Raw genomic sequence first — 72,089 nt, forward strand, 5'->3', positions numbered from 1 at the left:
GAAAATGTCCATTTTTCTAGTTTTTGACTTTTTACATCACAAACGGTAAATAGTAAAATATAACTATGTAAAACTTATTTTTATATTTTTGTGACATTTAATTCAAGTTATCTTTATATGTTTTAAACAACAAATTTTTGTTCAAAACCCACAAAAATGGTACCATAACCTAGTTATGACTATTTTTGTTAGAAAACCACTTTTGCATAAAATGATAGATTTTGAGTTCTCTTTTTGTAAAACTAAATCTTTGGAAATTTTAACTAGTTTCAAGCAAATATGTTCCAAATAACATATTTTGTTTTATATCCCACAAAAATGGTGTAATAACTTGGTTATAACCATTTTCGCTAGAAAAGTCATATTAGTTTCATAAAAACCCTAGTTTTCATGGTTTTGTGTTTATAACTTTTTCTTAAGAACATATAGCATGTTTATACTTGTCTTTCATAGTTTTGTATTTTAAACAATCTTCTACATCTAAATGTTTATAATTCTATGTAATAACATTATTTCTTGTATTTAGCATATTTACACAACATATAAGTATGCATTCATAACAACTTGTATATGCTTACTAGTTTACTTGTATTCTCCCCCTTAAACTTAGAAAAATCGAAAATAAAGGGGTATGAACTCACCTTATGTGTTTTATTGGTGGATAGAAGGTTGTAGATGGAAAGATTCGAGTTAAGAACACTTGAAGATTTGAAGATCCTATGAATAGTAACACATGATAATGTGTGTAAATGGGTTGAAACTAGTTTATAAGTATGTAGAATCACTAGATTAAGAAGGAAGTACTTAACAAAAACTCAAGAACCTACTTGGAAGAAATTTGCTAGGGAAAATGAGAGCTTTTCTTGGAGAAGAAGATGAAAATGATGAAGATGATGGAAGAAGAAAGGCCTTTTGGCCGAAGTTAAGAGAGAGAGGGGGAAGGGGGTGGGGTGGGCATGCATGGATATGTGTGGGAGATTAGACTTGTTGGAAAAGAGGGGACCATATTGTCTAATTTTGGGTTCCATAACCCATAATGTCAACTAGCATTTTCTTTAAAAAACTCTAAGCATTTTTATAAAAGAGTGGCTTTTTTTATAAAAATTGTGATAAGAATGATGTACTAGTCTAGGGTTAGTGTAATGACATAAAGAATGCTTGTCTATGATGGGGGAACATCTTTGTAAGTAGTAACTTTTAATAAAAAAAGGCAAACCTTTATAAACTGTTGGCATTTTTAAAAAAATGATGTGTTTTTAATAAAAAGTAGGGTATAAAGGATGTATAGAATATTTAATTTGAATTATAAAAATTCAAATTATTATAACAAACATTATTATCAAAATAATAATACGTTACATGGAAATTTAGTTGAATTTCCAAGTTCGTTTCGTTAAAAATTAGGTGTTTAGTCGGGTATAGACTTTGTCGCATTTGGTGACGAATTCACCAAAAACTTGTGTTTGTTGTCTTTGCTATGAATTTGCCACGTAGTATAAGATTTATGAATTCCACTACATTGAGTTATGAATATTATTTATACGCAAATAATATGTGATTAAATTATCGAATTCTCGTTTACCAATCCAAATTTAGGTTTATTCAATAATTACCAATAAGCGATGTATTTTGTATTATAACTTGTCAATAGGACAATAGAAGTATTAGGAAATGACTCATTTCTCTTAAAATTTCAATACAAGTTGAGTTGATCGGGTTGACTTTTATTGACTTTGTTTGACCAGATTTGGTTGTTGTCACATCATCCCCCCTTAGGCGGAATTTCTTCCCGAAGTTAGTATTTTGAGTGGGCCCTCAAGGGTTGGGGAAAAGATGTGGGTATTTTTGTTTCATCAGGCCCTTGTGTTCCTATGTAAATTTGGGTCCTCGCTTGGCATTCCAACGGACCTTTACTATTGGTATACGGCTTTGTTTCGCCTTTTTAACCTCCATGTCCATGATTTCCATGGGTTCCTCGACGAAGTGGAGACTTTCGTTTAGTTCAATTTTGTCAAGTGAAATGAAGAGAGTCTCATCGGACAGACACTTCTTCACGTTGGACACATGGAAGGTGGGGTGTACGTTACTGAGTTCCTGCGGTAGTTGAAGTCTGTAAGCTACTGGGCTGATCCTGGCGAGGATCTCGAATGGCCCGATATACCTTGGATTTAGTTTCCCACATTTTCCAAAACGTATCATTCCCTTCTAGGGTGAGACCTTCAACAGTACGCGGTCACCAACCTGGAATTACAAGGGCTTTCATCGTTTATCTGCATAACTCTTTTTGTCAATCCCGAGATGCTTTTAGCAGTTCACGAATTGGAATGATCTTCTCTGTTGTCTCTCGTATGATCACCGGACCGGTGATAGTGCTATTAGGTACTTGCCCTCACGCTAGCTAAGTGTCGCCCACCTCAGCCCAGCATAGAGATGATCCGCACTTGCGCCCGTAGAGGGCTTCGAATGGAGCAACCTTAATGCTAGTGTGATAACTATTATTATATGATAATTCGATGAGCGATAAATGGTATCCCAGGCTTTACCGAAGTCTATCACACAAGCTTTCAACATGTCATCCAGCGTCTGAATGGTTCTCTCGCTTTACCCGTTGATTTGAGTGTGGTAAGTTGTACTGATGTCAAGCCTGGCTCCCAAGGACTTTTGTAGTGATTGTCAAATCGTGATGTAAACCTACTATATCTATCAGAGATAATGGATGTTGGCAAACCATGAAATCGTATAATTTCTTTGAGGTACGTCCTTGTTAGCTTCTCCATTTTGTCTGTCTCTTTTATTGGCAGGAAGTGGGCGGATTTGGTTAACCTATCGACGACTACCCATATGGTGTCGAGTCCATGAGTTGTCTTGGGAAATTTAGTTATGAAGTCCATGGTTATTCACTCCCACTTCCACTCGGATATATCCGGTTGTTGTAGCAAACCCGATGACTTTTGGTATTCTACTTTGACCTTGGTGCAAGTCAAGCACTTGCCCACATAAGTATCAATGTATGCCTTCATATTTGGCCACCAATAGAGTTTCTTGAGGTCTATATACATCTTATCAGTCCCAAGGTGAACGAAGTACTTGGTCTTGTGAGCCTCGTTCATGATAACGTCTCTGTACCCATCAAATTTCGATGTCCATATTCGATTCATGAGATAGTAAGCCCCATCACCCTTGGCTTCAAGGTTTTTATCCATTCCTCGCAAGGCTTCACTTGCGACATTCACATGTTTCAAAGCTTTAAGTTGCGCCTCCTTGATCTGCATGGACAGGTGTGAATGGATGTTCATGGTCAATGATTTTACTCGTCGAACCGAGTATTCCTTTCGACCTAGGGCATCCGCTACTACGTTGTCCTTGCCTAGATGATAACAAAATTCTCATTTGTAGTCATTTAGTAGTTCCACCCATTGTCGTTGTCTCATGTTGAGCTCCTTTTGATTGAGAATGTGATGGAGACTCTTAATATCAGAGAAGATTGTACACTTTGTACCATAGAGATAGTGTCTCCAGATCTTCAGGGAAAACACTACTGCTCCCAAATTGAGGTCATGTGTGGTCTAGTTGATCTTGTGAGACTTAAGTTGTCTTGAGGCATAGGAAATGACCTTTCCACGTTGCATAAGCACACAACCTAGACCCTGCCTCGACGCATCGCAGTAAAGCACAAAGTCTGTGACATCCCCAATTTCACGGCCATAAAAGACCGATTTCGTTTATGCTTTTTAAAATAAAATCAGAGTAATCGTTTAAAGAAAACTGTTGCGGAATTTGTTCCCAAAACAAAATATGATAAGAATTTATCAAAGCATTTCTTAAAGAAATGTATTTTCATTATATAACAAAATCTCAGGATGTCATGTTCCGCTACAGACACATAAGCATAAACAAAACTTACATTTAATTACACTAATGATTTACATCTCATTTAATCTCTCAGTGAAATATGTCTTCGTATTGATACCTGTGATATAAAGAAAACTGAGTGGGTCAGGCTTGGGAGCCTGGTGAGCATATAGGGTTTTCAACCCACAATAAAATATTATATTATATTTAATCATCAAACAATCAACCCAATTACCCACCCCCATTATCTCCTTTTATTTCTTAAAGATTTACCCTAAGAATAAACTATTCCTCGTTCATTTATTCCTAAAGATTATCCTAAGGAATCGGCACGAAATTCATTGATGCCAGGGTTTTCTCAACAGACACTATATCCGTAGTTACCGAGCGCTAACTCCATAGTTGTCGGGGTTTATCTCAATTATTGACAGTATTGGTTCCGAGACACCTCTAGCAATACATATCAATGGGTTTTTATCTCGTTTATTAACTGTATTGGTTCCGAGACTCCTCTAGCAATACAGGTCAATGGGTTTATATCTCGTCTATTGACAGTATTGGTTCCGAGACTCCTCTAGCAATACATATCAATGGGGTTTTATCTCGTATACTGACAGTATTGGTTCCGAGACTCCTCTAGCAATACATATCAGTGGGTTTTTAGAGTACAGCAATGAACATGAAGTTCACAACACCAGGTGAACACATCGATTCCAAAAATACCTAATGAACACATTGAGTACAAAAATACCTAATGAACACATTGAGTCCAAAAATATTTGATGAACACATTGAGTCCAAAAATACCTAACGAACACATTGAGTCCAATAATACCTACAGGTTACCAACCTGTTAACTTTCCATTGGATTGTCTAGAACAGTCTGTGGTCACCATCTCTGTTCCACTAGTTAACTAGAACATCAATATCACCAAAACTTCTTAACATTTTGTCTCACATCAACTATTTCATCCACCCATGTTCTACCCAACATATTTGTAGATTTAAATTACATATATATCATTTAAAAACTTGTATGAAACATTCATTCATCATCCGTCTAAAGTAAACAAACAATATATAAACACATAGCACGTATTTCATAGAAAATACTTCATATCTATGTGTTAGAAGAAAGTAACTACACACTCACTTGATAATACGATGATCGGACAGCACTACGGCTCTAAATGTAGTATTCTTCAGTGAAACCGGGATGCTTCCTTGAAAATCGGGCCTTTCGCGGGCAGAGTTTCGGCTCGGAAACTTTACTTCTCGGGATCTTTGGGAGTGAAAGGAAAGAAATGAGCAACCAAATCGGCAGCCCTCGCTTTCTATTTATAGGAGGGGTCTGGCCTCCGAACGCAGCGTGTTCCCTGAACGAATGCATCCTGTTCCCAAACGCAGCGCGTTCCGCCGTGCGTCATTGCTTACGAACTTCGGACTTGACAGGCGACGGGACAAGCTCTGGGCTCCGAACGCGGGGCGTTCCCCCTTTGGTGTGCGTGCCTCGAACTTCAGAAAGTCATAACTTTCGCATACGATCTTCGTTTTCGACGTTCTTTATATCCACGCGAAGGTGAGATTATGCTCTACAACTTTCATTTATACTCCGTCGGCTAAATTTGACTATATTTTTATTATTATATTTTTAACAGGCCAGGACATGAAAAGTCCGTTAAAAATTCATTACTTCTTCATCCGACATCCGTTTTCGTCTGTCTTTTTACCGTTGCACTACTATCGACGAGATCTTCGATTCTCGTTTAGATTGTTTCGGCTAGAAATCACTCGATCTCAAATCCGAACTTCGGGCTGCATACCGCTAAGTCGAAACTTAGAAAAATCATAACTTCCTCATACGAAGTCAGATTTAGACGTTCTTTTTATGCATGCTCTCGGTTTAACGAACACTACGACTTTTGTTTAGATCACTTAAGCCAAATATCGCTCGATCGTAAATTTACTATTTACGCCGCTCTGTGTCATGTCGGATCTGTCGCGAAACTTCGACATGTCATAATTTCTTCGTTATAACTCGGATTTGAATGTTCTTTATATGCACAAAAACCTTGTGACATATACTACAACTTGGTTAAGATTATTTCTTCTAAACACTCTTCTATCAAAAAGTCATTTTTGACGCTTATCGTCTCTAAATTGACAAGCCCGGATCTACGGGCGTTACAATTATCTCCCCCTTAGGATGATTACGTCCCGGAATCATCAACGAAATAGGACTTGTATAATGATTCCATACGTTATATTTTCATCCTAGGTAATAATCGTAACTTCTATTTTTTATTCGAATGAGTATCTGACTCTTGGACTTCTTGACCGTAGGCGATGCTCAATCTTGCACCTGCTCTTCGTACTAAGTTGGACTTTCAATCGTAACCTTCGAGTTACAAAATAAATCCTTATTGAGGACTCCTTCTTCTTCTTGGGATAAGTACTTCCTTTATCTATTGTAACAGACCGATGGGTCATGTTCTAATGACCTCCCATCGTATGATGCAACGCTTAGACTCAAGTCTCTTAGAGTCAAATTCCAGAATGGAATATACTTTCCTTCATATTCTAATGCGATATAATCACATTTTAGCATGTAGCATTTCTAGCTACCAATTTCTCTAACAACGAGCGCGATACTATTGATCGCTTTGATTTCAATCTTCTGACTTAAGTCGGATGTTACATCGAACTTGGTTCTCTGAACCACGTAACAAACTCATCGTAGTCGGACTCAATTTGATATGACCACTAGGGTCAGGATATCAATCATCTCATTAGTCATTACCGAAACAATGGTAACGACATACTTGAATAAAAACGGAATCAATCACTAGCTTCTTGGTAACCTTGTCACTTTCCTTGATCCAAGCGTGAGTCCTGTGCTTCCAATAGTATAGATCTCTACTACTATTCACACCTACTCATACTCGTACCAAGTATTGTCTCACAGTCTCCAAGTCCTAAAATCACAAAACAATTTAACACATACGAATGTGTCCAATTAATCATAAAAATTCTCCTAGACTCTACTAGGACCTCTTCCATGCGTATCTTCAATCATCAATTCTACTTCAACTCGGTTGGTGATGGAAATTCCAGACGATGGGACAACTTCAAGAATTACACCAATCGTTCCATCATCATGCCAATCGAAGGTGTACTTCAGACGTACCGTACCCCTCTAAATGTTCCGTTATTTTATCAGACATATTCTAAAGGAAAGATACCACTCTTACGATATCTTCCAATAGGTGTCATTCACTATTATAAGCCTTTCATTTCCTCCATCTACTCAATTCTCTACGAGTCTTCATCATAACGTTTTGTACACCCAAGCAGACTTTCGGTGTACCTGGCGAGAATTTAAGATAAGAAAGATTTATTTACAATAGACGTATAAATCTCCTTATCACTCCGAAACGTTTACATGCTAGTTCTAATACCGTAGTCATACGATTAGAATCCTGAACACATAAGGTTTCTAGATCCAGTCGGTAACAGACCATAGATCCGAACAAATAATATCATATATGGCAAACATATAACATTTAGCACATAAAAGCATTTTAGGCATCTTTCCTAAAATATACTAGTGCCCGTGTCTTAAAATATGGTAGACACTCATCTCACAATCATCGCTTAGCATTCTAAGTTTAAGTCTAGAAATCCTACAAATTCCTAGTTCGCTTAAACTAATGCTCTGATACCAACTGTGACATCCCCAAATTCACGGCCAGAAAAGACCGATTTGTTTATGCTTTGTTTTATAAAATCAGAGTAATCCTTTGATTAAAAGTGTTGCAGAATTTGTTCCCAGAAAACATGATAAATTCTTTATCAAAGCATTTCCGAAGCGAATGCAATTTATTCATTTTAAAGCATTTGAGATGTCCTGGTCAATACAGACACATAAGCATAAACATAACTTACATTTATTTACACTAATGATTTACATCTCCTTTAGTCTCTCAGTGAAATATGTCTTTGTATTGATACCTGTGATATAAAGAAAACTGAGTGGGTCAGGCTTGGGAGCCTGGTGAGTATATAGGGTTTTCAACCCACAATAAAATATTATATTATATTTAATCATCAAACAATCAACCCAATTACCCACCCCCATTATCTCCTTTTATTTCTTAAAGATTTACCCTAAGAATCAACTATTCCTCGTTCAATTATTCCTAAAGATTATCTTAAGGAATCGGCACGAAATCCATTGATGGCAGGGTTTTCTCAACAGACACTATATCCGTAGTTACCGAGTGCTAACTCCATAGTTGTCGGGGTTTATCTCGATTATTGACAGTATTGGTTCCGAGACACCTCTAGCAATACATATCAATGGGTTTTTATCTCGTTTATTGACTGTATTGGTTCCGAGACTCCTCTAGCAATACAGGTCAATGGGTTTATATCTCGTCTATTGACAATATTGGTTCCGAGACTCCTCTAGCAATACATATCAATGGGTTTTTATCTCGTATACTGACAGTATTGGTTCTGAGACTCCTCTAGCAATACATATCAGTGGGTTTTTAAATACTACAATGAACATGAAGTTCAAAACACCAGGTGAACACATTGAGTCCAAAAATACCTAAGGAACACATTGAGTCCAAAAATACCTAACGAACACATTGAGTCCAAAAATACCTAACGAACACATTGAGTCCAAAAATACCTAACGAACACATTGAGTCCAAAAATACCTAACGAACACATTGAGTCCAAAAATACATAACGAACACATTGAGTCCAAAAATACCTACAGGTTACCAACCTGTTAACTTTCCATTGGATTGTCTAGAACAGTCTGTGGTCACCATCGCTATTCCACTAGTTAACTAGAACATCAATATCACCAAAACTTCTTAACATTTTGCCTCACATCAACTATTTCATCTACCCATGTTCTACCCAACATATTTGTAGATATAAATTACATATATAGTTTTAATCATTTAAAAACTTGTATGAAACATTCATTCAGCATCCGTCTCAAGTAAACAAACAATATATAAACATATAGCACGCATTTTATAGAAAATACTTCATATCTATGTGTTAGAAGAAAGTAACTACACACTCACTTGATAATACGATGATCGGACATCACTACGGCTCTAAATGTAGTATTCTTCGGTGAAACCGGGATGCTTCCTTGAAAATCGGGCCTTTCGCGGGCAGAGTTGCGGCTCGGAAACTTTACTTCTCGGGATCTTCGGGGCTTCGGGACTTGCTTCGGGTGTCGGGATGATACCGGGGCTTCGGGGCTACAACTTGCCAAGAAAAAAGAAGAATAAGGGAGTGAAAGGAAAGAAATGAGCAACCAAATCGGCAGCCCTAACTTTCTATTTATAGGAGGGGTCTGGCCTCCGATCGCAGCGCGTTCCCTGAACGAACGCATCGCGTTCCCGAACGCAGCGTGTTCCCTGAACGAACGCAGCGCGTTCCGCCGTGCGTCATTGCTTACGAACTTCGGACTTGACAGGCGACGGGACAGGCTCTGGGCTCTGAACGCGGGGCGTTCCCTCTTTGAACGTGGGGCGTTCCCCCTTTGGTGTGCGTGCCTCGAAGTTCATAAAGTCATAACTTTCGAATACGATCTCCGTTTTCGATGTTCTTTATATCCACGCGAAGGTGAGATTATGCTCTATAACTTTCATTTAGACTCTGTAGGCTAATTTTGACTATATTTTTATTATTATATTTTTAACAGGCCGGGACAGGAAAAGTCCGTTAAAAATTCATAACTTCTTCATCCGACGTCCGTTTTCGTCTGTCTTTTACCGTTGCACTACTATCGACTAGATCTTCGATTCTCGTTTAGATTGTTTCGGCTAGAAATCACTCGATCTCAAATCCGAACTTCGGGCTGCATATCGCTAAGTCGAAACTTAGAAAAATCATAACTTCCTCATACGAAGTCAGACTTAGACGTTCTTTTTATGCATGCTCTCGGTTTAACGAACACTACGACTTTCGTTTAGATCACTTAAGACAAATATCGCTCGATCGTAAATTCACTATTTACGTCGCGTTGTGGCGTGTCGGATCTGTCACGAAAGTTCGACAGGTCATAACTTCTTCGTTATAACTCGGATTTCAGCGTTCTTTATATGCACGGAAACCTTGTGACATATACTACAACTTGGTTAAGATTATTTCTTCTAAACACTCTTCTATAAAAAAGTCATTTTTGACGCTTATCGTCTCTAAATTGACTAGCCCGGATCTACGGGTGTTACAAAGTCTTTTGTCCCTTCTAGAAGAGACAAAATCGGAGAACTACATAGGGCCTGTTTTAGCGTTTGGAAGGCAGTTTCTTGTTTATCCTCCCAGTTAAAGGTCACTCCCTTCTGAGTCAATGTAGTGAGTGGCTTTGCGATCTTGGAAAAATTTTGTATGAACCTCCTGTAGTAGCCAACAAGGCCTAAGAACTGGCGGATTTCCGCCGGTGTCCTTGGCACTTCCCAATTTTCAATTGCTTTGATTTTGGAGGGATCTACATGTATCCCTTCCTCGCTGACCACGTGTCCTAAGAAGTCCACCTTTCGAATCCAGAATTCGCATTTTGAAAACTTCGCATACAACTTCTCCATCCTTAATGTCTCCAAGACTTGTCTTAGGTGTTGACTATGCTCTTCCTTACTTCGTGAATAGATTAATATGTCATCGATGAATACTATTACAAATTTATATAAGTAAGGTCGGTATACACGGTTTATTAGGTCCATGAACACCGCGGGCACATTAGTCAATCCAAAAGGCATCACCACGAACTCGTAGTGACCGTAGCGAGTTCTAAACGCCGTTTTAGGGATATCTTCCTTCTGGACATGTAGCTGATGGTACCCCGATCTCAGATCAATTTTTGAGAAGTAGATCGCTCCCTGAAGTTAGTCGAACAGGTCGTCAATTCGGGGTAGGGGATATCGGTTTTTGATGGTGAGTTTGTTCAACTCCCAATAGTTAATGCACATATGACATGATCCGTCTTTCTTCTTTACGAACAGAACTGGTGCTCCCCAAGGTGAAAAGATTGGTCTGATGAATCCTTTGCTTAGCAGTTCATTCAGTTGACTGGACAACTCCTACATTTCAGCCGGGGCCAATCGGTACGGTGATTTGGCTATGGGGGTGGCTCCAGGAATTAAGTTGATTCTGAACTCGACTTACCGCACGGGTGGTACTCCCGGAAGGTCTTCTGGGAATACATCGGGAAACTTAGAGACCTCTGGAATATCCTTGATGTCTTTCACTTCTCTCTTCTTGTCAACAACGTGAGCTAGGAACGCGTGGTACTTCTTGTGCAGGTATTTTTTAGCCTTAATCCAAGAGACGATTCTGAGGTTTGTGTCGGGTTTGTCATAGTAGATGAAAAGGGTTTCTTTACTCGGTAGGTTAAGGAGAGTGGCCTTTTCGTAACACTTAACCAATCCATGCCAATGATAACGTCAAAGCTCCTTATTGTTACCGACATTATGTCAATTTGAAAGGAATGGTTGTCTAGAGTTAAGGTGCATCTTATGTATATGTCGTTTGTGGTTTCAATCTTCCCGTTAGCCTTTTCTACGGTAAATATTTTGTTAAATGTTTTAGGTTTTTGTTTGAGGAAATGTTCAAACTTATGACTCATGAAACTCCTCTCCGCACTGCTATCAACGAGTATGCATGCATATGTGTTATTGAGGAGAAACGTACCGGTAACAACCGCAGGTCTTTCATCACCTCTTTGTGTCCTATTGCTAGGACTCTTCCCATGCCTCTAATATTTATGTTATTGAATTTTGGGCACTCTCTCTTGAAATGCCCTGTTTCCTCGAATCTGTAGCATGCTTGGCTCACCCCAAAATTTGTGGCATGGGTGGCCTGTTGAGCTGGCGCCCTACAGAAATGGGCGGTATGCCCCTTTTTGTTACAGATGTTTCAATGCATTTCCCGACAACATCCATTGTGGTGGAAGTTGCATTTGCTACATTTGGGTAGGCTCCCAGCATATTGTTTCGTTGGTGCTGGGGCGGCAGGAATAGTGGTGGCGTGGACTACCACGGTTTCTTGTTTCTTTGCGGGCTCTTGCGTCGGTTGGCGCATCTTCTTGTTCCAAAATTTCCTTTTGTTGTCTCCCCCTTTTGTTTGTTCGGGGGGTGGGTGTTATAGTACCCTGGCGGACTCCATGATCCACAAGCCTTTGTGCCAAGCGTTTGGCATTGTCAAAGGTGGATGGGTTTGTAGATACCATATTTCCTTGAATTTTGGGGGGATAGTCCCTAAATATAACGTTCCACCTTTTTTCTTTCCGGGGTGACCATCTCGGGACATAGCACCCCCAAGTCATTGAACCTGGTAGTATACGCTGTTACATTGGAACCCATCATCGTGAGGTTCTAGAGTTCCTGCTCCAGCTTCTGAACTTCGCCCCTCGGGCAGTATTCTTCCAACATCATGATTTTTAAAACCTCCCAACTCATAGAGTTGGCCACAGGGAGAGTTAGTGATTTGACGTGGCCATTCCACCAGGAGAGGGCCCGTCAGCGAATGTGCAAGCCGCGAACTTGACCTTGCTTTCATTCGGGCACGAATAGATTTCGAACACCGATTCCGTCTTTTCGAACCATCTGGTCAAGGCAATGACACCTCCGCAACCATAAAAAGACTTCGGCTTGAAATTCGAGAAGTCCTTGTACGTGCATCTTCTTCGGTGTCCATGGCTTTCGCCATGATTAGAACTGTTGGTACCGTTTCCATTCCCGGTTGTACCATTTGTACTTATTTGTGTCATGGCGGCTGCCACAGCAGCTTGGAAGGCAGCAGAGTCCTCTGGTGGAGGTGGTGGCGGTGGATTTGTTGATGTGTTGCCGACACGTCTGGTACTCTTGCGCGGTGGCATTCTTCTGCCATAGAGTATAACGATGGAACGATGGTAAGCCCTCGATAATGGCTATAAGTCGGGTATTATCGAAATGAGATGTATCAGCTATATATTATGTCATGCCTTTATTGTAACTTGTAAGTAATCCATAAATAGACATATACCATAATAAGTAAAAAATTGCATAACAATTTATCAATTTAATAGCAATACACAATGAAATAAAATGCATGCCTATTTCATTGATAACATATAATAGTACATGGTTTTGGAAAAATTGACCTTTATAAAGGTCTACAATACATCCGAAATAAAAGAAAATTTTAACAGCATAACGACCCTTTAAATAGTGTAATCACTTATTCGTAGGATCGAACCTACATACAAGAAGGAGTAGCACCAACGGTTACTCGAAAGACCTAATATATAAAGGTGGAGTAGTATCAATACTACTCATGGTGTGTCTCATCCTCCGGTCCTCGTAGAGAGGCCATATGTGCCTGCATCGCTCTGGTCTCCTCCCTGGCCTCCGCCGCTTGGCGCTCCGCCTCGATCACTTGCCTCTCCATCTCGTCCTGTCACTCACAAAACTCTCTAATCTCTACTTGGGTAGTGGTGACCTCCTCCGGAAGAGCATCGACGTGATCGTTGGTCCGATCGAGATCCTCGTCTAGACGACGAAGTCGAGGGGCTGTGATCTCAGCTGTGGAACCGACATCGAAGATCTGCCTAGTGGATGCCATAGCCTGCTCATCGAGGCGGGTGATACGATGAACCATGACAGGGAGAGCCCTGTCTGTTGAAGCCCTATTGTGGAGGTCGTAAAATCCTCGCTCCATGCCATAAGGGGGCGTTGGCCCTTCTCCTTGCTCCACCTCCGCAAGTCCTCTACCCATCAGGGTGTCGGGCCCTGGAAGCCTGGTCTGGGCGCAAGATCACGGACGGCATAGGGTGGGTTGAAGACTTCAGACTCCACGTCGGAATCCTCCTCTACCTCGTTTTCGTCCTCGTCCTCATCCTCCTCCTCAGGATCCTCCTCGGGGTCTTCCTCAATCATCTCCTTAGGGTCCTCCTCGGGGTCCTCCTCAATCCAACCACCATTCCCCTGGTTGGGAAAGTAAGGGTCTCCGAGAAAATGAAATCCTACAATGTCGATTGTCCAATGATAGAGGTATGAGAGGCACATAATGAATCTAGATGTATGGTTCTATAGTATCATAAAATACTCCTATAGTATTTTAAACTTTAGGTTTGGTCCTAGGATTTATTTGTATAGGATGTTGGTAAGTTTTGATGGGTTTTGAGCAATACAACATTCCTATGGTGTACATGCAACCCTAATGCTTTGGATCTAGGTTTTTCTCAAGTTATACATGCAAATAATAAATCCAAAGCAAAACCCTAAACTAGCATGTTATTTTCTAAAATCATAACTAAACAATAGTTAGAAGAATACCTTTTCCTTGTAGCTAATAGATCTTGACCTTCAAGAGCTTAGTGTCTCAATTGTTTCACCTCTAATGAGTCACAAACACCAAGTAGCAATGGATGGATATGAGAGAGATAGAGAGAAGTATGAGGCTCCAAATTTCGACTAGGGTTTCTTCTTAGAATGCATAGGCAGATTTTAGGAGTCCATGGGGTTCCTTTTATAGTTGAGGCTGCTAGGGTTATCAACTTGGAAACCCTAATTCCCTTGCTTACGCCCTAAGCAACATATGGACTCCCTTGTGGTAAGCCTTGGACGAAATCTTTATGGACTCCCATAAAGCTTTCGTCCACCCCTTTACCAATAGGGTCCATCAGCCCAAACTATAACTATTATTGATTTACATAATCAGCTCCCATTGATTTAATCAGTCTCTTTTGATCACTAAATTAATTCCAAATTAATTCTTGATCAATACTAATTAAATAATATGATTTCTCAATTAATATATTATTCTTATAATATATTAATAAATCATAATTAACCTCTTTCTCTATTATTCATCCTATCAAATTACTATGATGAAGGCAACCCAAAAGGACCATGCTACTATCGGGTCAAGTACATACCAATTATAGTTATGGGCTTAGACACCTAATCCAACAATCTCCCACTTGGATAAGTCTAATAACTATAATTGCCAATGCAACTTCAAAATCTGATTACTATTCGTAGCTCTCAAATAGCTGATGTCGAACTCTGACCTAGTCAATGACGCGCCCTTTAGATAAGGGATCATATAATCCTCTATTCTTCAAGATTTCATGTGGGCAAAGACATGTAAGAGAGTCATACTCATTGTCCAACTGTTTGTTTCCCGATTTCTGATTTGTTTGACATAGAACTTAATCGAACACATCAATTCAGTCCTAATCGGGCCCGACACATAAGTCAACACAAAATCATCGATGGGCCCAAGTATTTCTTTTAATCCTCTTAGGATAAAAGGAACAGATAAACTTCGACTTATGTGCTTGTACTATTTACTTGTTAAATCGCACACATCAATACGTTTTATAACATCAAGTTACTGATGCGTTTACGTACTATCAATGCACAACCAACTCGCAAACAACAACAACACATATATCTTGGTTTGAAGATTATAAGATATTATCATCTCACAATCACTCGTGATAAATTCCATGAAGTGATTTATATGAGCGTGGGTTTAATCCAATACTCAACTTCCTATTTCAGGAGTACTCATGAACGTTGCAGCAAACCTTTGCTATGTCTAAACACTTAGACAATCTAAAAGCCAATTCATGACAGTCTATCATCATAACTTACTTCCAAAGTATGATCGACTGTAGATAATTTGAATAATCCTATTATTCAGGAAGTAAAACATGCAAAGGTGAACCACAAAAGAAACAATTGACAAAAGATAGTAAACTTTACTCATAAATAAAACTCTTATTACTTAATCATCAAATGTCAATTACATTTATTTATTACAATTTTCTAACTATTTATCTAATCACTAAAACTAATATCGTCCCTCAGGCCAATGCTCCTAGCATGCTGAAAATACTTAACCCTACTCAGTCCTTTCGTAAAGGGATCTGTTGGGTTCTCCTCTGACGATACCCTCTTCACTACGAGGAGTCCTTCTACCCGATGTCTGATGAAGTGATATTTTCTGTCGATGTGTCTGGATTTACCATGATCCCTCGGTTCCTTGGTTAAGGCGACCGCACCTTCGTTATCATAGAAAATCTACATAGGCTCCTTTATGGTTGGTATAACTCCAAGGTCTCTAATGAAGTTCTTTAGCCATATTGCCTCCTTCGACGCTTCGCTCGCTGCTATGTACTTTGATTCGCACGTTGAATCAGCTACGGTCTCCCGCTTGGAACTTTTCCAAGTCACTGCTCCTCTATTCAGTGTAAATACCCAACCCGACTGAGAGCGGAAATTATCTTGGTCGGCCTGGAAATTGGCGTCACTATACCCTGTCACTCTCAAGCTATCACTCCCACCGAGGGTAAGGACCCAGTCCTTAGTCATTTGTAGGTACTTAAGAATGTTCTTTAATGTTATCCAGTGAGCTCTACCAGGGTTCCATTGATATCGACTTGCCATGCTCAAAGAAAAAGCCACATTAGGGCGAGTACATGTCATAACATACATGATCGAGCCAACGACGGAAGCATATGGTACTCGACTCATTTCTGCTATCTCGACATCGGTACTCATACTCTGAGTCTTACTCAGTTTGGTATTGCTCTGGATAGGCAATTCTCCTTTCTTGGAATTCTCCATTTTGAAACGTTTCAACACCTTGTCCAAGTAGGTACTTTGACTAAGTCCTATTAGTCTTTTACTCCTATTTCTCAATATCCTTATCCCCAGAATGTAAACAGCTTCTCTGAGGTCCTTCATAGCGAAACACTTCCCAAGCCAGGACTTAACCTCCTGCAAGGTTAGAACGTCGTTTCTTATGAGTAGTATGTCATCCATATACAACACCAGAAAGCTAACTATGCTCCCAGTAGCATTGACATATACACAGGACTCATCCTCGCTTCTCGAAAAACCAAACTATTTAAATTTCTCATCGAAACAAAGATTCCATCTTCGAGATGCTTGCTTTAATTCATAGATCGATTTCTCAAGCTTACACACTCTATTAGGGTACTTCGCATCTACAAAACCCTCTGGTTGACTCATGTAAACATCTTCAGCCAACTTCCCATTAAGGAAAGTGGTTTTGACATCCATCTGCCATATTTCATAATCATGAAACGCAGCTATGGCTAGCATAACCCTTACAAACTTGATCTTGGCTACTGGTGAGAAGGTCTCGTCATAGTCAACTTCAGGAGTTTGAGTAAAGCCATTCGCAACCAGTCGTGCCTTGTATGTGTGCACTTTCTCATCCATGTCGGTCTTCTTCTTGAAGATCCATTTGCACCCGACCGTCTTACGGCCTGGTACCACTACTAGAAAAATCAGCCTTTTACGACGCGCAATGTGTGTCGTAAAACGCTCAGACGACGCGCAAATTTGTGTCAAGGAAGGCCCTGTCATAACGAGAGACGACACGCTTTTGCGCGTCGTCTATTTACGACGAGCATTTACGACACGCGTTTACGACGCGCAGTTATGACAAGCAATGCGTATCAAGGAAGGCTCTGTCATAAAGGAAGACGACACGTATTTGCATGTCGTAACCTTACGACTCGCGTGTTTATGACATGCAATGCGTATCAAGGAAGCCCCTGTCATAAATGAAGATGACACGCATTTGCATGTCATAAACTTCAGTAACCATTTACGATATGTATTTACAGCGCGTCTTTACGATACTCATTTACGCATAATACAAAAATATGTAAACAAAAATATACCAAAACAATCAATTTCATCCAATAACATCATGTCAAAAAATTGTAATACATTGATATTAAGGGGATCTAATTGTACATTGTTATTAAGAGGTTTCCCTAACTATATAACATAATACTACATTTCTATTAAGGGACACCTTCTGCAATGTAATGCTATACAAACTAAAAAGATATACACAAAGATGATAAACGTCAAATTCCAACTAAGTAGAGTTGCATCTTGCCTTTCATAATTCTTTAAGACTAGTATGGAACCCCTGCTCCGATAATTCTTGTGACCTGATCAAATAAAAGTCAAAAAATTAATATGCTAATATGATTATTAGAAGAATCAAACATGGAATGTTAGTTGTAAAAGACGAAATTACCCTTTTCTCCATCCAAAGAATGTGGGATTTGGAATAAATACACTACAATATGAATTACCTGATATCAACAATCACAAACACAATGACAAGAATACCCCCATACAAATGGTAAATATTACCTGTAAAAAGCTATCAACAATGACAATCACAATGACAATCCTTGATCCTATAAACTAGAGAGTATATCATCACAATTCCATCTAACACCACCCATTAGAACCCGTAAAGCTACTCAACCAACATATCATGTCATGGAATGTATTTTTTGTCAGTATATTTTCACGTAGAAAAAAAAAAGTGAAATAAATAAAAATAACAACCTTCTCATTTACTGAAAATGGATACTGTACACATCTATGGGAGCCATTTTCAGAATTACCATCCCCATTACCTGAAATCATTCATGCCATTTTAACTCAAATAATTTATTTTTAGTAAAAAAATAAATATTTATAGTTATAGTGTTTTGATTATATAATATATACCCATTTGTCACTAACTCCTCATTCGTCCTAAGAATGAACAAATATTTTAATTAATTACCTTGAAATGATAATAATATAAATACTATAACACCATGGCATGGTATATTTGATAATACCTAGTGTAGCATCTAAGATAAGATGTTGACTTGTTGCTTGAGCAGATTTTGCAGTGTATGCTTTAAGGGCATCATCCCACCGTTGCAGCTTTTCATACCTTGTATTTGGAAGCAACATAAACACTTAATATTTTGAGAAAATAAGAAAATGTAAATGATTTCAGGGTCCTGGAAATATACCATGATTCCTTCAGTTGTACATCCAAACGTTGTTGCGCATAGGTCAATATCCCAACTGCAGCCTAAATTAATATATATGTCAGTACTCCATAAATTAATATGAATGAGTGCTTCAACTACAACAACAGGATTGGCATCCATCTTCTTGGAAAGTGCACCTTCAAATTCCATCTCTTTATAATGCAAAGCCTTGGCAAATGCTCGACACTGCAACAACAAAAAAGCATATAAACAAAACAATGCCTTGAAAATGAAAAGTTTATACATCACAAGTTTGTAAGACATCTCGCCTTTTCAGCAAGAGCACCAAGGAGACGAATGTCAATGGGAAGGGGTTTCTCATCATGTTCCATGAATTCCGCCTGTAAAATACATGTTGCAAATTGATAATATGAAATCATTAGAGGCACATAGTGTATATAACTTATAACTTATAAGCAACTGTTTTTTTAGCCATACCAAGTTAAGTAATGTTGCAAGCATTTCAGGGGGTATATTAGGGGAAGAAAATGCCATCTCTAAACTGCGAACAAGGGCTTTTTGACTAGACTCATGGAGTTGTGACCAACAGCTAACAAATCCTGCTGCAAACAGCTCTCGTCCAACAAATGGCTACAAAAAGAAACTAGGGTTACAATCGAATTTATAAAAGATATCAAATTTTAAAAATGACACCTGTAACTGTGCCAGCCTGGCACATGTTCTTAGAGCTGGAGAAGGTGATTCCTTAAGTAATTCAATGCTGAAATGTCTCATCGACTCTGCCCAATCTTCTTTAGTGCTACGTTGAGAAGCTTCTCCAGCAGCACGCAATCTAGCATCATTAAACAATTTTATGGGATCTGGGACCTTAAATCTTCTGTTTCAGTGTCACGTCAATGATCCCGATTCGAGATTTAGGTCTGTAATGTTCGTCTGTGTCCACTTCCTCGATTTCCTGGAACACAATGAAAATCTCTCAAATTTCCAGGATAATTTTGTATATATATACATACATGTGTGTTATACAGAGTAACAGAGGGAAACGAACCTTGCTTCTTCACAACATATTTCTCATGGGATCCTGCAAAAACTACTATATATATATATATATATATATATATATATATATATATATATATATATATATATATATAGAGGTAAAGGTTCAAATGAGAATCTCTAAAGGTTAAGAACCCTAAGAACCACATATTTCTAGGCTATTTTTGTTTATTCTAATATTTTTATTTTTTTAATCTTTAATAAATAACAAAAACTAATAAGGTTATAATGGTCTTTTTGAAAAACTTATTCCATAAACTTATATCAGATCCATTCTTCATAGTTGTTCAAAACAAAAAAGTTATTCTCTCATCTCTTTCAGTGACCTCTAATGAACACCACAACCACCGCCACCGTCGCCGACGGTGGCTTCACCACAATCACTCCACTTCCTCTGTCACAACCTCCGATCTCCTGCGAAAACACCTACATTCTTCGTCGGAACTTCAGATCTGGAACCGCCTTTCCGTCGGCGCTGAAGACGCTAACAACCACCAGCAACGTCGACCTCCTCCGATGTCGAACCACCACCTCAACGTCTCAGATCAGTGCATTTTTGTGCTTCGTGCTCATGATTCTAGGTCTGAGTTCTTTAGATCTGGTTTTCTCTTCTTCTTGTCTAGATCTGGATCTAATTTCTTCAGATCGGGTTTCGTCTTCTTCTTTTCTAGATCTAGATTTACGAAATTTGTTTGTTGTTTTCATCTCTAGATCTGGATCTATATGATCTCCGGCGAACGACGACATCTTTCTGTCATGTGTGGTGGCATGTTGACAGATTCGTGATTTTGACGCCTTTTTTTGGCGCTTCTTGGTTAGATATGAGAGTCTGATGGTTTTTTCTTGATTCTCATGGTGTTCATAGTTTAGATATGTCCAGATCTGGTTAGATCTAAGTGAATCCGAATTTTAATAACTATAATCTCTTGTCACTAGTGTTAGTTTTGTGGTTTCAATCTGTCGACGGTGATTCCTTACGGGACTGACAAGTTTCACGTGTTTTTTGTTCCAGATCTGGCGGATATTACAGGTAAAATCATTTTATTTCGTTTGTGTACATGATTTTAGTATTTTCATTCATTTATGTTCTTCCAGAGCTTGTCAAAATGAGTTTTTTGTTGTTATTTTGAGCAAATTCTTCCCCGATCATGCTCTAATGTGTTGGTTTACTTCATATCTTCGTTAATGTGTTTTAGATCTCTATTAGATATGATAGTTTACTCTTAATTTGTCTAGTTTTTTGTGGAGGTCTTAAAGTTTTAAGCTGTGAATATATTATTTTGCTACATATCTGATGTGTATATCTTCTCGTTCTTAAACTTCAACTATATGAATTTTGTGATTAAACTGTGAATGAACTTTATTAAGCTATGAATAGACAATATTAAGTTGTGAATCGCCTATGTTAAGTTGTGGATCTTATATGGATTTTATGTTAAAATATGAATGATTTGTGTATTAAACTGTGATTTTTGTGTTTTAAATTGTGAATTTACAGCATTAAGTTGTGATCTTCTTAAAGTTAAGTTGTGAATATATTATTTTGCTACATATCTGATGTGTATATCTTCTCGTTCTTAAACTTCAACTATATGAATTTTGTGATTAAACTTTGAATGAACTGTATTAAGCTATGAATAGACAATATTAAGTTGTGAATCGCCTATGTTAAGTTGTGAATCTTATATGGATTTTATGATATAATATGAATGATTTGTGTATTAAACTGTGATTTTTGTGTTTTAAACTGTGAATTGACAGCATTAAGTTGTGATCTTCCTATTAAACTGTAACTTAACTATATTAAGTGTGAATTTTGTGTATTAAACTGTGAATTTATTACATTAAGTTATGAATTTTGTGTATTAAAATGTGAATTGACTGTAGTAAGAGTTTTAAGTTGATAACATGGTTGTGAATTTGTACTTATTCAGCACTACACTGTGAATTTATTGTAATAAGTTGTGAATTTTATATATTAAGCTATGATTTGTATGTTTATACTATAAATTAATTGCATTAACCTATGAATTTTTACTTTAAATTGTAAATTGACTATATTAAGTTGTGAATTTTTTTATTAAAATGTGATTTTTGTGTTTAAAAATGTTAATTAATGGCATTAAGTTGTGAATTTTCTGTTTAAACAGTGAATTGATTGTATAAGCAGTGACTTAATGAATTTTATGTTAAAATACGAATTATTTATGTGTGAACGTTTTTGTATTAGTTTTTTCGTGAATATATTAATTTTTTGGCTTGTATAAATATGTAAGAATACATTAGTTTTTATAATTATTTTGCATTAAACTTATAATAAGTAAATTAATTGGTTTATTAAATTGTGAATATAATATTTAAGCTATCAATTAATGATTTTATATACATATCTGATTTTGAAGGAACAATGATTGCAATGGTGGCACATGTGGTTGACGGTGGCGTGTGGTAGTTGGTGGTAGTGTTTGTGTTTGACTTTTTTAAAAATACGAATTAGTGTATATTGAATTGTATTATGTTACGATGTGAATTTTATGTATTAAACTAAACACGGACTGTATTAATTTGTATATTTTATATACTTTTTGTGTTAAAATATGAAAAAATGTATGCACAAAAATATTAAAGTCTGTATTAGTGAATTTAAACTTTAATTAAACTTGAATATGGTATTTTAAACTGTGAATATATCTTATACATGATATATTTTTAAAGAAATCTACAAATTAGAAAAAAAAATTAAATTTTTCAAGGCATAATTTTATTTTTTTATGAAAATTTTGTACATTTTGCTACAAAAATGAAATGGTATGTGTTAAAAAGTATCAGCAAAGAAATGAAAATTACAATGTTTGTTATATTAAGTTGTGAATTCGCCCAGAAAAATGCTACTAAATTTGTTGTTACTCTGACGGTGGTCCGGCGGTGGTCCGACAACGGTCAGGCGGTGGTTCGGCAGCGGTCCCACTACAAGTCGCAACTAGTTGTGAATTAGGGAATGAAAAAACTTTGCTTAATATAATATTAATGTTTGATTTGTCCAAAATGTCCTTAATGAAAATATCTAAAAAATAGTTTTTAGGGTTCTTAACCTTTTTTGGTTCTCATTTAAACCAATATATATATATATATATATATATATATATATATATATATATATATATATATATAATTAATTTGTATCTCATTTTTCTCTTTCTCAATGGAACCAGGTTCACGGAAACACATTCAACAAGAAGGCTGTGCAACTCTTCGGCTCAGGCTGTGTAGCAGAGGTATTTCTTGTATAAAAATGTTTTTTATTTTTGAATTAATTATTTATAATGTGGCCCTATTTTATTACAGAGCCAAGATGTTAAGCCCCCGGGAAATAAACTTAGTGGGGCCACCCAAAGAGCATCAGCCATGGCAGCTTTAACCTCTACTTTTTCAAAATCAACTACTGCTCCTAAAACTCCTCAACATGGACCACCGCCAAGAATGCTAGCTCGTGGGTCCCAGAGAGCGGCGGCAGTAGCCGCCTTATCCAATGTCCTCACCGCTGAAAAGAAGGGACCACCATCTGACCACCATTCCCCTCCTCGTAGGCACAGAAAACTTTCATCATTAGAATCTGCCTCTGCCCTGTCTCTTCCTCTACCTCACCTGTTAATTTTGACCAAGGTAATCACTAATCACTAATCATATATATTATTATATTTAACTTTTTCCTATAAAATATAATGTGACAAAGAATCCATGCTTCTATACAGCTCCATTCAGGAGTGAAAATGTAACTCCTGTGAGAAGTGGGAATGTAACTCCAGTGAGGAGTGAAAATGTAACTCCAGTGAAGGATGAAGAAGCCTCTTATGTTTTTGGCAATGAGGTTGCAGATGAGACATCTGAGCCAAATGCAGAGACCAATGAATAGGAACCTTCAAATAAAGAAACAACAGATGAGAATGAAAATGGTGGTGAAGACATTTAAAGGCTTCATGCTTTAATCTGGATGGATATGGATGTGCATGGATTGTTAATTATTATTAAATGATGATGAAGATTGAAGAGTGAATAATATTACAAGTTACAAAATGGATTTAGAGAGCAACCTTTTCTCTAGCTGATTGTAGTGCTTCTCTCTGGAAGTCCAGTCCTCTATAACTGCATGATTCTCAGAGTCACCTCCTTGGATTACAAAATGTTTCACCACACGTTGAAACAGCATCCCTTTAAAATGTCCATTCTGACTGCAACCACACATTCCAAAAACATCAACTACCACCACAAAACAAAACAATGAAAGACATGGATACTGACCACGCATCGATAAATTCATCCACAACTTCAGGTGAACCTTCCTTGTAAAGTAATTCCACCGTAATCAAACCTTTAGAAGTGTTAAAAATCTGGACACACAAACAATAAAGTATCAAACAAACCCAAATGGATATTACAAGCAACAGTTATGGATCTTTTTTATGTAGCAACCAACAACCTACAATTGTTTTATTTTATGTTAGTGTTAGTGTGTGTTAAATATGATTCAACAACAATACCCAAATCCCATATATAGGAATGGGGTAAGATGTAGACAATCGGACCTCCACCCCAAGGTACAGGGTACAGAGACTGCTACCATATGATTATATATACAATAATAATCTATTTTTTAATAAAGCATTTAGGAGATTGTATGCTTTAAAAATAACTCCATGGAACTTTCAACCTTTTGACGTGTTTCATTTCTGCTGATTTTACCAAATTTAACCCTATACAGATAAAACTTGGCCCATTTATAACTTATAAGTAAATGGGTCGAAATTGTCACCTCTAATCATACTTACTTGAGGATATAAACAAATGGTGCCTATAGTTTACAGCAAAAACATATGACAAATGAAAGCAAACTTACAGCATATCTAGGTACATCTGATTTCTTTGAATCTGAAAAGTCATCTTCGACCTGTAATTGATTAAAGAAACTAAATTGGACAATATAACTAGTAACAAGAAATCATCTGATTGCTTTGTGGGAAAAAAATAAATAAATAAGAAAATGGTTTTCTGTAGCAATCAATCCCATAAGAAACGTGCAACCCTTTTCTCATTCCATTCCATTCCATTGTTGGTTTGGTTCCATAATAAAGTTGTAGCTTTACTCCAGGATCTCTCCATTTGTCCTACCTTCTCTATATAATCACTTACCGATATAAGGGCATTCAATAATCATACTACTCAACTACTACTGGAAATAAGCAAAGGTTTGGGGGAAGAAGAAAGAATAACAAAACTGTTGTACCTGAAATTTTGATGTTCCTTCCTCTGTCTGCATTACTGACCTAAAAATAGCATGCACATCAATAGTTAGGTGTTTTTAGATGCATGACCTAGACCTAGTTCTTGCTCTTGCAATGTCTGGATGCAAGCCATGATCGAATAAGGTAAGATGTTATACAAGTTCATGTTTCCTCACTATGATTGAGTGATGATGGTAATTTATAAAAAAGAAGAGGAAAAATCCATGCTTTAGGACCAAGAACACACACACACACACACATATATATATATATATATATATATATATATATATATATATATATATATATATATATATATATATATATATATATATATATATATATATATATATATATATATATATATATGGAAAATGACTTGATAAGGTAATTAACTTTTCGGTATTGTTCACATCTGGGTAACTATCTTTTTTTTGTACACATCTAGGTAACAAACTTGTTGGAAATGTTCACATATGACCATTATGACCGGCTGTAACAGGTCACATCCTAGATGTAAACACTTTCAACAAGTTCGTTACCTAGATGTATACAAAAAAATAGTTACCCAAATATGAACAAAACGAAAAGTAAGAGTAAATTACACGAATGGTCCCTGTGGATTGGGGGAATTTGTGTTTTTCGTCCCTAACTTGTTTTATTAACTCGGATTGTCCCTATTGTTTATTTTTGTTGCGCGTTTGGTTCTTGTCTTACCTAAAAAGACTATTGTGTCTTTATTAATTTATTTTTTAATTAAAATTTTTATTTATGTATTTATTTTTTATATATTTAAAAAAATTAATAGACCCCACATATCTGTATCTCCTCGCCGTAAACCTGAAACCACATTTGAGAAATTTAATTTGAGTCTCACCGGTCACCATCCTATCTCTCATCCTCCTCAATTTCTATTTCTTTTCCATCTTTAGTGACATCGACGTCTTCACCATATTTCTTTTTTTGGTTCTTTAAATCTAGCGAACCAACACCATAACCCACTGTCTCTTTATCTTTAGTGGGTTGTGGTGTTGATTCAACGGAGTTGAATGACCGAAAAAAGAAGGGGTGGTGAAGACGTCGATATCACTAAAGATGGAGGATGAAGGATTGGATGGTGAGGAGATACAAATATGTGAGGAGATACAGATATGGGATGGGAGGATGATGAGAGATGGGATGATGAGGAGATACATATATATGGGGTCTATTAATTTTTTTAAATATATAAAAAATAAATACATAAATAAGAAAATTAATTAAAAAAATAAGTTAATAATGACACAATAGTCTTTTTTGGTAAGACAAGGACCAAACGCGCAACAAAAATAAACAATAGAGACCATCCGAGTTAAAAAAATAAGTTAAGGACCAAAAATACAAATTCCCCCAAACCACAGGGACTATTCGTGTAATTTACTCTTACTTTTTTGTTTTGTTCATATTTAGGTAACTATTTTTTTTTACACGTCTAGGTAACGAACTTGTTGAAAGTGTTCACATCTAGGATGTGACCTGCTACAACCGGTCATAATGGTTATATGTGAACACTTCCAATAAGTTTGTTACCTAGATGTGTACAAAAAAAAGATAATTACCCAGATCTGAACATACCGAAAAGTTAATTACCTTAGCAAGTCATTTTCCCATATATATATATATATATATATATATATATATATATATATATATATATATATATATATATATATATATATATATATATATATATATATATATATATATATCAGTTGCCCATACAACCATTTAAGGAAGTAACTAATTGTTTAGTGCTAGTGGAACTTGTATCCAATCCTCAGGTGATAGCCCTTATGGACCAAGCGTTTTCCACGAGTTCATGGACTAACTGTGGCATAAATACAAACAAGAAAAAGAAAGTTTTGGCTTCCTTCTTAAACATTCAAATGAAAAAAAAAACATTTCTTGTCAACAAACCTTTGAGACCAGTGTCTGTAAGTAGCAAACAGGAAAAACACCATAACAACAGTAACTACCTTGTACAATGCAATTGTGGGGATAGTGATACTTCTGGGTGCTTTCTTCTTCTTTCTTTGCTGTAACAGAGCTTGAGGTTTAATCCTCGCCATGAAGCCTATAAAGCTTTAAACCTGGGCAATATATATATATATATATATATATATATATATATATATATATATATATATATATATATATATATATGGTAAATCTCGCTGCACAAAAAGAAAAAAAGAAGCAACTATAAACTCCCATCGACTGCAAAAGTACAAGTTAACAAAGTCTCCATCACATATACGTGTGTGGACTATAACCACCACAGGCGAAGACCCAACCCAATATTCTTAAAACTCAATGATTCATGAGACTAAATGATACGCGATCTCGAAAATAGTCTGTCTGTAGCAGATCTTTAGCAATCAGAAGACTCAAGGGCATAGCTAAATGTATTCAAGGTAGGTCCTAGGACCTACCTAAATTCTAATATCTTTTAGAAATTATATGTAAACTTATATTAGGACCTACCTTATCATATTAAAAAATATAAAGGACCTATCTAATTTCGTATGAGGAACCACATAACTTTTTGTTCTAGATTCGTCACCGAAAAGACTGGATGCTTGCTTGCTTGGAATGCATGAACAAAAAGAATTTTACAATTTACCAAATAAAGAAGACGATCTTGAAATTAGCAAGACATATTGCGAAATCCTCCTAAGAGATAGAAACTATGGTTTTGAACAGTTGAAAGAGTTACATGCGATTGAAAAATCAAAGACATGTTTGTGAAGAGCATGAGCATCAAAACCCTAATAGAACCAGAAAGGGTAGAACGAAAATCGAGCAAGAGCATAGGTGTACCCGAAGAGAAGAACGGAATCTTGTTCGAGCAAATGATGTTGGACGGTTTCCGAATTGCGATTCCGATGTAGTTTCTAAAAGAAAACAGTCATGCTTTCCAATTCCATATAGGAGTGCAGTGCTTCGGCCTTTGAGCGTAACATTCGTGTTTGCGCCCATGTTTCCAGAAATTCAAGTATCCACTTTTGGGCTTCTATAATCTTTCATCAATACGGAATGATGCTTAGAACAAATGAGAATTTGAAACAAACGAGAATCAAGATTTGCATTCCTAATATTGAGACTTGAGAGTATAATACTGAATTAGGGCTTTTTCTGACAATTTCAACATCGAGTGGGAGATATGGTGGTTCCAGTGGGTAGAAGTAAGTGAGCCATAATCGATGTCAACGAACAGGGAAGAATCGGTGGCGGGGGTCGGAGTGCAAGGGAAAGAAGCAAGCAACACTCGATGTAGGGAGGCGGAGGAAGACTAGAGAAGATTTTTGTGGTCAAAGAACACACCCAGAGCTAAGAGCTAAAGAGGGGAAACAAGGAAGGAAGGCGGGTTTTCTAATATTTTTGATTTCCTTTTTCCCCCATACTAGCTGCCGAAGAGCGCGTTTGTAAAATTTATAAAGCGACGTTTCTAGACAACACGTCTTTAACATAAGTGCCCTCCGTGTTTTTTTTGTTTTTTTTGTGAGACAGTAATTTTAGGGCACGCAAAAATGCGCGTCCTGAATTCTTCAAATTTCTAAAGATCTGACATTATTTTTAGGGCACGCCCTTTTGCGTATCATTAATCAGTGCGTGTCGTAAAAAGTGTGTCATTAAAGGTCTGTTTCCTAGTAGTGTACATTGTCAACCAAGTTCCAGACTTGATTGTCATGCAGGGACTGAATCTCGTTGTCCATTGCCTCTTTCCACTTTGTAGACTCTTGGCCCGCCAAGGCTTCCTTGTAGTTATTAGGCTCATCCAAATTTATCAGTGTATTATCACTGATAAACGTATCACCTTCAGTTGTTATATAGAAACCATACAACACAGGTGGAACACTAACTCTAGTGGAACGTATACTGGTTCAATAGGAGTCCCATCCTCTGTTTGAGTGTCAGTGTTAGAGGTTCCTTCATCACTTGTCTCTTGAAGCTCTTCAAGATCAACTTGCCTCCCACTATCCTCTTGGCATATGAGTTCTCTTTCACGAATGACACCCCTTCATGCTACGAAGACCACGTTCTCACTATGTCTATAGAACAAATATCCAAAGGATTTATATGGGTAGCCGATGAAAATACAACGCTCACTACGAGGTTCGAGCTTGTCGTGAGTCTCTCATCTTACGAAAGCCTCGCAACCCCCCAACCTTGATATGTGCTAACGAGGGAACCTTCCATGTCCACATATCGTGAGGTGTTTTGGCAACCTTCTTAGTTGGGACTAGATTAAGGATATGGGCGGCAGTCTCTACGGCATACCCCCAGAATGAGATAGGTAACGAAGTTCGACTCATCATCGAACGAACCATGTCCAACAAGGTCTGATTGTGCCTCTCAGCTACACCATTAAGTTGTGGTGTCCTAGGTGGCGTAAATTGTGAAACAATTCCACATTCCTTAAGATACTCGTGGAACTCGATACTAAGATACTCACAACCGCTATCAGATCTGAGCATCTTTATCTTCCTACCCAATTGATTCTCCACTTCTTGCTTAAACTCTTTGAACTTTTAAAAAGTTTCTGAATTACGCTTGATTAAGTAGATATATGTCACACCCCCAAACCGGAACGGCGGAAATGTTCGGGGGCGTAGGACATCATGTACAGTATCACAACAATTGAATAATAGTAATCAAAGTAACAACAACCATTGCATTAATATTATAGTATTTACATTGTATTCGAATCACATATAATTGACTCCAAAAGTAATTAACAAAACAAGACTTTAAGCTACTATGCTTCGTCTTCTAGAACCCTATGTGTGTACCTGTCTACTAGTGTCCTTAGAATACAAGTGGTTTTGAAAGTGTCAACATTAAAGTTGGTGAGTTCATAAGCATTTTGTTTTAGAAAGTATATTAATTGTTTCTTGTAAACCCTTGAGTGTTCCTCCAGAAAATCCTATATTTTCCGATGTAATTGAATGATAAGTAAAAATGACACATACCAGTTCCTTCTACGAGTACTTAGTGCATACGAGTTATATATAGTCAAGATCGAACGGACAGTTGATTGAGTGATTCTGCCCTAAGCCCACAACCAAACAAGGAACAGGAAATATGGCGGAAAGCACCCATCCCACTGCCTATCGGATATTATCTATATATAACCCTGATGTATAAACCAAGGAATCCTAGAATTAACAATAAGGGTCTTTTAGTTCCTACTTGTTTGTAAAGTCCTGTGTTATAGTTTTATAATTAAATGAAACTATGTGAAGTTTGTTTATGTCTTCATACACTAATCGTAGTGTTGATACCAAATCATGAGTTCTTTATAACCATGCTAATACGACAGATGGTCTGACACGACATTCTTCAGGCGTCGGAAGCGTTTATGACATTTGTCACCCCAGAACTTCCGTTCCAACTGTAGCTAACAGTCAGGGTGCGGGATTGTCAGTCCCGTATAGATTTATACACAAACTCACACTCTCCCTCCAGAAGACTCTGGTTATTAAGGTCAGGACTTTCGTTGGCACTTAGATAAGTACTTGAAGACGTATCTCACAAAGCTATATCGACGGTTACGTGTAGAACAGAGAAAAACCTTTTTATAATGATAAACTATTTGTATTATCCTTTTCATAGTTAAAACCTTAGTATGTATGTTTCCTAAACTATACCTATTATAGTTTGTGTGCATGTTCTGAATGAAGTGAAAACCTTAGTAATTTAACAGTTTGTTTAACAGTAATCAATTGTTTGAGAAAGATACCCTTTTGCTCGACATGTTACAAAAGGTTTAAAGCTTTATTTAAATAATTTTATATTCATATATATATATATATATATATATATATATATATATATATATATATATATATATATATATATATATATATATATATAAGGCATATATAATTTAGATTAAAAAGGCAGTCAGACAATTAATTCTTCCTTAAATCCACAACCAGACAAGAAACAGGAGGTAAAGCGGAAACACTAGTCCTAAGACTGTTGAATCTTAATTATATATTTATACATATATAAACATATATTTTGGAAAGACAAAAGTATAAAATAGTTTAAGTAGTTAGAAACAATTCAAAATAGTTTGATTCGGTTAAAGATAGTTTGAAATCATTTGGATGTTAACACAAGATTTCCTTGTGTTTTACTTGTATCCCCCCCTAAAAACATTGAAAAACGGTAAAAACGTAGGGGTATGAACTCACATCGAATGTGTGTGTTCGGTTGAGTTGCGAAGTGCTAACGATGATCCTCGGATTAGAATACGTGACAGTAGTCGTATCCTAAAAATAATTATACCCGACGTCGTATTTAAATTAATAAGATATTAATTTAAATAATAGATTAAATAAGAGTTTGATTAATAATTAAAGTGTTAGAAAATACTTTAATTATGTAAGAATACTTACAAATATTTATTTGGAATTGTTTGAAATGTTGAAATGGGTTTTCGGTGGACTAAAATGGATTTTTCGGTTGGAACATGAAGACTTGAAGATGGTTAATGGTGTTCTTGGTGGAAATAAGAAGATTTGAAGGAATCTCTTGAAGATTTGAAGATTGGTTGAAGATCTGGGCAAGAATCCTATGAGTCTATGGTGTTCACGGATGATAGCTGAGAGCAAAATGGAAGTGTTTTCGGATGGAAAATGTGAGAAATGAAATTGTTTTCGGGTGAACTAAATATATAGAAGGGTGTTTACGGTTCATGAATGGGCTTGCACAATTGGGTTTTTGGTTCTATGGTGGGCTAGCTAAGTGTTTTCGGCCCATTAAAGGGTGTTTTCGGATCAAGGCAAACGAAAACACCATCTTGAATTGATTTCCTAGCCGTAAACCCTTTACTCCTTTAATTTCAAAACCGTAAACCCCCATTCCATTAATTACTTTGAGCGAAAACTCAATTAATGGTTATATTTATGTTTTAAACCCTTAGTCTTTCAACCTATGTTCATTTATACTACTCTAAATTAGCTTAGGTTTCAATCCATACATAGTTACTAGTTTATAAACAAGCCCTAAAGGTATAGAGGATACAATGCAACAAGGATTGCAATGTGGTTTCACTTGTACTAGGTTAGGGTTTAGGCTCTGCTGGGTCTAAATTTCTTAGTTGTGAAAATATATCCATATTTGCTATAATCAACAGTAAAAGTTACGTACAAGCGATTCGCATCCCTCGTGGTGGATCTGAAGGGTTCACACACATCTGTATGTATGAGATCCAACAATCCTTCACCTCTTTCACAAGAACCAGTGAAATTTGATTTAGTCATTTTTCCAAGTAAACAAGACTCGCATGTGTCATCTGACCTAAGGTCAAATGATTCCAACACTCCATCTTTTTGGAGTTGGGTTATGCGCTTCTTGTTGACATGTCCAAGAACCAGTGAAATGTGATTTAGTCATTTTCCTAAGTTATCTACAACCATCACAGTTTCATATACTCCATTACAAGGCAATGCTTCAAAATAAAAAGTACCATTATAGAAAGCATTAATAGAACCAACTTCATTATTAAATGAAAATCTAAAACCTTGTTTGTACAAACCATGAAAGGAAATAATATTCCTCGTCATCTCTGACGAGTAGCAACAATTATTCAAATCTAATCCTAACCCATTACTAAGCACTAAAGAGTAAACCCCGATCTTGGTCATAGGTGACGATCTCCTATTTCCCATTATCAGGTTCATCTTCCCATGCTCCACATCCCTACTTCTTCTTAGACCAAGTAAATCAGAAAAAATGTGAAAACCACATCCTGTATCGAGGACCCAAGAACTAGCATGTGATGAGTTTTTAGACAAAATAGTATAAATACCTGCGAAGGTGGGCTTTATCTTCCCATCCTTGATATCCTACAAGTATTTCGGGTAGCGTCATTTCCAATGCCCTTTGTCGTGACAGTAAAAGCACTCTGCTTCCTTTGGATTGGATGAGGGAGCAGCAGAACCACCTTTGGACCCACTTGAAGAGGATGCATCATGAGACTTTCCCTTGTGATTCTTTGAGGGAGCTTTCCTCTTCTTCCCCTTCCCATGTCCAATTTTCAGGACTGGGGCAGCAGCAGTAGGAGTGGGTACGACAACCTTTCCTTTAAACCAATTTCAGTAGTTCTTAATAGACCTAAAAGCTTGCTTAAAGTGACCTCCTCCTTGTTCATATGATAAGTCATCTTGAACTAATCATAACAAGGAGGCAAAGAGTGTAGGATAATATCAATAGCCAACTCTTCGTCAAAGTTGACATTTAACTTAAGCAGTCGGTCCACATATCTTTGCATCCTTTGCAAGTGGGCCATGATGGACTCTCCATCCTTCATCTTGGTCGTTATCATGGAGGCAACAATCTCGTACCTTTCTTGGCGAGCACTTTGATGGTACCTTTCCATCAAATCTTGGTGCATCTTGAAAGGCCAGAAGTCCTCATAGGACCGTTGAAGCTCAAGAGTCATAATGGCAATCATGATGCACGACACCTTTTTCGCCTCCTTCTCATGATCCATATGCTCAGCTAATTGTTCAGGAGTAGCAGTTTCTTCATTTATCTCCTTCAGCTCTTTGTCGAGGACATATTCTTTGTACTCATATCAAAGGGCCATGTGAATGTTAGGATCCAATCATTGAAGTTTGGCCCATCGAAGATAACTCTCCCACATAAGTTCATGAGGGAAAACAAGCCAGAGGAGTTGGAGCCAGAATCGTTGTTTGAGGTAGACATCTGAAAAAGAAGAACAAGTTTTATTAGATAGAAATTCCTTAATATAACACCCAAATGAAATATTAAGGCTAGGACCCAACACAATAATTCACAATTCAGAAAAGGGATGTCGTAATCTAATTGTAAATTGCTTGAAGGTAGGTAAGTGACGATTTACTAATTTCACCACCCAAAAAAACGAAATTTGAAGGAATTAAGTTTTTATGAAATTCCTAGATCTTTGAGATTCATTGAACTTTTCAATGGCATGTTTAATATCGATTATGCCCTTCAAGTTTGTGACTGGGAAACCAAGGATCACAAACAAGGTGTGAATAACCATGCAAATATGTGTGGTACTCTCGATGTCATTTACCACCTAATCAACGTGCCGGTTAGCCACACACGCTCCATTGATCTATGATAATTCTCGAGCTACCCTTCGCCACCCTTGTTAGTCCAAATTAGCGTGCCGGTTAACCACACATGCTCCACTAACGACTTGGCAAGGTGCAAAGTGTTATTTCATGGCATAGCACCATTTTCACATTTTTCCTAAAGTAACTAAGATTGAGAATTTATGAAAAACATTTAGTTACTTTTATAATTATCATTATACTTATTAATGAGAATTAATGTCATATCCTACCCGTTCGGCTAACGACCCTCCACTAGTCAAGAGTGCGGTGGGTAAGAGTGGATACCCAATGACGGTCATATTATAGGCCGCTTCCTTAAACACCCCTTATACACCAGCTTCGTGAATGAGGCCTACTAACGGTAAGACTGGCTCGTCTTAGTTATATATATATATATATATATATATATATATATATATATATATATATATATATATATATATATATATATATATATATATTAATCTTTTAATATTATAATAGTATAAGGGTTAAATTTTAAACTTTTAAAACTCTAATGACTTAGAATTTAAATATTTCAAAACTAAGACCTTTTAATCAAATTTTAAATTCCAAAACTTGATAACAAATTTTGAAACTTTTCAAAAACTTTTAGATCAAATTTATAACTATTAAATTAATCACATAATTTATCCTTATCACATAATTTGACCTAATCTATTTATATGGTAAGATAATTCAAATCAAATTATACAAATAATTAATTTATCATATAATCTTGTAATTATCTTAAAATTTGACAATTATCTTTCAATTAGATGAGGATATTCATAACCATATCAGAAAACACGTTTTTAAGCAGTTAAAATAACTTATGGTAACTATCCTTATCTAGTTTTGGCCTGAAATCCGAAAAATCTGCCAACAGACGAGTCAACTCGTCGAGTCAACTCGTCGAGTCAGGGCATGGACTCGTCGAGTTGGACCAACTCGTCGAGTCCCACATTGGACTCGTTGAGTTCATCTGGCAGAGTCCAGATTTTGACTTCTTTCAGCTTTGAACAATTAACCATGGCATCAAATATAACAGAAAAACACCCTAAGCTCTGATACCACTGATGGGTTTTGAGCACTACAACATTCCTATGGTGTACATGCAACCCTAATGTTTTGGATCTAGGTTTTCTCAAGTTATACATGAAAATAATTAATCCAAAGCAAAACCCTAAACTAGCAAGCTATTTTCGAAAATCATAACTAAACAATAGTTAGAAGAATACCTTTTCCTTGTAGCTAGTAGATCTTGACCTTCAAGATCTTAGTGCCTCAATTGTTGCACCTCTAATGAGTCACAAACACCAAGTAGCAATGTAGGAATATGAGAGAGAGGTATGAGGCTCCAAATTTTGGCTAGGCGTTCTTCTTAGAATTTATAGGCCGATTTTAGGAGTCCAGGGGGTTCCTTTTATAGTTGAGGTTGCTAGGGTTATCAACTTGGAAACCCTAATCCCCTTGCTTAGGCCCTAAGCAACATATAGACTCCTTTATGGTAAGCCTTGGACAAAATCTTTATGTACTCCCATAAAGTTTTCGTCCACCCATTTACCAATAGGGTTCATCAGCCCAAACTACAATTATTACTGATTTACATAATCAGTCCCCATTAATTTAATCAGTCTTTTTTTATCACTAAATTAATTCCAAATTAATTATTGATCAATACTAATTAAATAATATGAGTTCTCAATTAATATATTATTCTTATAATATATTAATAAATCATAATTAACTACTTTCTCTATTATTCATCCAATCAAATTGCTATGATGAAGGAAACCCAAAAGGACCATGCTACTATTGGTTCAAGTATATACCAACTATAGTTATGGGCTTAGACACCTAATCCAACAAGTTTTAGACTTGTTGTTCACCACAAGTATTCCCAGGCATATGTTACTCGCATCTTGGATAAATATAGTTGATCAGACTATATTTCTCCCAGATCTAATTACATACCCCAAGGCCTACTCGTAGTGTTCAACTTATCTTATTACTTTTGTATTGTTCTTGTTATGACACCATTCTAGTATGTATGTAAGTACTTATGCTTTATATAATAAAAATATATATATCATTATTTTGTAAAAGTATATTTGTACCGAATGTTTTAGTCAGAGCGTTTTAGTCCCATTCTATTTATAGTAGTAAATCTTATATGGTTTGATATGCTTAGTTCACTATAAACAATGCTCTGATACCAATCTGTCACACCCCCAAACTAGGATGGCGGAAACGTCCGGGGTGGATGACTTCATGAATCGTATCACAACAATATGTATAATAGTGATCAAAGCAAAATACAACCATCATAAATAAAATTGAAAGAGGTACATTGTTGTAAGAGTTGCATGTTTCAAAATCAATTACAATATAATGATAAAAAGATATGTTTGACGCCTTAGCATCCCATACTCAAAAGCATGTAGTTACATGTTTTAATGATTTCCTGAGAATACAAGTAGTTTTATAAAGTGTCAACAATTAAGTTGGTGAGTTCATAAGAGTTTGTATGAAGAATTGTAAGTCTTTCCTTGTAAAATGATAGTGTTCGTTTCCAGAAAAATCCAATATTTTCCTTAAAAATGAGTGTTGTCTCAGAAACCCTAAGACCGAAATGTACAAGTATTTCCATACTTAAAATAGTAATATGTAGTTTTAATCTTATATAAAACCATTTGAATGTATTTTTCCCCATAAACTAAATGTATCGTTGATTTCCCCATGTGAGTTATTATAACCGTGCTAAGACATAGATGTCTTGTTACGACCTTCTTCAGACGTCAGAATGTTAGACATTTGTCACCCCATACCTGCCGGTCTAGCTGTTGCAAGCAGCTTAGGTGCAGGATTGTCAGTCTCGTATAGATCTATACACAAGTATCATGCTCTCTTATGGGAGATTCTGGTTATAATACATGACTTTTGTAGGTACTCTGATGGGTATGATGAAGACTTTGACTCACAATATTTATCCAACGCATTTACGTTATGTTGTAATGAAAACCTTTGTATGTATAATTATCACTTTTCCATGATAATAAAATAATATAAAATAATTATACGAATCTTTATATAATTATCCGTCTTGTTAAAAAATGTTACAATAGTGTTAATGTCCCATAAACTATACTTATTATAGTTTATTATAATATTTGATTTGTACCTATATATATATATATATATATATATATATATATATATATATATATATATATATATATATATATATATACACACACACACATATAGAGGCTAACATGCTTAAATATTCATAAATAACAAGTATTTTACATCTAGCACCAATAAGTGAATCCTTAGTATGAAAATGTCCATTTTTATAGTTTTTGACTTTTTACGTCAGAAACGGTAAATAGTGAATATAACTATCTAAAACTTATTTTTACGTTTTTGTGATATTTAAGTCAAGTTATCTTTATATGTTTTAAACAACATATTTTTGGTCAAAACCCACAAAAATGGTACCATAACCTAGTTATGACCATTTTTGTTAGAAAACTCACTTTTACATAAAATGAAAGATTTTAAGTTTTCTTTTTGTAAAACTAAATCTTTGATGATTTTAACTAGTTTCAAGAAAATATGTCCCAAATAACATATTTTGGTTTATGTCCCACAAAAATGGTGTAATAACTTGGTTATAACCATTTTTGCTAGAAAGTCATATTAGGTTCATAAAAACCCTAGTTTTTATGGTTTTGTGTTTATAATTTTTCTTAAGAACATATAGCATGTTTATACTTGCTTTTCATAGTTTTGTATTTTAAACTAACTTTTACATCTAAATGTTCATAATGCTAGGTAATAACATTATTTATTGTATTTAGCATATTTACACAACATATAAGTATGCATTCATAACAACTTGTATATTCTTACAAGTTTACTTGTATTCTCCCCCTAAAACTTGGAAAAATCGAAAATATAGAGGTATGAACTCACCTTATGTGTTTTCTTGGTAGATAGAAGGTTGTAGATGGAAAGATTCAAGTTAAGAACACATGAAAAACACTTGAAGATTTGAAGATCCTATGAATAGTAACACATGATAATGTGTGTAAATGGGTTGAAACTAGTTTATAAGTGTGTAGAATCACCAGATTAAGAAGGAAGTACTTACCAAAAACTCAAGAATCAACTTGGAAGAAATTTGCTAGGGAAAATGAGAGCTTTTCATGGAGAAGAAGATGAAAATGATGAAGATGATAGAAGAAGAATGGCCTTTGGGCCGAAGTTAAGAGAGAGAGGGGCAAGGGGGTGGGCATGCATGGATATGTATGGGAGATTAGACTTGTTGGAAAAGAGGGGACCATCTTGTCTAATTTTTGGTTTCATAACCCATAAAGTCAACTAGCATTTTCTTTTATAAAAATCTAGGCATTTTTATAAAAGAGTGGCTTTTTTTTATAAAAAGTTTGATAAGAATGAGGTACTAGTCTAGGGTTAGTGCAATGACATAAAGGATGTTTGTCTATGATGGGGGAACATCTTTGTAACTAGTAACTTCTTATAAAAAAGTCAAACCTTTATAAACTCTTGGCATTTTTATAAAAATGATGTGTTTTTAATATAAAGTATGGTATAAAAGATGTATAAAATATTTAATTTGAATTATAAAAATTCAAATTATTATAACAAACATTATTATCAAAATAATAATATGTTGCATGGAAATTTGGTTGAATTTCCAAGTTCTTTTCGTTAAAAATTGGGTGTTTAGTCGGGTATAGACTTTGTCGCATCTGGTGACGAATTCACCAAAAACTTGTGTTTGTAGCCTTTGCTATGAATTTGTCACGTAGTATAAGATTTATGAATTCCACTACATTAAGTTATGAATATTATTTATACTCAAATAATATGTGATTAGATTATCGAATTCTTGTTTACCAATCCAAATTAGGGTTTATTCAATAATTACCAATAAGAGATGTATTTTGTATTATAACTTGTCAATAGGACAATAGAAGTATGAGGAAATGACTCGTTTCTCTTCAAATTATAATACAAGTTGAGTTGATCGGGTTGACTTTTATTGACTTTGTTGGACCAAATTTGGCTGTTGTCACACATTAATGTGATATATATATATATATATATATATATATATATATATATATATATATATATATATATATATATATAAAACTAAGTTCAAATAAAAAACCGTAAATAATCTGAAAACATAAAAACTCTATGTTTGTATTATTATTCTGCAATGAATTTGTATATTTGTATTGTTGAAGTAATTCTAATGTGAATATTAATGTTTGATTATTTATATATTCTTTAGAATGTTATTATTTTATTAAAAATTTTGTATATGTGCATTATTTTAGTAAATTTTAATATTAGTTTTAACGTATACTTATTCATTTATTCATTGTTGAATAGTAACATAAAGTTGTTGATACAAAATTCTTTGTACAAGAATAACATAAAAGTAGTGTTCTTATGTTTTCACACTATTTATTGTTTTTATTCTAACCATCCCTATATATATATATATATATATATATATATATATATATATATATATATATATATATATATATATATATATATATATATCAAGGTTGCAGAAAACGCTAGACGTTAGCTAGTCGGTCGACTGGGGTCTAGGGATTAATCAGATAGACGGGGATTAATCGGGGACCATTAATTATTAAGAAAATTATTCAAAAGTTTATAAATCTAACTTTAATCCTAAAAATATTAGTAAGTAAGCATAAAAGTTTTATAATAAGTTTAATCCCCGTCACTTGATTTTGTTCCTAAAATATCCTTTTGAGTAATACATCCAATCGATTGCTGCCAAAAGCTATTTAATTTAACCTGCAATATCAATGTGATCCTTAATCTATGAACCTTAAATTCAACACCCAATAGACCATACGAGTATTATAATTAACCAAATTCAGGATGCTCACATCATGCTTAAAAAACAACTTCAAGTGTTTTACAACTTAACAATTAACCTGTTAAGTTAACTTAACAGGGGAGGAGACTAAAATCGCCAAAATACAAATCAGAATCAAGCAATAATAGAGCTAATGTTGGTATGTTAGTATACTTGTTTAACCAGAATATAATGTTGGTATACATGTTAACATCTGTTTATAGTATAAATCATGTTTGTTTACATTCCGGATAAACCAAAATAAGCTTTGATCTGAGAGACATGGTCTCTCCTTTGGATTCCTTAATAACCTGCTGAAAGAGTACACAAGAAGATATATGGGCACCACAATGATAATGAACACATGAAGCTTAACTGTTTGCTTACCCTATCATCCATGCTCCACCCGTCACAAAGATAATGACATGTTTTGGGCCATCTTTATCTTTTGGTAAGAATAGATCCAATCTGGAAAATAATCAAAGCTAAACGTATAAAGAAACCGATCACCAAACAAACCTTTAAGCAAGCCAGGTGATATCAACGATGTGTAAACCAAAATCAATTATCAAACAGGTAATCGAAAATAGAAGAAAAACATATTTAACAGTTGAAAAACAAATCTGGGTTTTCATTCCTTTCCAAGCTCCAATCAATACGGGTCTTCCTTCAAAACGAAACTGTAATCATGGCGACTATGGTGACTTTTCTGGAAGTAGGACTCAAGATGAGTTTTAGCCTTACAGCTTATATGATAAGTTTCATGAAGAAAGAACAACCAAAAGTAGCTTGAGAAGAACTAACGTTTATCGATGAGTATTTCGAAGTCGAGAAGATCTAATCCGGAGTAGTACACAGCGTCGGAGGAGAAGGCGACTGCATATTTTGTACACAGAGGTATTTCAAAGTTGAGAATGCCACGACGATCTACCGGAGCAAAAGGCGACGACGATGTAATAGAGCAAAAGGCGAGAATGCGACCGTCAGTGGTTCAATTTCTCAGTTCTTCATAGTTGAGTTAGGGGAGAATACATTTTGCCTGTAATGTTATAATGAGTTAGAAGAGGAATGAACCCTAGAAAAGTTTTCGGTATGACCCTTTTGCCCCTCAATTTTTTTTGAATCTCCGTTGACCGCGTTTGACCGTTTAGAGTGCCTAGATCTGATTATGTCCGATTATCTCCGATTAGGTCCGACTTTGACCGGCATTGACCAAACCCGATTATAGTAACCGATTAGCAATAAACATAAGTGGTAGAGGTCCGCCTAGCGCCGATTAATCGGCCGCATAGGCCGATTTCTGCAACACTGATATATATATATATATATATATATATATATATATATATATATATATATATATATATATATATATATATATATAGTTAGTTAGTTAGGATCATTTTGAGAGGCGTGTTTTTGTATGATTTTTTTTTCAAAGCAAATTTTGCGACACTTTAGTCGCTGGAGTTTAATCACTTTTGAAAAAAAAAAACATCTATTTCAAAATATGCGTATATACGAATCTTGATTTGCATACGTGCACGTCAAAATTTTTTATATACACACATTTTAAAACAGACATTTCTTTGAAAAAAGAAATTAGAGAACTAAGCTCTTAATGAGCGTCTTAATGTGTTGTAAACAAGAATATGAAAAAAGACACAAATTATGAGCAAAAATGACAAAAAAAACCTTATACTTACCAAGTAGCGTTTTCTTGTGTATTGATATTAAACCGCTTGATCATACCAAGTGATCTAGAAAAACACATAGGTTTTAAAAAAACACGTTTTACTAACAATTAGGGTATACCCGTCTTTTTAGGCCAATTGATTAGATTTATATCACATGGTCCAACTATAAAGGAAAATCATAGAATGGAATCATATTTTTTTTTATAAAATTCCATTCATAACCATCTCATAGTAATCATATTAATGTGTTCTCTTTGCATCTAAGTTGGCTACTTATATATATATATATATATATATATATATATATATATATATATATATATATATATATATATATATATATATATATATATATATATATATATATATATATATATATATATATATATAAGGGTAAAATAGTCTTTTTAAGTAGATTAAGGATGTGAACTGCAATTTCTTCAAACCACAATGATACGTTTTGTCAAATTTTCAAAGGTTGGACTAAATATGCGAATTTGACAGAACCACAGTTACGAAAATTGTAATTTACTCAACATCTTATGATTCAAAAGCAACTAAAGTAATTGAGAATCATTTTTCAATATATATATCATGTGATTGACAGATTAGTTGTGGTTAGACCTCTAAGTGAGTTGGGTTTTGATCTAGATCCGACATATAAAAATAACTTGATCAATTGATCCAAAGCTTCACAAAATCCAAAGAACTGCAAATCACTTTGTATCCTCCAAAATGGCATGTTCACCAAGATTACAACCATTTAGAAATAGTGTTTGAACCTTCGTCAACTTACATATGTTTCTTGGAAGTTTTGCAAGGATCTTGCAGAAGCTAAGATCAATGAGTACAAGTTCAACACATGCGTCAACTGATTCACAAAACTTCCAAGAAACATATGGAGATTAGTTAGAATAGTAGTGGATTTCATCAACTCAAAATGTAAGAACAATAAAAAGGGAGTTATATACAGTTTAGGAAACCCATGCATATACAACCATCTTAGTTCTTTTGAAAATTTCTCATAAGACCCATTCTAGCAATAGTAGATTATCCATCTTCTTTTTTTAACATCACAAGTTTTATAAAAACCAAGCCAAGCAGAGGCTACGACAAATATACAGGAGAAAATAAAGTAAATATAGCATTACACCCAATTCTTCCACTTTAACTTCCCACCCCCTTTGCCTCTAGTACTAAGCCATAAAAACGAGACATACATGACCACACACACTAAAAGAGGGATGCAAAAAATATTTAAAATGTGATAAACATGTATATGGAGAAAACAAAAAACATTAAACATGCATAAAATGATAATACTAACAAGTACACATCTTTTCTTGTTTCAACACTTGGAATGACTCCTCATCTTTTCTTGTTCAAACATCCATCTTCTCATGTCAAGAATGAGGCCTCAAATATTTTCTATGTTTTCAATAGAGCACAACTAATTGTCAACCATGTGTAATTTGTTGTTATTATAATTTTGCTTCCCAGATCAAAAAATTTGCTTCCAAGTAATGATTATCAATATTGCCAAGAACTATAAACACCTTTTTACCATCTACTGCATTCTCTATCATTGAGGTGTACATAGAAACAACATTAACTTGAATTGGACTTGTTTTTGTAATGTCACCAAAATTTGTTTTTGTAAATCAAGAAACCCACTAAATTTTTCATCACATCTCCTACTGATATCTTCAGTATAGCTACTTGTAACAAATTTATGAAAATATGACAAATAGACATATTTTGCTAAAGATGTCTTCCCGATCCCACTCATACCCAAAATAGTGAGTATGTCACCCGTATATGAGGAACTATCTTTCAATCATTAAGTGACAAATTTAATGTAGTTGTACCTCCATATAAGTTGTGGAAGAGCACTCCTTAAGGATACTTGTAATCTACAGTGGATATATTTAACAATTTCATCAATAAACTCATCTCCAACCTGAAAATTAGATTTTAATAAGTGCAAACACCATGTATAAAACTAACAAATCAGATTTGGAGTTAATTTATCCAAAGTTCCAAATCGAAATTATATTGTATTAAGCTACTATTCTTCTTAACCTCTTCACATCAACTACATGATAACATGAACTAATTTATAAGATTAGTTAACTGAAAACCTTGATTTAGTGTTATGCTTCTTTCTGTATCCAACTTAAATAAATAATAAAAAATACATATAATTGATGATATTGAAGAAACTTATTAAAAATGTATAGGAAGAAGGGAATCTTGACATTTTATGGACATATAGGTAAGAAAGTGGCTACCTTCACTTTAAGTTCTCTAAATGTATTCTTGCTTCCTGATATTTCCTGATATGGATGGGCTCAACATGATAGAAGATGGGGATAACAAATAGGCGGGATACGTAAGTTGCTCATGGATCAATACCAACTCGTCAAGGCACCAGGAAGAACTTGCGTAGTTCTTGGACAACACAATAATAGATGCCCTGGATTCTTTGATACCAATCACCAATTCTGGTTTCAGATCTTCAGCGGTTTTAATCGTTTCATCATCCACGTAGATGATCGTTTCATCATCCACGTAGATGACAATGTTGACACCCTTGTGTGTCTTCATAAAGGAACCGGTGAAAATATAACGATCGTCATCACCTCTAAAACTCAAGAACATGTCATGTTTATGATTAAGCGAACAAGGCGATGGCCCTACCACAAATTCAGACATGATGGGCTATGAATATGATAGGATGGTATGCACCAAGTAGTGTGCGTTTGTACTGTTTTATAAGGAGGGCGGCTGAAGAAGCCTGAGGGTTTGATCACAAAAGGGCAACTAGAGATCTTGCGCCGGGGTTTTTTAGGGCAGAGTACTTTCGAGACAACCAAGATGGGGACTCCTTGTCTTTACGGCCCAAAGGATTATTTTTATTTATTTATTTATTTATTTTTTGGGTGATGTTAAGACTAGACGGAATCATTAATAAAAATTATTTAAAGATGTGTGAACTCTAATAAGTTTAATTTTTTTTTTAAAAAAAAATGATCAACTGCTTTGAAATTGGGTATTCTAGACCCGATGAAAACACAACAAACTCATTTTTATGGTCCGGTTTTATATAACTTGAGCCCACATCTCATATCGGAATGCTAATCCGTAAAAATTAAAACTCAATTTTGAAGTTTTTTGAAAAGAAAATTACGGAGTTTATAAACCATGCTAATTTTATACGGTAATCTACTTAGATTTTATGTCTATATGTGTAAAGTTTCATTTAGAAATACCAAGATCATTTCTGAAATGCGAATAACCTGAAACGTATAGCCTTAGTAGGCCTAGATTTCATTTTTCTTGTAACCTTTTGTTTGTACTCAATAGCATGTGAGTAACTTGTCCGTAACCCAAGCACTCTTAGAAATACACCCTATAATACCAAGAAATTATTGAATCACTACAAGAATACCACCTTGTGTCGATGATATTTTTTTAACCCTATGTGGATGACAAGTCGTCGCTATACCAACGACAAGTCCTCGGCTGAGAGTCGTCAGCATAGACTAGTCTCCATAGATGGAAATTGTCGTCGGTATAAGTACCCTCTATAACGACGACAAGTCATTGGCATATGTTTCGTCGGAAATGATTTTTGATGAAGTTTTTAACCACAAAAAACACAAAATCGGACCAACAATGTGTGAAATCAGCAAAAGTATAACGGATGAAGTTTTATACCGGTGAAAGGCGGTGAAATCCGATCGAGAGAGTTTTTGCGATGAAACTTTGTGTGTGTGATTGTGGATGACAAGGGTTTAGGGTACCCAAGACATTCGCACCCTATCTTGTCGTCAGTATAGGATTAATGAAAATTAATTAAAAATAATTATTTGTGCCAACGACTTGTTGCCGAGATATATTTCATGCAGATAGCCACATGTTATGCCAATGACTTGTCGTTTTCCCAAAAACAACAACATTTTTTTCTGCCACACGGTATATTAATAAATTGTAATTATAATTTTCATACGTATACCGACGATGTGTCGTCGGCATAGGTATTGAGAAAATCGCGTAATTACTTTTTGTTCCTGACAAAGCCATAGCGACACGTGTTGTCGGCATAGATTTTTCAGGTCAAAGAAAGTTGATAAACCTTGTTCCGACAACTTGTCGTCGACATAGCTGAATTTGTAGCGACGAGAGGTGTCATCGGCATAAATGTCGTTGCCATAGGTTTAGATTCTTGTAGTGATTTTTTTTTGAACGACAGCAAAATTTATAATTCAGAAAGAAAGCTAGCTAGGAGCTAGCAAAAAATACAAAATTAAAGCATCAACGGATTATGCAACCACGTAGTCCAGTTGATGCAAGTCTTATTGTTCCTATAGGAAAACCAATGAAAGGAAAAATCAACAATACTATCGAACAAGAACTGCTTTTTACACTTAGACAACCATAAAATAACTGAGTTCCTATAGGACCAAATAATCCAGAGCGCCTGTAACATCCCGATGATAAGGTACTTCTAATTTTGACCCTATAATTTTATTATTTTGTAATTTGGACCCTAAGTAAAAGAAAGTGTGCAGTGAAGGCCCTTGTGGCATTTTTGTAATATTGGATATTAGGGGAGTACGCCATGCGTACGTATGTACGCTGACCGTACTAGGGCGCGCCCTAGTACGTTGGGCGTACATATGTACGCAGGGCGTACGAGCCAGGCATGCAAACCCTAATTTTTAGGGTTTGGCTCATATTGTAACGTTTGGATCCTGGTATGTATTTAAAAGCCTAATTTATTCTTTTTCATAGGGCAACTCCACGAGTTGGTAGCCCCAAACTCGTCGAGTAGAGATTATAAGGGGCGCGTAAATAAGTGACCTACTCAACGAGTTGAGAGAACTCAACTCGACGAGTAGACCGGCTGGGATGAAACCCTAATTTTCAGGGTTCTGGTTCATATTTAAAGGACTTAACCCTTCCTTCAGCCCCTCATCAGCCTCCCTAAAACCCTAAACTGTATTGCGAGCTCCTTCTTGAGAAACTAGATGTTTTGAGTGGATTTTTGTGTGTTCTTGTGCTTGGATAAGGACTTGGAAGAACAAGAAGGTCATTGAGCTCGAGGAGAAGCACTAGATCAGGGATCTCGTCTGTATTTGGCAACTTTCTGAGGGGGTTGAGTAGAGCCAGCTGCAGAGCAGAGACATTCAACTTTCAATCCGGCATTTGAGGTGAGTCTCCTCATGTGTGAACGGGTCTAAGGCACCAAGGTTGGCCCGTATATTTGTATGATTATATGTTCTGGATTAAGGTCCGATGTCGGGCGGTTCCTGATGAATGTTAATATGATTCCGGATAATGTCCGATGTCGGGCAATGCCGAAGGAATGTATGTATGCTTGATGTCTTCGTGATTCTTGCATGTGTTTGTATGAGTGTGCTTCTGGACTTTGGTCCGATGTCAGGCAGTGCCCGATGAATGTTTATATGATTATATGTGTATATGTTTTTCGAATTACGGTCCGATGTTGGGCAGGGCCCGAGAAATGTTTGTATGCTTGCATTATGTGATTATTATATGTCTATTGTTGATATGTTGACATGTATTCCGAGATTTGCTCGATGTCGGGCGGGGCCCGATGCCGGACACTGTTTGATGTCGGGCGGGACCTGATGTCGGGCGGGGGCCGATGTCAGAACTAATCCGATGCGGGGCAGGGCCCGATGATGATCGGTAGTGGAGAGTATTCCATCTCGATGATGATTGGACTCATAGTATGTGGGCATTCCAACCCGATGGTTGTGGGCCGAGGGTATTCCATCCTGAGGATGATCGGACCCATAGTATATTGGCATTCCAACCCGATGGTTGAGGGTCTGGGGTATTCCAACCCGAAGGTTGACTGGACCCATATTATGTTGGCATTCCACCCGATGGTTGAGGGCCCACATACTATGATTGGACTCATAGTATGTGGGCATTCCAAGCCGATGGTTGTGGGCCAAGGGTATTCCATCCTGAGGATGATCGGACCCATAGTATATTGGCATTCCAACCCGATGGTTGAGGGCCTGGGGTATTCCAACCCGAAGGTTGACTGGACCCATAGTATGTTGGCATTCCACCCGATGGTTGAGGGCCTGGGGTATTCCAACCCGAAGGGTGACTGGACCCCTAGTATGTTGGCATTCCCACCCGATGGTTGATTGGGCCCATAGTATGATGTTATTATATGTGTATTATTGTGTATGGGTATTTTGGGGGTAACTCACTAAGCCTTCGAGCTTACATTTATGGATTATTGTTTCAGGTACTTCAAACGTTCACGGAAGGCGAAGGCGTGACGTACACATCCTCACATTTTTATGACTGGGATTCCTGGGATACTCTGATATGGAACTATTTTGAAAACACTTTGTAATAATTAATGGTTTTTGGATGTTTGAAAAAGTTGAAGTTTTTGTGAATTTCTATGGATGTTACACTAGGAAGGATGCCTTGTATGCCTGCTATATGTGTATGAGAACTGCATGTTAGATTAGGGCTAAGGATCCAGGAAGGATACCTTGTATGCCTACTATATGAGCTTATGAACTGCATGCTAGTACTAATTAGTCAGTGATATGATGGCCTGATTAGGATATGCTTGGTTTTGATTACTCAATGCTTGAATGTTGCTTGCTTTGTGATTTTAGGAATTCTAGTTATCTTTAACTAACTAGTAAACGAATATGTTAAGTTACATACTATGAGGACTAAATAATTTCAGAAGGTTAGGTTTAGTCCTATTTCAAAGCTCTTGTTTGAGTCTAACCGTTGTAGGAAGAGACCTCTAATTCGAAGAATTATCTGGTCTTAATAATATGTAATGGTATTCGCGAGCTAGTTAGGGAGAGGTAGTAGGGATTTCTTACGTAGCTGATGGCAGAGAGTAGGTCGGTGATTACCCTAGGGCAAGCCTAGGATGAGTTTAGCGCGAGAGAAGTAGTAGTGAAAGGGACTTGGTGGAGTCAAGGCAAGCCTTGAGGAAAGTACGAATAGATTTGGAAGGTAGTATGGGCCCGTAATACTGAAAGCATAGGATCCGTACTCGAGTCAAGGAGGGCTGAGATAAAACCAAGGAACTTGTAGTGTATATGTGATCCCTCGATATGATGAGTATTCTGATGTGTGTTATGGTGTATTTTCAGTATGGTGATGCTATGTACTAGACTAGTTGGCAGTTCAGTTAACGGCGAGGGATCAGGCCCGAGCTCTGGAGTCGGGTAGCTTGACGATCAGATGGGGGAGTTCATCTCATCTGAGATCACGCACATTATCATTGACCAGACTCCTGTGATCTTTGGGACGGTCAAGGAGGGCATTATGGATATTCTTAATGAGAGGCTGAGTGCATTCCGCACAGAGATGGCGGCCATGGTTGGGGCACACACACTGACTTTCAGGGAATTTCGGGCTTGTGGAGCTCCAGACTACCATGGGGCTAGGGACCCCATTCCTAGCAGCAGGTGGTTGGCGGATGTCGCCAACGCCTTTCGCACCAGCCGATGTCCCGAGGGGGACAAGGTCCGACTTGCTTCCTTCCTTCTGAAGGACAGGGCACGTGATTGGTGGGAGGAGGTTGGACATGCCATTAGAGATGATGCAGGTCTTGATGCGATTACCTGGAGTGCTTTCACGGCTAGGTTCAGGGCCGAGTTTGCACCTGTGATTGAGGTGAAACAGCTTGTGAGGGAGTTCCAGGATCTCCAGCAGATGACTGAGATGGTGGATGAGATCACCACTATGTTTAGGGAGAGGGCCCTTCTCGTTCCATGGTACGTGGCAGACGAGGAGATGAAAAAGGCCCAGTACCATGAGATGTTGCAGAGTGATATCCACCAGTTTGTGAGCCGCTCCATCTGCAAGACGCTGGAGGATATGATTGCGAGGGCAAGAGAGAGAGAGAGAGAGAGAGAGAGAGTTGGATTTAGAGATGGACAGGAAGACGAAACCGGATGGGGTTCAGGCAGGAGGTTCCGAAAAGAAGCCCAAGGTATCAGACGATAGATCGAGGAGCCAGCAGGGCCGCAACCGTTGTGGCAAGTGCGAAAAGATGCACGAGGGGGCGTGCAAGGCGGGTAGTTCGGGCTACTTTAAGTGCGGCCGAACTGGTCATGTCAGCAGGGATTGCACTGCTACCACCACCACGACAGTATCTGATCTGATTTTCTTCCAGTGCAATCAGAGGGGCGACAAAAGGGCCCAATGTCTGAGTTTAGCAGCAACACTGGCGGGACAGGTGGCAGCACCTGCTCCTGCAACACTGAGTATTACTAACGGCCGTCAAGACCGGGCAGAGGCACCTACGGCGAGGAGTAGCACGTTCCAACTGACTGCGGAGGAGGCATGTGCAGCTCCCGATGTTGTGACGGGTATGTCTCTTCTCCTTATCTCTTGTTTTATATTGATATGTCGCTTGTGTTTATGTGTTTTGTTATAGGATCGTTCCTAGTGAATGGTATATCTGCTATGGTATTGTTTGATTCAGGGGCTACCCGATCCTTTGTATCGCTCGCGCTCAGCAAGCGATTTGTAGGAGCTCCAGGGGAGGTAGACTGTCCTCTTGATGTAGAGATTGCAGATGATAGGACCGTTCGGGTCGCGAGAGTTCATCGGGGATGTACACTGCAGTTGTTCGATGAGCATTTTTCCGTGGATTTAGTTCTGATTCCACTGCAAGGGAAAGATGTCATCGTGGGTATGGACTGGTTGAGCCCCAATGAGACCGTGATTGACTGCGAGCAACAGCTAGTGCGCGTTTGGACCCCAAGTGGGGGAGGGTTAGTGATTTAGGGCGAGAGGCTAAAGCATGGGCCGACCTTATGTTCAACAGCGAGGACGAGGCGCTACCTACATCAGGGTTGCGCAAGGTATGTCGCCTATGTTATGGATACCCTGGAGAAGGGTAAGGCGACTGTGCATGATGTACCGGTTGTACGGGAATATCCGGACGTGTTCTCGGAGGATTTTCCTGGGATACCTTCGGAGAGACAGGTAGAGTTCATGATTGACCTAGTCCCTGGTGCGACTCTGATAGCCAAGGCACCGTATCGGTTGGCTCCTCCCGAGATGCATGAGTTGTCTACACAGCTGTAGGAGCTGTTAGACAAGGGATTCATCAGACTGAGGAGTTCACCATAGGGAGCCCCGATCCTGTTTTTAAAGAAGAATGACGGGTCACATCGGATGTGTATAGATTACTGGGAGCAGAATAAGGTAACAGTGAAGAACCTTTATCCCCTCCCGAGGATTGATGACTTATTTAACCAACTATAGGCTGCATCTTGGTTTTCCCAGATTGATCTGCGATCAGGTTATCACCAGATGCGAGTCAGGGACGACGATGTGCAGAAGACAGCCTTTCGGACTCGATATGGTCATTGTGAGTTCGTGGTGATGACATTTGGGCTCACCAATGCTCCTGCCGCGTTCATGGATCTCTTGAATCGCATGTGCAGACCGATGTTGGACCGGTCTGTGATAGTCTTCATCGACGACATCTTAGTTTATTCCAAGACCCAGGAGCAGCACGAGGAGCACTTGAGGGAGGTGCTGGAGACACTGAGGAGGGAGAGACTTTTCACAAAATTCTCCAAGTGTGAGTTCTGGTTGCGCGAGTTGCAGTTTCTGGGGCATCTTGTCAACCAGAAGGGTATACTGGTCGATCCGGGCAAGGTAGAGGCCGTAATGCAGTGGGAGGTGTTGGATTAGGTGTCTAAGCCCATAACTATTTTTGGTATGTACTTGACTTGATTATGAGCATGGTCCTTTTGGGTTGCCTTCACTCATGCAAATTGATAGGATGACAAGTGGAAGAGAGAGTAGGATTTATTATGTGAATAATAAATTGGTACTCATAATGATTTTATTAATATATTATATGATTAATATATTATTTGGAAATCATATTATTAATTAGTAATTAATCATAAATTAATCTAGTATTAATTTTGGGATTAAAGGAACTGAATCATAATGGAGGGACTAATTATGTAAATCAGTAATAATTATAGTTTGGGCTAATGGATCTTATTGATATGAGGTGGACGAAAATTTATGGAAAGCCCATAGAGTTTTTCGTCCAAGGGCCTGTCATATGGGGGTTCATGGACTGCTTAAGGCCTAAGCAAGGAAATTAGGGTTTCCACCTGAAAACCCTAATGACCTCAACTATATAAACCCTCTAGCCTCAAGGATTTCGTCCCTATGCTTAAGAAACCTTGGAGTGGTCGAAATTCTCTTCTCTCCTACCTCATCCTTTGCATTGAGTGTTTGTGACTCCATTAGAGGTGCAACACTTGGGGTACTAGGCTTTCAGAAGTCAAGATCAAGAAGGATTGTTCTTGTTATTGCTACATAACAAGTACGGTAATGTTCTAAACCCTTTCATACACTTGAATTTTGAAATTATGTATGCTAGACTTGGAGTTTATGCTTTAGATGATTATTTGCATGTATAACTTGAGAAAGACCTAGATCCAAAGCATTAGGGTTGCATGTACACCATATGAATGTTGTAGTGCTCAAAACCCATCAGTGGTATCAGAGCCTTGGTCATTTTTCTGTTATACGTGATGCTAATATGAATTGTTCAAAGCTGGAAAATTTTTGTTTTTTCTTTCTGCTTGATGACCACGAGGTGGTAAAATTCATCACGAGGTGTTGGGTTCTCACGACGTGAGCGTAGTACTCATGACGTGAACTCGGTTCTGATGGCAGATTTTTCGGATATTTGGCTAAAATTAGATTAGGATAAATACCATAAGTTGTTTTAACTGTTAAAATTTGATTTTTTTGATATGATAACTGATATCCTCGTCTAATTAAAGGATAATTGTCAAATTTTAAAATAATTACAAGATTATATGATATATTAGTTATTTGTGAAATTTGATTTGAATTATCTTACCAAATAAAAGGGATTAGGTCAAATTTTTGATAAAGATAAAATTATACAATTATTTTAATTATTTTAAATTTGATCTAGAAGTTTTGAAAAGTTTCAAAATTTTTCCTCAAGTTTTGGAACTTAAAATTTGATTAAAAATTTTAATTTTGAAATATTAAATTCTAAAACCCTAGTATTTTGAATAGTTCAAATCACACCCTTATGGTTTTATTAAATTAATTAAGTGTTTAATTAAAAGAGAGAATTAATAAATCCATAATGACATGGTTTAAAATTAATTAAATTAAAAGTCTAATTTATTAAACCACCTAGTATTTTAAATGTGTAAAATACACCCTTATACTATATAAAAATAAAAGTCTAATATATTATATATGCATAAGTAAATGTCAGTCTTACCGTTAGTAGACGTCATTCACGAAGCTGGTATATAAGAGGTGTTTAAGGAAGCAGCCTGTAAAATGACCGTCATTGGGTATCTACTCTTACCCACCGCACCCTTGACTAGTGGACGGTCGTTAGCCGAACGGCCTGTAAAATGACCGCCATGGTTATTCACACCTTGTTTGTGATCCTCGGTATCCCAGTCACAAACATGAAGGGCATAATCGAGATTAAACATGCCATTGAAAAGCTCAATGAATCTCAAAAGATCAAGGAGTTTCATTTAAAACCTAATTCGTTTAAAATTTCCTGTTCTGGTGGAATTGGTAAATCTTCATTTACCTACCAATAAATAAATTGCATTTGGATTATGACATCCCTCTTCCGAATTGTGAATTATTGTGTTGGGTCCTAGCCTTGATATTTCATTTAGGTGTTGTATTAAGGACTGAATCAACTGACTTGAATTTCTCCCTTTTGTAGATGTCTAGTTCTGACAACTATGGTCTTCCCAAATCTTTTGGAAAAATCATTCCTGATGAAGATGATTTTCCACGTTTCAATCAAGGAACTAGAAATCATACTTCACTTCCTCCACCTCCTCCAATAGTTCTCTTTGACCCACGTGTTCGAAGACTTGAAAAGTTCAAGGTCACTCAAGTCCTATTGGCTAGCAAACACGAAGATGGAAAGTCTATATGTGGGCACGTCTTGGAGATGAAGTTGCATATTGACAGGCTGGGAATGTTGGGTGTCGAAGTATCGAGGAAGATGGTTGTTGACTTGGTTCTTCAATCACTTCCTGGGTCATATAGCGGGTTCATTAAGGACTACTATATGGGAGATAACGACGTGACCCTCATTGATCTAACCTATTTGCTTATTGCTGCCGAATCAACAATGATTTGGCGCATTGGTAAAGCAAATGTGATTGGAAGATCTACTTCCTAAACTTCCATGGACATTGACCGGATGGTAAAGAGAAAGGCTAAATCTGAGATAGTCCCATGTACCATTACGAAAGAATTTGTTTTTTTCTATTGCCAAGAGAAGGGGAATTGGATGCGAAGCTGCCGTATCTACATGAAGGATCGCAAAGATGGTAATGTCAAAATGTATGACTCTACTTCAGGTAAGTCCACTATCTAACTCTATTAAGTTCCTATTTATAGATTCTTAATACATGATGTGATAAGATTGCATTCTGATGTTTTGTAGGATCAGAGAAAAGAAAGGAAGATTAATGGAAGAGTAAGCTGAGTCTGATCGCGAAGAGATGGATTTTGATCGCGTGGTTCAATGATCGGATTTTTTGAGCTGCTGCTAGGAGTTATGATAAATTGCTTAGGAATATTTAGTAACACAGTTTTCATTTGGATACGCATTGTAAGGACAAGTCTTCCGCAATTTTATAAATAAAGAAAATTTTGACTTTATCTTATTTTATGTTTCCTTGCAATGACATTTGTGAAAATTATTGTTCATATGTTTCTATAAATAACAATATTGAAAATGATTGATTCTTAGTAATGTAAATTGTGGTAGTGTCGTAATTTTCTAAGTAAGGAAAGATTCCCATCGCCCAAGTTTCAATTGGACAGAAACTTAGAATCATATGATTTGAATCATGTGATGTATGAAAATCTTGGTACTTGGGAAATTAAGACTAATTCCTTGTTTATGTATGTAAGTCAAGTGAAAGATGAAAGGATCTAGTACACATTGATGTGCACTGGTCAAATCCACTACAAAAGAACGATAAGACTATTCTTCATGATTTACTAAAAGTTTAGTAAATATGGTTATGCTTACAAGATTAAGTATAATTCTGAATCATTGGAAAAGTTTCAATGTATAGGAGAACGAATAAGAAGAATCAATTAGGTAGAAAGATAAAAGTTTCTCCAATCTGAAAAGAAAGGAAAGTACTTTAGTATCGTGTTTTATGATCATCTTGGTGACTATGAAACCATATCACAATTTATCCTCTAAGGACACCTTGGTGCATTTGTATGGCTAAGAAGCGGAATCGGGAATTATTGAAATGGTTAAATCAAAAATATGAGTCATACTTCGTTCCAAAATCGAGTCTTAGAGTCATACTCCAAGATTGCGCCTTGAGTGACATATCTTTAGTAGGTTTATAACACCTCATGAAATGTGGAGTAGAAAGGTTTCTTATTCTTGCACATTTGAAATTGGTAGTTGTGATGTTTTGGATAAAACAAAGATCAACTAAGACCAATTACATGAAGTGTTGTTTTGATAAGGTCTCACACTAACTCTTGAATATATGGTTGTCAAGAAATGTTCCGTGACAGAAAATCTTATATGTCAAGAGGTCAGTAGGAGTCTTGATGGTCTCGAAAAGGTTCAAGAACTAATCAAGAATAAAGTTATTGTTCATCACTAGCACACGACTTGTGGTTTGTAACCTATCGTGTTGACATATTCTTGTTTCTGTGCCTATTCCAATTAGATTTGACTATGCATGTGAGTTCTATGAGTTCTCAATTGATTGCATAAGGAAAACACCTAGATCAATGAAAAGTATATTGATCTGTATAGGTGAGTTGCTCAATAACCTGGAAGCAATGGTAGGACCCTTGTGCTGCAAGTTGGCAAGAAATAAAGATTGAAAAAGTTCAGTCCATATGAGTTTGGATTTGTCGCAAACCTTGTTTTGTGATTATGGTTATGACAAATTCACAAGGATAGGAACACATACACCATAAAATCTAAGTGGCAAAGGTTCCTCTCCGCTTCATGAAAATGATTGTGAGGAAACACTTTCACTAAGTAGATTTTAAAGAGTTAGCAGTTGTGTTAGTTGCATTCTCAAATTCGAGTATGATTACGCAATCCCTCTTCATAGTTCGAATTGTGAGAAAATAGTAAATAGTCTGAACATTCGGGACTTACTGTTGTAAGTTCTGAAATAGTTTAGACACACATATGAGTTTTCTAATGAAAGGTGTATGAGCTTGAGAAGCTTAGATAAAGACTTATCTAAGCATATCATATCAGAAATCTGAACTTTGTTAAGAAAGTCAATAAGTATTGATTTCTAGAAGTTCGGCTGATTTCTGGGTACATGTCAAGGCTAGTGGGAGCATAAGTGTTATGCTAGTAAGAATGTAATTACTATGCTAGTGGGAGCACAATTATTGCGATTAGTGTTGCGAGTTAGCAATACTATTTATAGGAAACAAAGTTTTAATTTGCAAAGTTGCAAAGTTTGAAAAGTTGTTTCGCTATTTAAGGGAGAGGATACTTATACTTTATTTCAAATCTAAAAGATTAAATTGAAATTTTAATAGAATTTAGTCAAGGAGATATATGAATGTTATGTTGAAATGATTCGACATAAGGAAATTCTATACATGGAAATATTATAGCATGAGACTGGTAAAGTATCATGTCTTTATGTAAGACATTATGAATCGTATCTCATACGCTTCGGGTATAGGATCGATTGCATATGCTGTAATATTCGCATGTTCTATGGTTTCCAAATGACTGGGGCATTAAGTGGTAAAATGGACTAGAACAATATATGACTAATGTACTTAAAGAACTGTCAAGAACGATCTAACGTTCTGTCACACCCCCAAACCTGAACGGCGGAAACGTTCGGGGGCGGAGGACGTCATGTACAGTATCATAACAATTGAATAGTTAAGAAAGTACACACCACCATAATATAAATATATTTGAAAAGTTTGCATGATTGTATGTGTTACATGTTTGAATATCAAATACAATATGGTGATTCAAAATATATTACTAACGCCAGGGCGTTAGTCTTCAAAAGTAGTTGCTACATGATTTAGCGTTTTCCTGAGAATACAAGTTATTTCAAAGAAAAAGTGTCAACAATAAAGTTGGTGAGTTCATAAGTAGTGTTTTGAGAAAATGTATGCCATTCGAAAGTTCGTGTATGTTTTCCAGAAAATCCGATATTTTCTTATGAGTGTATGAAATGAGTATGAATGATTGTTGTATAAATTGTATGTATTTGAACAAGGAAAATCCTATATTTTCCTAAAAGTGAAATGCAGTCTCAAATATCCAAGACCGTAACTTGTAAGCAACTATGACATGCTCCAAAGATGATGTATAGTCTTATTATAAAAAAAAAACTATAAGAAGATTTGTATTTGAATGTGAAAAGAACTGTGTCTGTTACTTTTCTCGTGAAAATGTAATACCATAATAATTGTCTATCCAGTGAGTTTTTATAACCGTACTATCATAATTTGCCTGTAGCGACGTTCTTCAGGCGTCGAAATGAGATGACACTTGTCACCCCGGGGACTGTAGCTAACAGTCAGGGCGCGGGATCATTAGTCCCGTATAGATCTATACACACTTGTCACGTTCTTCGGACGGGAGATTCTGGTTATAAACAGGACTTCTAGCGGTACCTTAAAAGGTATATTGAAGATGAATGACTCACGAATTCTCAATTAAGTCCCGTATTAAAATGAATGCACTTGTTTCTAAAATGATTATCCTTTTAAACGATATTAACAAAGGCATGATAATGATTTGTATGTTCTTGCATGTTTACGAATGTTATAGTAAAAAGGGTTACCCTTGATATGATGCAAACATATAAATAAAACTTATAATATTTAAAGTTATGTTTCATCCCGAGAGGGTAAAGTGGTGTAAGATGTTTGCATGTTAACATGATCCATATGGTAGTTATAAAAACGAAATGAAATATATAACAAAGGATTGATGTTTTCACACGGGGTTGACTGTGTGTTTACTTGTATTCCCCCCGTAAAGTGTTCAAAAGCATTTAAAATCAGTTAAAAGCGTAGAAATGGGGGTATGAACTCACCTGGTAGTTTGAAGAAAGTGAGACAAAAGTCGAGCAGAACTTCGACTGGAGAAAACTGATTTCTCGGGATCCTCGGGAATCCCGGGAGCGTAAAACTTCCTTCAGGACTTGAATATGATAATGTGACAACCGTCACTTTCTGGTCAAGTCAAAGTCAAGAAAGTCAACAAGTCAATCTGGTCAACTCAACTAGTTCTAATATCTTAGGGATTACCTTATATTTACTAATGTGTAACTCTAAATTTTAATGCAATGTTACACTTGAAAGTTTCAAATGTCCAAAATCCTAAACCCTAATCAGTTAGAGGGAAGTAACAACTCTATAAAACACTATTACGTACCCTTCGGGGGGCGTATAACACTCAAAATGGGTTGTAACTAAGCCTAAGACCTTTTTTCTGCGAAGAAAAACATTAATAAAGGCCCCCGACAAAATCTCTCCCAAATCTCTCCAAGTATGTGAAATCTCTCCCAAATCTCTCTAAGTATGAGAAATCTCTCCCAAATCTCTCTAAGTATGAGAAATCTCTCCAAGCATGTGAAATCTCTCCCAAATCTCTCTAAGTATGAGAAATCTCTCCCAAATCTCTCTAAGTATGAGAAATCTCTCCCAAATCTCTCTAAGTATGAGAAATCTCTCCTAAATCTCTCTAAGTATGAGAAATCTCTCCCAAATCTCTCTATGTATGAGAAATCTCTCCAAGCATGTGAAATCTCTCTAAGTATGAGAAATCTCTCCCAAATCTCTCAATGCATGTGAAATCTCTCCCAAATCTCTCTAAGTATGAGAAATCTCTCCAAGTATGAGAAATCTCTCCCAAATCTCTCTATGTACCTTCCTCAGCCGAAAACAGCCCAAAAGGACCCTCTTGATCCGAAACCCTCTTGGTCCGGAACCCTCTTGGTCCGGAACCCTCTTAGTCCAGAACCCCTTGGTCCCGAACCCCCTTAATCCGGACTACTCTCCTGCTTCGGAACATCCTTCTGACTCCGGAACATGTGGGGCGGATCGGACCTCCAACTGAACCGGACACATTTCGCTCCTGACCTCGGATCCGAGAAGGAAGTTTCAGACCTCGCCCAGCGCCTCCGGAATCCACTGTTCACCCACTTCGGAACCTCGCAGCCTAAGCCTCTCCTCCAGAAATTTGGCATTAGCTCCAGAATGCTTAAAGGAGCTCCGGAAATTCTATGGTGACTCCGGATTTCACCCTTTCACTCCGGATTTTTACCAATTTCGGACTTTTTAGTGTTTTTAAGTGATTTTTGCTCCGGAAATTTCCTCAGACTTTTATTTTTATAATTTTAAACACTCCAAACTTATATTTTTATATATAAGACCCTATATTATCATATTTTAAACCATATTTTGGGAAAGGATCGTAAACCAAGGACAATATCTATTGGGTGAGATATTGTGTTAGAGTGTTGATTTCCCTTAGAGTGTGACACAAGCTATCCCCCATACCCACTTAGGACAACCCCCAGTCACTATTCACCCCTACCTAGTCAACTATTTGTCCTCTCACATCTCTCCTCCAGCTGGTAACTTGATCAAAAGTTGGAAACCCCCATCTCTCCTTCCACTTTACTCACACTCTCACCAAGAAACAAACACTTCTCTCTCATTTCCCTCTCTAAGAACTCGAGACTCCAAGGCTGCCTTTGAACTTCTCACCCTCATTCAGTAAGTATTCTCATCCTACATTGAACATTCTTTACTCCTTCACTCAACTTATGAATCTCTCATAAGTAATGTCACCATAATTGTTCTTAGGTCTTCAACTCTCCAAGCTTCTATCAAGTGTTCTTGACTTAGAAACCCTTTCTCTTCAGCATACATCTAAGGAAATCACTCAAGGTGAGTTCATACCCCTACATTTTCATGTTTTCTTCAAGTTTTAGGGGGGAATACAAGTTAAAACATCATAATATAACTTAAATTCAAACCCCAGCTTTCACCAAGAAAGTTTAGTTCCATTAACGAACTGTTTTGAACATCGTAAACATTTTAGTTTTCAAAACTGTATTAGATGCAAATATTTTAGGTTTATACCTTTAAAATGACTACTTACACATCTCCATACGATGTTTCTACGATTTATGGTGATTTTTACAAAACTGCCTAGCATTTTAGAAACGAATTCGGACTAGTCTGTGAATATGAACATTTTAACACAAGTTAAAGACTTCTAAAAATCATAATAAAAATTATGAATAAACTACACACATTTTGTGAACTCTCAGAATTTACGGATTTAGTTTTCGACTTCGTATGATTTTTCTATGATTTTTCTAAAACAGTGCAGAAAGGTCAAAAACTAGTTAACAGCTTACAACTTTCATAACACTTTGTAGTATGTAGAGCAAAGTGCATAACAATAAGTTCTAAATATTTGAATGTCTTTTCTTGATTAGAATATCATCATAAATCGAAATTTAGTCATTCATAATAAGGTTTCTTCATTCATTTCGAACACATATAATAAACTACAATAAGCATAGTTTATGGATTTTTACTATATGAAAAAGGTTTTACTCTCAAAACAAATGGGTTTTTCATATACTACATGATAAACTATAATAGTAATAGTTTAAGGATTTCATATCACTAATTTATTCATAAAAGGTGATTTTACTTCCTCCACGGAAGAGGTTTTAATATCAAACTATGTGTAAACTAGTTAACTTAAATTGTGAGGCAATTCTCTCCCCGTACGTTCGAGTGCGAGATTCCAATTCCTGTAAGTTATAACCAGAGTCTCTTGTAAGGAGAGCATGATAAGTGTATAGATCTATATTTACTAATGTGTAACTCTAAATTTTAATGCAAAGTTACACTTGAAAGTTTCAAATGTCCAAAATCCTAAACCCTAATCAGTTAGAGGGAAGTAACAACTCCATAAAACACTATTACGTACCCTTCGACGGGCGTATAACACTCAAAATGGGTTGTAACTAAGCCTACGACCTTTGTTCTGCGAAGAAAAACATTAATAAAGGTCGCCGACAAAATCTCTCCCAAATCTCTCCAAGTATGTGAAATCTCTCCCAAATCTCTCTAAGTATGAGAAATCTCTCCCAAATCTCTCTAAGTATGAGAAATCTCTCCAAGCATGTGAAATCTCTCCCAAATCTCTCTAAGTATGAGAAATCTCTCCTAAATCTCTCCCAAATCTCTCTAAGTATGAGAAATCTCTCCCAAATCTCTCTAAGTATGAGAAATCTCTCCAAGCATGTGAAATCTCTCCCAAATCTCTCTAAGTATGAGAAATCTCTCCCAAATCTCTCCAAGCATGTGAAATCTCTCCCAAATCTCTCTAAGTATGAGAAATCTCTCCAAGTATGAGAAATCTCTCCCAAATCTCTCTATGTACCTTCCTCAGTCGAAAACAGCCCAAAAGGACCCTCTTGGTCCGGAACCCCCTTAATCCGGACTACTCTCCTGCTTCGGAACATCCTTCTGACTCCGGGACATGTGGGGCGGATCGGACCTCCAACTAAACCGGACACATTTCGCTCCTGACCTCGGATCCGAGAAGGAAGTTTCGGACCTCGCCCAGCGCCTCCGGAATCCACTTTTCACCCGCTTCGGAACCTCGCAGCCTAAGCCTCTCCTCCGGAAATTTGGCATTAGCTTCGGAATGCTTAAAGGAGCTCCGGAAATTCTGTGGTGACTCCGGATTTCACCCTTTCACTCCGGATTTTGACCAATTTCGGACTTTTTAGTGTTTTTAAGTGATTTTTGCTCCAGAAATTTCCTCAGACTTTTATTTTTATAATTTTAAACACTCCAAACTTATATTTTTATATATAAGACCCTATATTATCATATTTTAAACCATATTTTGGGAAAGGATCGTAAACCAAGGACAATATCTATTGGGTGAGATATTGTGTTAGAGTGTTGATTTCCCTTAGAGTGTGACACAAGCTATCCCCCATACCCACTTAGGACAACCCCCAGTCACTATTCACCCCTACATAGTCAACTATTTGTCCTCTCACATCTCTCCTTCAGCTGGTAACTTGATCAAAAGTTGGAAACCCCCATCTCTCCTTCCACTTTACTCACACTCTCACCAAGAAACAAACACTTCTCTCTCATTTCCCTCTCTAAGAACTCGGGACTCCAAGGCTGCCTTTGAACTTCTCACCCTCATTCAGTAAGTATTCTCATCCTACATTGAACATTCTTTACTCCTTCACTCAACTTATGAATCTCTCATAAGTAATGTCACCATAATTGTTCTTAGGTCTTCAACTCTCCAAGTTTCTATCAAGTGTTCTTGACTTAGAAACCCTTTCTCTTCAGCATACATCTAAGGAAATCACTCAAGGTGAGTTCATACCCCTACATTTTCATGTTTTCTTCAAGTTTTAGGGGGGTAATACAAGTTAAAACATCATAATATAACTTAAACTCAAACCCCAGCTTTCACCAAGAAAGTTTAGTTCCATTCACGGACTGTTTTGAACATCTTAAACATTTTTAGTTTTCAAAAATGTTTTAAATGCAAATAGTTCAGGTTTATACCTTTAAAATGACTACTTGCACATCTCCATACGATTTTTCTACGATTTATGGTGATTTTTACAATAGTGCCTAGCATTTCAGAAACGAATTCGGACCAGTCTGTGAATATGAACATTTTAACACAAGTTAAAGACTTCTAAAAATCATAATAAAATTATGAATAAACTAGACACATTTTGTGAACTCTCAGAATTTACGGATTCAGTTTTCGACTTCGTATTATTTTTCTATGATTTTTCTAAAATAGTGTAGAAAGGTCAAAAACTAGTTAACAGCTTACAACTTTCATAACACTTTGTAGTATGTTGAGCAAAGTGCATAACAATAAGTTCTAAATATTTAAATGTCTTTTCTTGATTAGAATATCATCATAAATCGAAATTTAGTCATTCATAATAAGGTTTCTTCATTCATTTCGAACACATATAATAAACTACAATAAGCATAGTTTATGGATTTTTACTATATGAAAAAGGTTTTACTCTCAAAACAAATGGGTTTTTCATATACTACATGATAAACTATAATAGTAATAGTTTAAGGATTTCATATCACTAATTTATTCATAAAAGGTGATTTTACTTCCTCCACGGAAGAGGTTTTAATATCAAACTATGTGTAAACTAGTTAACTTAAATTGTGAGGCAATTCTCTCCCCGTACGTTCGAGTGCGGGATTCCAATTCCTGTAAGTTATAACCAGAGTCTCTTGTAAGGAGAGCATGATAAGTGTATAGATCTATATTGGGATTGACACCCCACACCTCGCTGCTAGCTACAGCCGGACCGACAGGTCTGCGGGTGACAAGAGTCATAGGATCTTAACGTCGGAAAAACGTTGTGCAGGTTAATTCTCGTCATAGTATGGTTATAGCGACTCACATAGGGAGTTAACAATCTTTCAAGTTTACAGGGAAAATTCTACTTTGAAAAAGGGGTTTTATCTATTTAAAACTACAAATACGTTATAAGTACAAAACGCACACATATTCTCGGTCCTGGGATTTAGGACTACATTGCTTTTATAAGGAAAATATTGGATTTTCTGGAATCATACTCTATCGCTTTTACAAGGAAAACGACTTTTTCCTCAAACAAAACTCTTATGAACTCACCAACTTAATTGTTGACACTTTTCAAAACTACTTGTATTCTCAGGAAATCAGTGAAACAGGAAATCAACAAAATCTTGAGGATGGGACGTTAAATCGTCAAACAGTTCATTTTGTCATCATAATGTAATTGATTTTGAAACATGTAAACTTATACTATGGTGTAATCTTTTCAATTATATTTATGATGGTTGTATTTACTTTGAGCACTATTATACTCGTTGTTGTGATACTATACATGAAGTCCTCCACCCCCGGACGTTTCCGCCATCCTTGGTTTGGGGGTGTGACAGATTGGTATCAGAGCATTGTTTATAGTGAACTAAGTATATCGAACCACATAAGATATACAAACTATAAACGCATTGGGACTAAATTCTCTGATTAGACATTTTCAAAAGACTATACTTTTATAAATAAATAGCTTCTTGTTAAAAGTATACATGCATGCATACATATTAAGGTCAGCATCATACTAGAACAAAACAAAAGTGGTGATTGTTGAATGGCACAAGTAGGCTTGGGGATGTATAGTCAGGTATGTGAATGACATAGCCTGATCAACTATGTCTATCCCATAAGTGATTAGCATATGCCCGGGAATGGTTGTGGCGTTGCAACAAGTCTAAAAACTTACCAACTCTATCTGCAAAGAAACATTGAAAACATAAGACAAACATTAAAAATACTATAGGAGTATTTGGTGATACTATAACCAACTTATGTAAAAACTAAAGACCCCCATTAGTAGGTCTATGATGACTGAGTGCATACGCCAAGGTTATACATAATTAAAGATATTATAGACTCAGAATCTATGACTATTGATCTACTTCCTGTTCCTTGTTTGGTTGTGGACTTAGAATAGAGTCATTTATTCGAAGGTCTATTCTATCTCAAATTATGTATAACTGGTATGCACTATGTGATTATAGACGTGACTAATAAGGACCACTCCCTATAAGTAATTATAGGATTAGACGTCTATTAATTATCTCTTCTACCCCTATTCTCGCACGAGCAACGTGACGCGAGCTCAACTACCAAGAGACCCTATTCTTCCTAACCAGGAAAAATGGTGGTTGGATCAGAAGACAATTCGGAAGAGGAGCGAGAGAAAGAGAAACCGAAGGAAAGCAAAGGAAAAGAAGAAATGGGAGAAGCCAGGGCAAGGTTTAGGGCAATGCAAAATTTCATGTCTTCATTTTATGGCCCACGGAACATCACCCGCCATGAGTAATGTGTACACTACTGACATACCATTACAGACTCAAACTCCTGGCGTGCGTTTGAGCACTGCCCTGTCATATACATAAATTCGACCCTTCAAATTTAGAGACTACGCCATTCAAGGGGCCGTGTCACCGTCAAAGTTTTTCCTTACATTAACGAAATATAGACCTAATATAAGGTCAAACTTTCCTGAACCCTATGAACTAGAGTATATCAATAAAAATTGGCATGCATTTTATTCCATTGGGAGCTTACCACATATCTCATAACCTATTATTACAAATGATTTGCTTATGGTAACTCTAAGATTTCTTAATGTATACCTCAAGATTATGTGTAATTAAGAGACGATCGGCGTAGAAATGGTGAGTCCGCCTTAGGTCCCGTTCCTTGTTTGGTTGTGGACTTAGGGCAGACTCATTAAGTTTGACGGCCTATTGGACCTTAATTACACACAACTGGTATACATCGGGTGATCTTAGGAGTGGATCAGGCATGGAACAAATCACAAGATTACATTCGAGTCCTTTTTACTAAATTCATAAGTGTATTTATATAAACCTCTGCTATGAATTGTTTGCCGCATTCGAAAAATCAGGATATACTATACTTGAAAACTAATAACCTAGTTTTACGATGCCCGACTAATAGCCATTATTGAAAGACTCATACTCTTTTCGTCTTTGAATTTCTATAACAGAAAGATGCCGCCTTGTAGGTCTGCTAGACGCACTAGCGGAACGCAAACAAATCCACCACCGCCGCCTCCCCAATATGATCCTGTTATGTTCCAAGCTGCGGTCACGGCCGCGGTGGCAGCTGCTATGTCCCAAATCAGTACTGATGGTGCGGGGCGGACAGGGAGCGGTACTAATAACTCCACTCAAGGGGATAGCCAAGGGCGCTCTAGAGAATTCTCCTTTAAGGACTTCACCAACGGTAAACCCGATTCATTCAATGGCAGCGGGGGAGTCATCGATTTGATGCAGTGGTTCGAGAAGACCGAATCTGTCTTCGAGATCTGTGCGTGCCTCGAAGCGAACAAAGTCAAATTCGCAGCTCGCACTTTCTCCGGCCGGGCCCTTACTTGGTGGAACGGCCATGTTAAGTCACTGACGCTTACAGTGGCTAACTCGATAAGCTGGGAGGACTTGAAGGCAAAGATGCTGAAAGAGTATTACCCTAGGGGCGAAGTGCAAAAACTAGAGCAAGAACTGTGGGACCTCAAGATGACAGGCTCTGACCTTGCAACCTATACCGTCCGATTCTGTGATCTAGCACTCCTTTGTCCAGCCATGGTCACCCCGGGAGACAAAAAGTTGGAGCGATACCCTGGGTATTGTCCCCTCAAATTCAAGATAGCGTGTTGGCCTCAAGACCAACTACCTTTGACAGTGCCAAGGAATTGGCACAACAACTCGTAGACCATCATGCCAGCCATGACACTGCGACAACCACCCTTGATCAAGCAAGAGGAGGAAACAACAAAAGGAAGTTCTGGGACAACAAAAAGGACCAACCAGCCCAGGACTTCACTAAGAAGCAACAGATCGTTGTTGTTCATGCTGCCACAACCCTCGCCACGCCAGCACCCATAAATCGATACGCTGGAACCCTTCCGAAATGCAACAAGTGTAACTTCCATCACACTGGGGTTTGCCGGGAGATGCATTGCAAAAATTGCAATAGAAAGGGGCACACTGTCCGTTTCTGTAAGGCACCGGCACAACCCATCAACCAGGTCCCTGGCACTGGAGTGAGTTCAGACTGTTACGAGTGCGGCGAAACGGGACACTTTAAAAGGGACTGCCTAAGAGCAAGGAATGCCGGTGATGGTGGAAGGGTGCTTACGATCACTGCAGGAGAGACCACCCCGGAACTACCCATAAATATCAGTACGTGTTTCTACCATCGACGTTTAGATTTTTAATTTTTTTTACTAAAATTTAGCATCGATTAAAGTATACCAACCATAAATTTCGAGAACACGGCAAAACCCGTATAAGTCTTATCATCTATATAAAAACGCAGGGTTTTTACTAGTAAATCTGTGATGGCTAGTGTAAACATTATGGTCATATATCATTAAGATTCTATGGACTTAGAATGTGTGATTCCGCCTCATTTCCTGTTCCTGTTTGGTTGTGGGCTTAAGGCGGGGTCACTCATTCGACTGCCCTTGCAAATCTTAATGATATACGACTAGTTTACACCAAGCGATTATAAAAGATCTGGTAGGACTTATAATGCAAATTTCATCACAAATTGTTGAAGCACTCGTAATACTAGTACTCGCTAACTACATTATAAAATATTCATAGTGGTAACAACAAGGATAAAACGGAGAGCATAAAGACACACATTGAATACACTATCATTCCAAAACAATAAACTCCTTTTAAATCGACTCGGCTCAAGTTACAATAAGAAATTCCAAGGTCGTCACTTAACACCAGGCGGATTGGTCCCCACCATATCAATTTCTTGTTCTACGAAAAGTACCCGCATCTTTTCCCCAACTCTTGAAGTCCCAGTCAAAACGCTAATTTCGGAACGAAATTCCTTCTAACGGGGAAATGATGTGACAACCGTCACTTTCTGGTGAAGTCAAAGTCAAGAAAGTCAACAAGTCAATTTGGTCAACTCAACTAGTTCTAATATGTTAGGGATTACCTTATATTTACTAATGTGTAACTCTAAATTTTAATGCAAAGTTACACTTGAAAGTTTCAAATGTCCAAAATCCTAAACCCTAATCAGTTAGAGGGAAGTAACAACTCTATAAAACACTATTACGTACCCTTCGGGGGGCGTATAACACTCAAAATGGGTTGTAACTAAGCCTATGACTTTTATTCTGCGAAGAAAAACATTAATAAAGGCCCCCGACAAAATCTCTCCCAAATCTCTCCAAGTATGTGAAATCTCTCCCAAATCTCTCTAAGTATGAGAAATCTCTCCCAAATCTCTCTAAGTATGAGAAATCTCTCCAAGCATGTGAAATCTCTCCCAAATCTCTCTAAGTATGAGAAATCTCTCCCAAATCTCTCTAAGTATGAGAAATCTCTCCCAAATCTCTCTAAGTATGAGAAATCTCTCCAAGCATGTGAAATCTCTCCCAAATCTCTCTAAGTATGAGAAATCTCTCCCAAATCTCTCCAATCATGTGAAATCTCTCCCAAATCTCTCTAAGTATGAGAAATCTCTCCAAGTATGAGAAATCTCTCCCAAATCTCTCTATGTACCTTCCTCAGTCGAAAACAGCCCAAAAGGACCCTCTTGGTCCGGAACGCTCTTGGTCCGGAATCCTCTTAGTCCGGAACCCCTTGGTTCGGAACGCCCTTAATCCGGACTACTCTCCTGCTTCGGAACATCCTTCTGACTCCGGGACATGTGGGGCGGATCGGACCTCCAACTGAACCGGACACATTTCGCTCCTGACCTCGGATCCGAGAAGGAAGTTTCGGACCTCGCCCAGCGCCTCCGAAATCCACTTTTCACCCGCTTCGGAACCTCGCAGCCTAAGCCTCTCCTCTGGAAATTTGGCATTAGCTCCGGAATGCTTAAAGGAGCTCCGGAAATTCTGTGGTGACTCCGGATTTCACCCTTTCACTCCGGAATTTTACCAATTTCAGACTTTTTAGTGTTTTTAAGTGATTTTTGCTCCGGAAATTTCCTCAGACTTTTATTTTTATAATTTTAAACACTCCAAACTTATATTTTTATATATAAGACCCTATATTATCATATTTTAAACCATATTTTGGGAAAGGATCGTAAACCAAGGACAATATCTATTGGGTGAGATATTGTGTTAGAGTGTTGATTTCCCTTAGAGTGTGACACAAGCTATCCCCCATACCCACTTAGGACAACCCCCAGTCACTATTCACCCCTACCTAGTCAACTATTTGTCCTCTCACATCTCTCCTTCAGCTGGTAACTTGATCAAAAGTTGGAAACCCCCATCTCTCCTTCCACTTTACTCACACTCTCACCAAGAAACAAACACTTCTCTCTCATTTCCCTCTCTAAGAACTCGAGACTCCAAGGCTGCCTTTGAACTTCTCACCCTCATTCAGTAAGTATTCTCATCCTACATTGAACATTCTTTACTCCTTCACTCAACTTATGAATCTCTCATAAGTAATGTCACCATAATTGTTCTTAGGTCTTCAACTCACCAAGCTTCTATCAAGTGTTCTTGACTTAGAAACCCTTTCTCTTCAGCATACATCTAAGGAAATCACTCAAGGTGAGTTCATACCCCTACATTTTCATGTTTTCTTCAAGTTTTAGGGGGGTAATACAAGTTAAAACATCATAATATAACTTAAACTCAAACCCCAACTTTCACCAAGAAAGTTTAGTTCCATTCACGGACTGTTTTGAACATCTTAAACATTTTTAGTTTTCAAAACTGTATTAAATGCATATAGTTCAGGTTTATACCTTTAAAATGACTACTTGCACATCTCCATACGATTTTTCTACGATTTATGGTGATTTTTACAAAACTGCCTAGCATTTCAGAAATGAATTCGGACCAGTCTGTGAATATGAACATTTTAACACAAGTTAAAACTTCTAAAAATCATAATAAAAATGATGAATAAACTAGACACATTTTGTGAACTCTCAGAATTTACGGATTCAGTTTTTGACTTTGTATGATTTTTCTATGATTTTTCTAAAACAGTATAGAAAGGTCAAAAACTAGTTAACAACTTACAACTTTCATAACACTTTGTAGTATGTTGAGCAAAGTGCATAACAATAAGTTCTAAATATTTGAATGTCTTTTCTTGATTAGAATATCATCATAAACCGAAATTTAGTCATTCATGATAAGGTTTCTTCATTCATTTCGAACACATATAATAAACTACAATAAGCATAGTTTATGGATTTTTACTACATGAAAAAGGTTTTACTCTCAGAACAAATGGGTTTTTCATATTGTAACATCTGGATTCCCAGGTATCTTATTTTAAGTATTTATCTTGAGTTTTAGGGAGGGACTCGGCGAGTAGGCGCTCAGACTCGCCGAGTAGGATCGCGAATTCTTGACTAGGATTAATGATCGGACTCGACGAGTCGATGCGTGGACTCGGCGAGTCCGCGCTGTAAAGTAAGACCCTAAATCTCAGGGCCTAAGCCTTATTTAAAGTCCCTTATGGCCGTCATTTGCGGCCACTACTCCCCTGTGAAAACCCTAGAGAGAAAAGAGAGCTTAGAGGGCATTTGGAGGCTAATTCTTCATCCTTTGGTGTGATCTTGCAAGGAGTGGGAAAATCCAAGCTAGATCGATTGTGGAGCTTGGATCTGTGTTGTTCACACTAAGATTCACGTTTTGAGGTACAAGTTCCTTCCCATTTCGTGTATTTGATAGATTCCTTGAATCTAGGGTTTTCTTTGCACAATTTTGAGTTAGATATGAGGTCCCTTTGGGTATAGATGATAGATCTGGACCTTGAGAGGTCCAAAAGGTCCCAAGCTTCCAACTTTATGAGGTTTCATGTGAGCCTTGAGAGAAAAACCCCATTTTAAAGGTTATTTCTCCATTTTTGGTCTTATAAGCATTGCATGAACGTAAAGTTTGAACCTTTACGTGACTTTTGAGTGTTAGAAGGTTGGATCTACTGGTTGGTGAAGCAGATCTGACCTCAAATGATCGTTTGAGTGTTTTCATGGAAGGAACTCGTTGAGTCGAGTCGGGTTGCCCCGCGATTCGCGACCTGTGATGACCCATTGAGTGTAGGGTTGACTCAGCGAGTCGAGTTAGGACCAGGGGCGAAGAGGACATGCATGTACTCACCGAGTCACACGAGTGCACTCGGCGAGTCTGGTCAAAGTTTGACCATTGACTTTTGTTGACTTTTAGGGTTTGGCCAATGTTAGGGTCTTTGAGCCATGAGAGGGGTAAAATGGCCTTTTACCCTTCTGAGAGTACTAAGAGAGGGATTAGTCTAGCCTTGAGGGTTGTATTGATTAGAGTGCTTATTCCATGTGATTAGGCGGGGGCTAGACCAGATTTTACCGAGCTCGAGATTTACCGAGTTACCCGAGGTGAGTCTTCTCACTATACTTTACCTAGAGTGGTAATTAGAGTTATGTGACAGAGTATCTTGTATGCTATTTATGTGATTGTGATACACTGCATTATTTCTATATGATTCATGTCGTGTATGTTCCAGAGTTTACAGAGTTAGAACCGGAAGGTTCACAGAGTTAGGACCAGAGGGTCCACAGAGTTAGGACCGGAGGGTCCACAGAGTTACAGCCACGAGTGGCTAATATGTGTTATAGGTGGTATTTTGGGGAACTCACTAAGCATTTATGCTTACAGTGTTGTGTTATGTGTTTCAGGTACCAGTGAGGATCGCGGGAAGGCGCCGGCATGATCAGTACACACATGAGGAGTTTTATACATTATGATCTTGGGGTTGTGTTTCTGTGAATTGATATGTGATACAATGACATTTTTATAATATTTATGAATGAAAGTATGTTTTTGAAAATGTGAAAAATTGTTTGAAAAATTATGGTGTTACAAGTTGGTATCAAAGCCTTGGTTTGAGGGATTCGGATGCACCTTCGAGCGCATTTGAACTCAAACTGAGGATTTGAGGAATTTTTCGAAATAAAACAAAATTTTTCTAAAAGAGTAAAAAGATTTTGAAAAGAGCAGAGCAGAGTAGTGTGTACGATCAGCCAGCGCCTGAACGATGATTTCTCAAAATACCCTTATATTATGTGTTATGAGATATGAGATAACATGTTATGCATGCTAGAGTAGGCCAGGTATTCTTATTAGGATTAGAGTGGCCTGATTTGTGATGCCTTAGCCTAGGGGTTTTGCTGCTAGGAGATGCTTGAGAGTGAGTAGATAGCAGCGAGGAGCTTATGAGAGATCTGCTAGAGAGTAGACTATGCATAGTGAGAGTAGAGTACTTGGGATTTGGGATCTTAGGAGGAGGACTTGGGATGAATACTGATGCGGTGTGGACGGTAGTATTGGGCCTGTACTACCGAAGACACCGGATCAGTGCGCAGCCCAAGTAAGAATCCTTAGGGTACCAGGGATCGAGTAGTAATGGGATATCGAGTGTGTGCACACTCGAGTGAGTCTCTGATATTTTGTGTTGTATTTCAGAGAGACATCATGGTTGGGACACGCCACACAC

General features: G+C 37.1%; 1 protein-coding gene and 2 long non-coding RNA genes across 3 annotated transcripts; all 3 read right to left on the bottom strand.

Moving 5' to 3' along the window:
- Positions 1-18,453: 18,453 nt before the first annotated feature.
- On the bottom strand, positions 18,454-18,829 carry LOC145107080 (uncharacterized). The gene is made up of 3 exons (XR_013707728.1): positions 18,737-18,829; positions 18,557-18,654; positions 18,454-18,467 (listed from the first exon to the last, which is right to left on the bottom strand). It is a non-coding gene; the product is annotated as an uncharacterized LOC145107080 (long non-coding RNA).
- A 4,483-nt stretch (positions 18,830-23,312) lies between these two features.
- LOC145107085 (uncharacterized) lies at positions 23,313-25,271 on the bottom strand. The gene is made up of 6 exons (XM_079043958.1): positions 25,059-25,271; positions 24,672-24,722; positions 24,077-24,165; positions 23,869-24,006; positions 23,528-23,694; positions 23,313-23,422 (listed from the first exon to the last, which is right to left on the bottom strand). The coding sequence occupies exons 1-6, from the start codon at positions 25,089-25,091 to the stop codon at positions 23,313-23,315; spliced, it is 588 nt and encodes a 195-aa protein (XP_078900084.1). The 5' UTR covers positions 25,092-25,271.
- A 17,823-nt stretch (positions 25,272-43,094) lies between these two features.
- Positions 43,095-44,737, bottom strand: LOC145160196 (uncharacterized). Its single transcript, XR_013738059.1, has 2 exons — positions 44,141-44,737; positions 43,095-43,809 (listed from the first exon to the last, which is right to left on the bottom strand). It is a non-coding gene; the product is annotated as an uncharacterized LOC145160196 (long non-coding RNA).
- Positions 44,738-72,089: the final 27,352 nt, after the last annotated feature.

The sequence above is a fragment of the Lactuca virosa genome, chromosome 1 (assembly GCF_052849685.1).
Source record: "Lactuca virosa cultivar CGN04683 chromosome 1, Lactuca_virosa_CGN04683_v6, whole genome shotgun sequence".
NCBI classification, from domain to species: Eukaryota; Viridiplantae; Streptophyta; class Magnoliopsida; order Asterales; family Asteraceae; genus Lactuca; species Lactuca virosa.

What these genes read in the sequence shown, in the direction of transcription:
- LOC145107085 (XM_079043958.1), bottom strand. Translation starts at nt 25,091, where the DNA reads ATGCAGACAGAGGAAGGAACATCAAAATTTCAG. An exon ending in TACAATCAGCTAGAGAAAAG is followed by an intron (nt 23,695 to 23,868) that starts GTTGCTCTCTAA and finishes CTTTATTTGAAG; the next exon opens with GTTCCTATTCATTGGTCTCT. An exon ending in TTTCACTCCTGAATGGAGCT is followed by an intron (nt 23,423 to 23,527) that starts GTATAGAAGCAT and finishes CAAAATTAACAG; the next exon opens with GTGAGGTAGAGGAAGAGACA.